Genomic DNA, 72089 nt, shown 5'->3' with positions numbered 1-72089 from the left:
ACAAAAAAAAACCTCAATGACATAGAGATGTAGGCATAAGAATGGGGTCTCCTATCTCAATGCTCCTCCCTTGGTCTCTGAGCATCCATCTCTTCATCAGTAGAAGTTATCAAGTACCTACTATGGACCAAGGGGTGGGTCTGATGCTGTTAAGTTAGGGGGAGAGAATATGAAAAGATCCTAAGACATGGTTTCTGGCCTCAAAGAGTATATAGCCTAGCTGAAAAGAGAACCAATGTGCATGCAGAATTCAGTTCAGTACCCCTAAAGAGTACTCTCATTTTTTTCTATAGTACTCTTAGCTGCATCCAAATATAGAGATAGACAGACCATAGACAGATAGATAGATAGATAAATAGATAGATAGATAGATAGATAGATAAAGATAGACATATAAAATAGTTGGGGTATTTTAGTTTCTATGTCACCCTGTGAATTGGAACAATGGAAAATATTCTTTTAATATCACAACTGGAAAGATGACCTAATTTAATGCTGCTGCATCTCAAGAGTCACAGCCAGGTACAAAGGATATCATTATTTCTCTTGGGGCTCTGAGTATGTTCCTCCTGCCATCACCACCCACTGGCCCCCAGCTGTGGGTTGTCCTGGACTACAGCATTTTTCTCCCCACCTGGGGGAGATATTATGCTGAGTGTCCAGCTCTGTTTAAGCAATCTCTGGTGTGAAACAGTAAACTCACCTACTTCTCAGAACTTTGAAAGGTGTGGGAAAAAAATCCAGAACCCTGTGTACCTGGGATTAATTTTACCTGTCTTCAAAAAAAAATAGTTCCTCCCTCTAGTCTCTGCTTTAGAATGACTTGGCGTAACATCTAGTGGGAGAGAGATTATTCTGTTCATTTGTCTTGCATTAGGGTGCACATCATTAAAGACCTAAATACAAGATTAAAAGTAAATTGCAAGCTATTTTGATTCTTCAGAGGGAATTAATAGTATCACATTCCTTAATCTTTTGTAGAGGATTTACAAAGTAGTTTCATAAATATGATCTCTAATTCCCACAACAACCCAGTTGGGTAGGCTGAGCAGGTTAAATACTACCCCCATCAAATCCATAGAGCTTAAGGTTAGAAGAGACTTGAAGACCCTATCCTGAAAACAGGTTCAGAGAAGCTGAGTTGACACAACTAATAGAGATGGGAATAGAAAACCTAGTTCTGACAACCAGATCCATTGCCTTTTTACTACACCATGATGCCTCATCTATCTCAAGTAGAGAAGGATGAAAGTGGTCGCTTGGTCTGTAGATGACTGCAATGGAAGGAAGGAGGGCAAGGTGATCAAGCGTTTCAGTAGTAGAATGTCTCTATGACCACATCACCTGAGATCCCCACATTCAAGATTATGGGAGTGTGAGGCATAGAACCCCTTAAACTTCCTGTGGTTTGTATTCCAATGTTACAACTGATGCAGAAGTGAAAAGCCCCACTTCAGCTTCTCCAACTCCAAGGGAACATTGCTTTCCAGTCAATGCATCCCACCCAGCTTTCTCAGGGGATGTCTAGGTCTGGAATTTCAGAATCTCTGAGAAGGAAGGTAATTTCTACGACTGACTATGATGCACAGGGCCCAAACTTAGTCCAAAATCTTGAAACCCCATTAGAACAAATTCCACCTTGAATGGAATCAAAGTTTACATTCCCCCCCACCCGCCCAGAACCAAAGCCATGGAAGAATAACAAAGCCAAGCAAGAATAACTTTCCAGCCCTGCCTCCTTGAACTAACTCTTGTGTGAGCCCATAGATGTACTGACAAAACTAGACATGCTGGGAAGGAGGTGAGAGACCATTTATTTTATATGGGGACCCCTGTGTCTACCTTCATAGCAATCAGCTGACATGGGAGATGCAAGTGAGACAGGTTGCCCAAGGACTGTACGGCAACCTCCTTCTCCTAGTGAGGTGGGGTAGTATGTGGCCTCATAGCTAAGCTCTTTACTTGGCAAGCCACCAGGCATTTGGGACAGACAACTGGATCACCATGCCCCCCGTGACATCAATACTGTTCAGACACTGGAGCGAGTAAGACAGGAATTTGATCCAAAGATTGGTTTTGGAGAACCATACTCAGACTAGAAGGCTGAGCCCCTGAAAAAGATCTGTCTCACCAGCTGGCCAAAATAAATACGTGCAAAAATAAAAGAAAAGGGGAGAAAAGCAAATTATGAATAGTTTTTCCAGACATGCAATTCTAAACCTAAGTCCAGATATGCACTTTAGAAAAAAAAAAGTGCCCTAGTCTTTTGAACTATTTCATCTCTGGGAACAAATTTATTTTACTTTAAATTTGCTTTGATTTAGAAAACAAACATAGAGTGAGACCAAGGAACTTATATGCATTTATGCAGAAGTCTATTATTATGAATATTAAAGCACATTAATACAAGACTGAAATGCACATCACTTGATCACTACTGATATGAAACATATTAATACATGACTACCTTCTATATCCTGGCAATAAACCCTGACTTTTTGCTGTGAACACTGAAATCCATGTTCACATTTTAAATTCTATTTTTTGTTTTGAGAGGTCAAATTCCCCCCCAATATTAAGTTTACTTATTTCTACAAGTATGCGTCAAATACCTTCTCCATGCTATGCAATTCATTACTGAATTCAGGACTTCTTGTCTTTTATATTGAGGAGAAGAAGGAGAGAAAGAAAGTGAAGTTTCCCATGGGAAAATATAACTTATTAGAGACTTGATTGTTTACATTGCTAATTTTCATGTAACTTAGAAAAGTACTATCAAATTTGGAGATGTTTTAATTCTCCCATTAAGAAGAGATGGGTATTATTTTGTTCTGCTCATAATGACCATGGTCATATTATATTTTGAAATGGTAGCACACATTTGTTGTTTTCAATCCCACAGTCTCAAGTAAAGACAACATCAGTGAAACAAAATTATTATGAATAATATATTAACTATTATGTGCTACAAGTTTAACGGCAATAACTAGTAAAGTAGACCGTTTAAAAGTAAAGTCTTCAATGGTAAAGAAATAATTCATTCAAATACTATAATATTATGTAAAATGGAAAAAGATATTTTTATAATTAACTGTTATATTCCCTTGTTCTAATATTCTCAGGCCTGGGAGAGCAGAATGTTTACAACTGGTATTACAATCCATATCCTAAATAGCTTTTTAATGACACTGCTCTTCTTTGGTTAAATTATGTCACATAAAACCTCCCAGAGAAATGAAAAAGAACACAATAATGAACAAGACATATAAAGTTCCCACACTTCTTCAACAGCCTTGCTGATCTGCTCATCCATTACTGAGCATGCTTTCAGAGCAGCCACTCTGACCCTACTAATGAACATCTTTTGAGAATCACAACTGTCATTAAAGGAAAGAGACCTTATTAACCAAGAAAGGTCATATCCCACGTAAGCCTCGCACATTAAATATTGCATAATCTGTTCACAAGGGAGCAGGAAAGATCAATATTTTAAGTACAATAATCTCAAATAAGCTTAAATGAATATTTTTGTATTTGGACAATAGTGACATACTTTGAACCCTAAATTATGAGTAAACGTTTTAATATAAAAAGCACCTAAACACTTTCCATTACTTTTGACAATTTATTTAAAATTGTTTTTATGCCTTTGATGCCTGACCCATTTATACCTGAGTTATACTGTAAGTGAAAGTCAAAGAGAAGACACCTTTATTATTATGACAGCTTACTGCTTAATACCAAATTTCTGCATCTAAATAGCTAAAAAACTCTTGTTCTGAAAACTCTCTAATCAAAGAAATGTGCATAATAGAAGATGAATAACAACAAAAACATTCAAAAGCAAATCCACTCATGTTGTATTGAGGTTGCATCTATATGCTTCATGTGTTTAATTACATCTTAATATGTACTTACCCACATCAATGATGTGTAGTTTTGTGGTAAATCTCAGATTCATTACTTTTCTTTAATAGTGCTTAGCACAATATGAAGCCCATTTAATAAGAACCTTTGATGATGGTTACAAACCCACAGCAGAACTCCCAGTTACCACAAGGGTATCTTGTTAAAAAAAAAAAAAAAAAACCCTTTTAAAACAAACTTATAATCACCAATAATGAAAATTCCAGCACTGACTTGTCACTATTTTTTAAGTACTCTTTTTTCAGTCAGAAGGAAATTCTGTAATCCCCTGTTTCTCAAACTTGAATGCACAGACAAAACACCTATCTATTCTGATTCTTATTCTGCTCCTGGGGTGAGGCCCAAGATTCTGTGTTTCTCACATACTCCCAGGTGAGACCGATGCTGTTGGTCCAGGAACCACAGTTTGTGTAGCCAGAGTAGAGGATTATTTCTAGGAAACCAGTAAAATGCCTCAGCACCCTACTAGAGTTTTCCTTGGATTTTATTAAGTTTTACTATAAAGATGCTCATCCCAAACACGACCTACCTTCTCAGCTAAACGAAAGAATGATTGTCACTGCTGTGAAGACAGATACTTCAAATGGAAAATATAAAGCATAAACAGGCTAGCTCTGACTTAAAGGAATTTATCCCTCTCCCACTGAAACATTCATTCATTAATCAAACATCTGTTGCACATCAAGAAAGTACCCCCCTGTGAAGCAAAACAAAATAAGAAAGGTCACAAACCTCATATTCAGGGAGTTTGCTGTATGGTAGGAAAGATGAAACATCTTCCCCCCAAACACAAATAAGTGTATCCCCAGGAGGAAAGGAGTCAGTCAGTGTAGTGTCCTCGAACAGGTGAAAAGCAGGGGCTGGGGAGGGTCTGAAGAGAGAGATGATTCATAGTTGTGTGAATCAAGCCTTCCTGAAGGGAGTGGGAGTCACCCTCTGAAGCATGAGTTGGGTTGAACCTGCAGAGATGGAAAGTGAGCAATGGTCCCCACAGAAGTACAGAGAGAAATTTCAGGGCTTTTGCTAACACTTTAATTTCTACAACAAAATGGTTAATATTTAACATTTGAGAGCAAGTCATTAAGTTGGAAACCCACTGGACTAGACCTTCTTTGCTTCAGTATGGATAGGAATCTCTCAGGAGCTTACTGAAATGCAGAGTCCTTGGCTCCTTCCTAGAGAATCTGTTTTACTACAATTGAGATAAGGCCTGAAATATGCATTTTTAATAAGCATTCTAGCCTATTCTGACCCAGGTGGACCACAGACCCCATTTTGAGAAACCGTGAGTTCGAGTATGGTCTCAGGAGAGGAGATGAAAGAAAGAAGAAGGGATGTGAAGAGAGTCAACAAAAAGTTAGGAAATGAAGAAAAAGAAAAGAAAACAGCTCTGTGTTTATCAGTATGAAAGCAGCAAGGAAAGGGTTTAATTCTGAATGCTCTGGAAAGAAAATGAGATCCAGAAAGCTGATACCTAAGTAACTCACACATTTCATAAAGTTTGATGGACAGTTCCACCAGGATTTTTCATTAGCCATAAACAATTCCTCTTTTATAACACAGGTCTCTGGGTATGACTCCTCCTGGCATTACAGGTGTAGAGAAATCACTTGAGTTCTCCCCTGCCTGATGCCCAAGAATTCGATAAGCCATTGCCATTTTTAAAAGACTGTCATTTATTGCTTGTGGGTCACTGGAGAGCTGAATGGCAGAAATTACTCTTAAAGCCTTGCCCTGTTTAGAGAGTTAGGTCACATTAGCCATTTCCTCTCAGAGGGTCCTTCCTTTATCTCATAAACTTCCAGGGATAAATCTCAGAGAGTCTTAGTATCCAGAAAATAAAGTTCTGGCTCAGTAGAAACTACAACCCTATAGCATAGTGAGGAAAATTACTAGGTTTTAAGGTTAAATTTTATCCTTTAATCTTCCTCATTTTAAAACAAAATTGAATTGCTTACTTTGGGTCTAGGTTATTCCAAACAGAAGATAAAACGTGGAGTTCCTGAAGTCCTCAAGGAATCGCATAATTTCTGGGGTGCCAAGAGATTGAGTTTCCAGGGCATAGATCTCCCTGAAACCTGCAGGCTGCTGACAGGCAACTCCTTTGAAGATGACGGGCCCTCAGTACCTGTCCTCCCTCACACAGCTTAAAATCAGAGGAAAGAGCAAAAGCCCTAGAGTCAGATTGTTCAACCCCTTAATTGATGTGTGACTTTAAGCAAATTACCTAATCTCCCTCTGCTTCAGTTTTCTCATCTATACAATGGGCATGTTAATCATAATAACTGTATGGGGTGGCTGCAATAATTAAAGAGCTAATACACGTACAGCATTTAGAAAAGATCTTGACACAGTAAGCACTTACGTGTTTTTATTATTCCACATATTTTACCTGGCACAGAATGGATCCAAGTAGATACGAAGATGGAACTTAAAATATTAAATAAAAACACATGTATCATTGAAAGTACTTTGAGAAATGGATTACTCTTCATCAGGTTAGTCAAACATGCATTAAACAAACAAAACTCAAAAAAGAGGAGCTTCAGCCATTTTTATCTGGCTTTCATAGGTATTTCCATTTCAAAGTATTCCAGAAACACCGTTTCTCAAATTTCTCAGGTTGCCTGGGTTTGTATTATGGCTCCTCCCTTAACTGTGGGACCTCTGTGAGCCACCTAATCTTTCTGGACCCAAGTTTCCCCATCTATAAAATGGGCTCATGGGCAGCCACTGTGGAGGGAGCCTCAGGAGTAACGTTGCTGTGTTGCTGTGCTCTGGAGGCTGCTTCTGTGTCTCAGGTCCCGGCAACGGAGGAGAGTGAATGCTGACCCCTGCTGGTCTGTGGCACATCCCGAAGCATCCACCCAAAAGGGAGAAATGTCTCCAAAGTCTTATGTTTTACTGTTAAGATTCGTGTGAATTTTTAAAGTTCTATTCCATGACATTGCTGTATCTTTTCGTGTCTAAATTGCTTTCCAGTTAAATTACTTAAATTTCTCCTTCCTCTCTCCCTCTGACACTCCTCCAGTAAAATTAATATGCATTGGCTACCCACTTATTTCCCTAGTGGTTAAGACATCCCAGGTTCAGAAACCCAAGAGGAAAATTCTATTCAAAAACCACATTTTGAACTTCCAGGAGAGTGAACATAGGCAGATGCTGCAAGAGTGATGCCCTCAGAGCGAGATGGAAGCTTCCAGCCCTTTCCCTGTGTGCCTTGCCTTGTGCGTCTCTCCCATGTGGTTGTACCCTGAGTTATATCCGTTGTAAGAAACAGCACACCGTGAATGGTGCTTTTGAGTGCCTTCTGTGATTACCTCTCACAACTTTTCCAGGGACACTTTCTTAAAAGATCCAGCAAGCATCCAGTTTACTGAGATATAATCCCAGATTCATGGAGTTGTTGCAGACCAGATACCTCTTATCTCACTAAGACTGGCCATGTGGCTGACAGGGTCTTGCTGCTCTGGCCGGGTGTCAGGCCTGAGCCTCTGAGGTGGGAGAGCCAAGTTCAGTACATTGGTCCACCAGAGACCTCCTGGTTCCACGTAATATCAAACTGCGAAAGCTCTCCCAGAGATCTCCATCTCAATGCTAAGACCCAGCTCCCCTCAACGACCAGCAAGCTACAGTGCTGGACACCATATGCCAAACAACTAGCAAGACAGGAACACAACTGCACCCATTAGCAGAGAGGCTGCCTAAAATCATAATAAGGTCACAGACACCCCAGAACACACCACTGGACGCGGTCCTGCCCACCAGAAAGACAAGATCCAGCCTCATCACCAGAACACAGGCACTAGTCCCCTCCATCAGGAAGCCTACACAACCCACTGAACCAAATGAAGCAACTGACAATCTCCAAACTTTACAAGCAGCTCAATATCAAAAGAAAAAAACAACCCAACAAAAATGGGCAGAAGACCTAAATAGACATTTCTCCAAAGAAGATATACAGACTGCCAACAAACACATGAAAGAATGCTCAACATCACTAATCATTAGAGAAATGCAAATCAAAACTACAATGAGGTATCACCTCACACCAGTCAGAATGGCCATCATCAAAAAATCTACAAACGATAAATGCTGGAGAGGGTGTGGAGAAAAGGGAACCCTCTTGCACTGTTGGTGGGAATGTGAACTGATACAGCCACTATGGAGAACAGTATGGAGCTTCCTTAAAAAACTAAAACCCGGCAATCCCACTGCTAGGCATATACCCTGAGAAACCATAATTCAAAAAGAGTCAAGTACCACAATGTTCATTGCAGCTCTATTTACAGTAGCCAGGACATGGAAGCAACCTAAGTGTCCATCGACAGATGAATTGATAAAGAAGATGTGGCACATATATACAATGGAATATTACTCAGCCATAAAAAGAAACGAAATTGAGTTATTTGTGGTGAGGTGGATGGACCTAGAGTCTGTCATACAGAGTGAAGTAAGTCAGAAAGAGAAAAATAAATAACATACACTAACACATATTATATGGAATCTAAAAAAAAAAAAAGTTCTATAGAACCTAGGGGCAGGACAGGAATAAAGACGCAGATGTAGAGAATGGACTTGAGGACATGGGGAGGGGGAAGGGTAAGCTGGGACGAAGTGAGAGAGTGGCATGGACATATATACACTACCAAATGTAAAATAAATAGCTAGTGGGAAGCAGCCACATAGCACAGGGAGATCCGCTCTGTGCTTTGTGACTACCTAGAGGGGTGGGATAGGGAAGGTGGGAGTGAGACGTAAGAGGGAGGAGATATGGGGATATATGTATATGTATAGCTGATTCACTTTGTTATAAAGCAGAGACTAACATACCATTGTAAAGCAATTATACTCCAATAAAGGTGTTAAAAAAAAAAAGCACATTTCCAAAACCAAACTATACTGAAAAGTTGAGTATATTAAGCTATTTTCTGGATTGCCAAGGACTTTCAAATATTTTTCCCCCATCTTGTCTACTCACCATCAAAGGTCCACTATAGTAAACACACAGCATGGAAATTGAAAGCAGGAGATGCAATACTAGAGAAGCCAGCTTTTGGTGGAGATGAGAATACACTGCAGAGCTATTACACAGCTCATACATTATTCAGGGTAAATTACACCCTGAAAAATTGTGTTGAGATGTCTCCCACATTTCAAAGGCATAGAGTGGTACTACAGAATTCATAAATTTCCTGAATAGGGCTCTAAGACTTTAATAAACTCATTGCTCTATCATTTTTAGGAAAGAAGATCTCATCACTCGTTTTTGTGTAATAAATCACCTTAACTTAGACACTAAAATTCTTATTCTGGTCTTCAAATTCAAAAGAGAGATTCGTTCCTAGCTTATAAAGCAAACACACCTAAATGGCGGTCTCCCAGCCTGATAAATTCAGATTATTGCGATTTATAACGATTTTTTAAAAAACACTTACTACTGTGTAACAGTCATAATGCCATAAAATATTAAGCTAAACTCCCAGTTACTTTTTCTTTTTTCAAATGTAAGTCAAGCTAAGTTGATTTATAGGTCTCCTATGGGAAGATTATAGAAAAAAAAGAAATGTTTCATGTAACATAACTAGGGATCTATTCCTTACGTCTTTGAACCACATAAGTAAAAATCATACTTTAAAGTGTCAAATAGGGGACTTCCCTGGTGGTGCAGTGGTTAAGAATCTGCCTGCCAATGCAGGGGACACGGGTTCGAGCCCTGGTCCGGGAAGATCCCACATGCCAAGGAGCAACTAAGTCCGTGAGCCACAACTACTGAGCCTGCGCTCTAGAGCCTGCAAGCCGCAGCTACTGAGCCCACGCACCACAACTACTGAAGCCTGTGCGCCTAGAGCCCGCGCCCCGCAACAAGTGAAGCCACTGCAATGAGAAGCCCGCACACCGCAACGAAGAGTAGCCCCGCCGCAACTAGAGAAAGCCCGTGCACAGCAATGAAGTCCCAAAGCAGCCAAAAATAAAGAAATAAAATTTATATTAAAAAAGTGTCAAATAATAAAAAAAAATATAACAATAAATGGAATTGTCTAACCTATTAATCAATTGAAGTAAGATTAAGGAGCATTTTTATATTTGAAATGTAAATGATGCCTTTTCCACTTAGAGATTTATTTCTTTTAAGTTATAAAATTTATGGTTATAAAATTACAAGTATCATCAGAATAAACCACTGGTCTCTTAAGATCCCTTTCTCTATTAAAATTTGTGTCATGAAGTTGATACACATGTTGAAGCAAAGTTTTCAGTGGGTTCTTTTTCTTCTCATCAGAGGCTTTGGAGATGTTTCTACTTTCAGAGAAGAGATCTAAAGTAAAGCAAAATCACCACACGAGTACCTGCAAACTAATGTCTTCTCCTTTTGCAAGTAAATTAAAGTTGCAGTGCTGAGAAGATAAACGACCTCAACTCACTCACACAGGTTTGGACAGCAAATTTTATATTTTCCTTGGAAATTTAAGTGACTATGACCTAACCATATATACTGTAGAAAAAGATTTTTTTTAAGACTAAGTTTTTCTAAAGAGATGGTGATGATGCAAACATGGACCTCAAATGCTTTGTGGGCAGGACCTGCCTGAACCAGCTGGACCTCTAAAGAGGGCCTGCAGGCCAGATCTAGTTTGAAGTTTACTGTAGGCACCCAGGGAAGAAGGCAATGTGCATCTTTTACGGTCATAAATATTGCCTCAAATAAGCTATTTAACTAAGGGGGTGAGCGAGATTATTTTATATTTTTCCTATTATAGAGCCAAGACACGTTCAATGATTTAAAAATGGATAAATCAGAAAATGCAGAAGCGTCTAAACTAAAAAATCAAACTGAGCTTCTCTTAAACCTCCCACACACCCTTTACCAACAAACCCTACACCAGCAATCACATTCTCCACAGGTACTAACTGTTAAAGGTTGGTGTATTAAAATCATTTAAGGCTTTCTAAAAAGATATAATGGGTATATTCTTTATATGTTTAATTTTACAATAAAGTGGAATTATACTATAAATATTGTTCTACATAATGAAAGTCAAATTATCACTAAAGGTTTCTGGGCTAGCATAGAATCAGAAAGAAGAGAAGTAGCTGGATTACCTTAATGGTTTAGTGGATTAAAACTATGACAATGGTATGACCCATTTACTTTATGGGGATGAACTAACAAGAAGTCAAAAGATCAGAATGTTCCTATCCACTCTTTGGAACACCAGTTCAGCAGATAGAGCCAGGAACGTGCATATCAATGTTTGCACTCTGACCATTCCCTGCCCCAATTTTAGGTACAGTATACACCATGGCCCCTTGATTACTGCAAGATATCATTTTTTAAAGGGGAATAATTAAAAATTTGTTATAGTCTCTTATTCACTATACTTGATTGGGTTACAGCTTGATTATGTCATAGCATCATCCAGTTATAAAAAATTACAATGATTAGCCTGAGATGTTAATACATCATGATTTCAGACATTTCACCCTCATCACCTTGACAGCTGCCTACTTGTTATTTTTATAGCAGACTGATCTCATTCATTACACCTTGGTTTTTCCTAATTTCATTTTCTAAGGTATTCATCTTATAGTTCTAAGGGTGCCGTGTGTGTGTGTGTGTGTGTGTGTGTGTGTGTGTGTGTGTGTGTGTGTGAAAGTTAGGCATTGTGAAAGCTATGTGGATGCTAAGAACCTCTCTACTCACAGGAGATATTAAATAAGAATAGCACTGAGGATGAGTGCTGTCATTGCTTTGACCTTTGAAGAGTCTGTGCCTAGAATCTCACAGGATGCTCACTTTATCAGAGAAATGAATAGTAGAACACATATCTGTAGTGTGTTGGGTCATAATGTCCTGCATTATGAGTGCCCAGACCTGCATTTTATTTAAGTAAATACATCAGATATTTATGAAGCACCAGCTATGTGCCACGAACTGTGACAAGCATTGGTGATACCATGGTGAACAGGACAGACCTAATCCTTGCCCTCGAAGTTTCTAGTCTAGTGCGGAAGACAGTCATTAAACAAGGATATACAGATTTGAAGGGTAATCCAAAAGAGTAGGTAGCAGTGCTGTGGAAGTGTAGAGGAAAAAGACCTAAGCCACCCTCCTAGGGAGAGGAAAATGTCTCTTCCTGAGAATAAATTAGCCAGGTAAAGATGGGTGAAGAGAAGACAAGTTGAACATTGGGATCTCATAGTAGATGGTCAAAGTGCCTGTTATTTTTGGAAATCAGTGATTCTCAGGCATTGACAAACAAAACATTTTTATGTCACTGGAGAACCTCTAGGAGTGAGATCTTGTTACAACACACTAAGAAGGTAGATCGAGACTCTCATGGCTCAAGGATATTGCTTCTAGCTCCGAGCTGCCTGTCCAGGCACAAATCAACTTCTCTTCTTTCTCACTGAGGAGGCATTATATGTTTTTCCCTCCCTCAATGTGATTTCTCTTCCAGCTACACCCATCTAGCAGTGACACTATAGAGCACAATGTTTCCTAAAATGTGATATGAGGAACACTGGTATAAAAAGATTACTTTAGGTAGAACAAGGACAAACTTATTAATAGTTATGCATTTATTTTTACAAATTCCTTCTCTCTAAATAAATTCAATTAATACTAGCAAGTCAACTTAAAGAAATACATTGAATAAATAAAAATGAAACTACATTTGGATAACATCATTATACTCGAGGTGCTTTAAACCAATTATTTAACCTTTCTGTACCTCATATTTTTCTTCTGTAAAATGAGAATTATAAGACTGTCTCAAGTATAATGGTGAAATGAAAATGTCCTTAAGCCATAGGTGAGTTTCTGGTACTTAGTAGATTTTTAGCAAGTGAAATTTTCTTTTTCTTCCCTTTCTTGCTGCCAACATACTGACCTTTCTACTGTCATTCCTATCTGGTCTGTATTATTAAAGATAAAATGTAAAATGCTGCCCATTGACTGTATTTCAAATTAAAAGCTCAAGATAATCTTACTACCATCACACATTTATCTAAGGCTAGGCTAGATACATAGATACTTAGACATAGACATAAATAAATACACATATATGCCAGTACAAAAGAAGTGTTAAAGACTGGAAATCCCTTTTTTGCACTAATAATCATTATGCAGACAGAGAGCTTTGATGTCATCACGATAAAGGTTATTTAATAGACTATGAGTTCATCTTGTTTTATTTCTCTTTAGGTGAAAAGGAGCAGAGGCTTTTAAACTAGAATAGAGGTTGGCTTTCAGTTCCACCATTTAAAAGCTGTGTGACACTGATCATATAACTGGACCCTTCTGAGCCTCAGTTTCCTCATCTAATGACACCTGCTACCTTACAAGACATGGGTAAAGAAGTAGAGACAATGAATGTGAGGCAGAGAACACTATACCTTGCCTGGTCTGGCTTAGCCTATGTGTGGACCAAGAAAAGGGCCTCAGGTGGAAAGTTGTAGGTTCTTGCAAGAGGTTGGGGGTCAGTACAGACAGAAACTGTGGGTACCCAGGGGATGTGGACCCGGGGTCACCACGTAGCATTTTGGCATGTTAGATATGATTTGCTCCATTACGCTATCATGGCCCTTGGTTTGTATCATTCCTGCCTCTTGTTATAAGTATTTGTATGTAATCAGGAAAAAAATATTAAATTACTAATTGTCTTAGCATGGGTTGTCCCAGAAAGCAGAGCCAGAGGAAAATGTTTCTGGGCAATGACTTTTTCAAGAAGTGCAAACCCAAAAAAGCAGGAGCAGTAACAAAAGGAAGCAAAGCAGGGAAGCCAAAAGCCAAAAGCACCAGCACAAGATACATCTCGAAGCTGGCCGCTAGTACGTGTGAACTGATTGCTTAATCTCCAAGGACCATCCTCCAGGAGGCTGTACAAACCAAGTGCCTCAGGACACTCCACCAAGAGATGGAAAAGAGCCTATCTACTAGTTCCTTTCTCTCATCATCAAAAGTTCATTTGACAGGGACTTGGGTCCCCTGCACATCTGCCAGGCACATGGCTGAGCACTACCGCAGCAGGTGACATCTCAGCTTTAAAAGAGATGCCCAGCGCTGTAGGTGAGAGATGTGTGGCTGGGGCACAAGATGAGGGTCTGTCTGTGGGTGCATGAGGTTGGCCTGAATCTCATCTGTGGCCGGGCTGGGACTAAAGGTTCTGGAGACGAGTGAGAATGAGAGGATCTGAAGAGGCGCATTAAAGGTGTCTGAATCACCAACTGAAATAACTTACTAGGCACTACACAGTCCTCACATGGACCCACATATCATGCTAAGAAAACTATCCTGAAAGACTGTGAAGAATCCCCACATTGGCTTACGAATAAAAATCAGCTTTGTATTGTGAAAATCTGGTACATCAAACTGAAAACAAAGGAAACTGAGTAGATAGGGGTATTTTTTTCCACAATGCCTCATCTCAGTGAACACATGTCTCTGAGGAGCTGGAGATGTACTGGAAGAATGAAACGAAGAAGGAAAATAAACTGAGTGAAGCAAATCTAAATGAGTTTACAAGTCAGGAAGCCTTGCTACTATCAGTGAGATAAAGGAAAGGGGTTCTCCGGTTCACCAAAGAGATACCCTATTAAGAATTTTTACCATACGACCCAGCAATCCCACTACTGGGCATATACCCTTAGAAAACCATAATTCAAAAAGAGTCAAGTACCACAATGTTCATTGCAGCTCTATTTACAATAGCCAGGACATGGAAGCAACCTAAGTGTCCATCGACAGATGAATGGATAAAGAAGATGTGGCACATATACAGAATGGAATATTACTCAGCCATAAAAAGAAAGGAAACTGAGTTATTTGTAGTGAGGTGGATGGACCTAGAGTCTGTCATACAGAGTGAAGTAAGTCAGAAAGAGAAAAACAAATACGCATGCTGACATATATATATAGAATCTAAAAAAAAAAAAAGTGGTTCTGAAGAACCTAGGGGCAGGACAGGAATAAAGACGCAGACGTAGAAAATGGACTTGAGGACACGGGGAGGGGGAAGGGTAAGCTGGGACGAAGTGAGAGAGTGGCATGGACATATATACCAAATGTAAAATAGATAGCTAGTGGGAAGCAGCGACATAGCACAGGGAGATCAGCTCCATGCTTTGTGACCACCTAGAGGGGTGGGATAGGGAGGGTGGGAGGGAGACGCAAGAGGGAGGAGATATGAGGATATATGTATATGTATAGCTGATTCACTTTGTTATAAAGCAGAAACTAACACACCATTGTAAAGCAATTATACTCCAATAAAGATGTTAAAAAAAAAGAAATTTTAGCTGTTTTAATGTATTTCTACTTGTCAAGTTCTATGATGCACTAATTGTAAGTGTATGCAGATTTTTTATATTCTTGTATGACATATGCATTAAAGAGGCAGAGGCATGTCAAGGAAAGTGGACGCTCCAAATCTTTATAGGTGCTGTTCTGGAAGGGAGGCAACATGAAAAAGAGGAACGTTGGAAAAACATGAGTAGCGGGAAGAATGAAAAAGAGGAACGTTGGAAAAACATGAGTAGTGGGAAGAATACAGACCTGTGTAGATATTGTTCAAAGGAGGAGAGAGGATATGTGCTTGACTTCAATTTCTTTATAGTCATCAGCTCTCTATTTTTTTTGATCTGGATACTGTTGATTACATTTAGGTATTGATGAAAATGTCAATGAGACATTTTCTAAAATCACACAGTATTATTTTAAAAGGAATTATTTTACTTTAAAGAAAATATTTTGTGTTAGTATGTCCCTTGAGAAACATTCTCATTTAAATTCTACACCTTGTGAAGAAACTGAATTATTGAGTTGTTCCAAATCTGCAGAAAATGATCTGAAAGTTTTATAATTAATATATAACAAAAAGGTGTTGCTAAAATGCATTAAAGAATTATATAAAAGACTAAACATAAAGCACAAAACAATGAAGATAGTGCAAACTTTTTTTAAAGCAACAAATACTTTTCAATTTATGGAAGAACAGCTGTGTAAACTACTACAGAATCCATGGTCTATGTAGTCATACCACTGAGGCATGTTCTTGAAGATAAAGTGCTTGGTTATAGTCAGCCACAGCTTCATCAATCAGACCTATTTTACCACGAACTTCTGCTCTAAGATTATATACTAGAGCATCATTAGGTTTCAAAGACAGAGCTGTAAAAGAAAAAAAATTCAAGATATGTTTTATGCTAGCACTCAAAAAGCTTCACTTTTTTAAATAAAAAATTTATAATATAAGAACTTTAGTATTATCTATTTGAAAAAATTTTTCCTCATATGTACCTAATTATTTAGTTAAATTTAAAACATTGAATCTTTCTAAGAAAATTAACCTGGGAAAACACAGTACAATGTCTTTTTTGAAAGGCTGGCAATGTTTATGTATGGTTTCCCTAATAATTTTCTATGTCTTAGCTTACCAATGCTGTAAGTTATTACATAAAGGAATCCATACTGATTACATTAAAGATATGATATATAAAACCGTTAATTCTAATGTTAGTTTATCTAGGCAAATAGACTTGATGATTTTCTTCTTTTGTCATCAAAAACAAACAAATCAACCATTATAATATTAATCAAAAAATTACAAAAAAATATACCTTTACTTAGGTCTTCTTCAGCTAGTTCATATTGCTTTAAACAACAGTAGAAGTATGCTCTGTTAAAATATACTGCAGCCCAAAATGGACAGCTTTCAACTACATGTGCAAAGTCTTCTTTTGCTTCTTCATATCTCTTTAATACTGTATTTGCAATAGCTCGATTCATGGTAGCACATTCATTTTCTGGATCAAACTTTAAAGCCTTTGAGAAGTAGTCAATAGCCTATAAAAATGTGAAGATAATGATAATCTGAATATATTTTAATTGGCAGCTATACAGCAACTTGAAACACTTTTAATATAAAACTAAGGCCAGTGGCACACTGAGGAGATAGTGGAAGCATTTCATCCCAGATACAGATGATAAGGAGGTGCCAGCATCTGTAGAGAATGTAAAAGACGATAATAAAACCAACCAATAGTTGGTCTGCTTTTTGTTATCACCATGTGTCAGCAGTTTTAGACAGTGTCAGAGATAAAATACTCTCTGCTGAGGTGAAATGTTCCACTACCACCTCCCCCTCCCCCACTACACACAAATCTCACATCCCTGTACAGCACTAGAAAAAAGTAAAATATAAGTTAGAAAAGAAGGTCACACAGGAGGATAAATGTAAGTTCGAAAATTAACATTTTTCATATAAAAGCAGAGTAAGGACTAAAGAGAGAAGTGAATTTTGAAAATAAAGTTCTAAACCTTACCAAAAGAGATTAAAAACTCCGTTATACTATGAAAAGCTATGAAGGAAGGAAGACAGAAGATTAAAATCAGCTTGTCAAGATGATCAAAAACTCTAGATGATTCACAACTCATCATCAAGCCGGAAGGGACCCTCCAAATTGTGGTCCATCGACTGGTGTTGGGGTCTTGATCACCAGTAAGTTAGAAAAATTTTAAAAACTGGTCCTTCATCACACATAGCTTGAGATGCCGATTAGACACCCTATTACTCAAGGTAGGAATCTCATCGCTAACTCTATGATGGATGGAAAATGTGCCTCCTACTTTAAAACTTCCCTAAAGGAAAAGTTGTTTTTAACAATATGGCTTGTTGTCTCCAATTCCTTACCACTCGACTTTTCCCCAGTACAGCACAGTCTGGGTTCTATCTACCTCCCCCTAGCCCATGAGGTCTGCTCTTGCTAAGGCTGAAGATGTCATCAAGCCCAGTAGGCATTTTCTAGTCCTTTCTTTCCATGGCATTTCTGTGGCACGGATGCTCTTGGTCTCTCCTTCCCTCTTAAAACTCTCTCTGTCCTTGAGACAGGGTGTCTCCCTAGTTTTTCCCCTACCTCTCTGATCATTTTCTATCAGTCTTCTTCATGGAACTATTTTTCTCTATATTTCTCAGGGATGTGTCCTCAGTTCACTTCCATTGTGGGTGAAGTGAAACATTGAGAGCATGGTGGCCAGGAGCCCAGACCATGGGGCCAGATTTCTAGGTTCAAATCCTGGCTCTACCACTTATTAGCTCTATGTCCTTTGGTGAGTAACTAAATCACTCTGACTTGATTTTTCTTGTCTATAAAATGGAGGCAACAAATTGAACCCTACTTTCAGTGCTGCTATGAGGATTAAGTGAGCTGACAGGTAAAGTACTGAGAACGATATGCAGATTATAGTAAGGACTCAGTCAATTATTATTGATACATCATTTTTTTTGCCAGCGTCTACAAATCGAGAGATGTCATAGCCCTCAGGTAATACTCCATGAATTTTACTGCCTGAGACTTTTGAGAAGCAATTAGATCAAGATTGTGTGACCCATCTCATCCCAGAATGGGAGCTATTCTATGCTGTAGTTACGTGCAATTTAAGGATCCCTTAAGATGGCAGCAGAATTGACATCCCTCTGTGAAGAGCTTAAATTAAAGAGAATTCACTCCTGAACAGGAGGCTGGACTCACAGTCATTATAAATGAGGCAAGGGAATGACTCAAAGCAGAGCCAAGATTTCCTTCAAAAATTAATTTGTTTCATTTTAATTCACCGGTAAATGATCAATAAAGGCTACACAATTCTACATCACAAAAGCATGACTTGCAATCAGGTAGGAGCAAATGCCTACCTCAGCTAAAATAAATAAACTTAGTAAAACACAATAGTATGGTTAACTCTGAACAATGTAACTTTCTATTATAGCTTTGAAAACATACTACTTAGATAATGAAAGCCTATAAATTTAATGAGGTTACTTGAAGAACAGGAGCATTAACTATGAAGTAGTTAGAGGCCAAAGATGCCTGCCACAATAGATGGCCTTGATTTAACAATTGGCCTAATGCCCTCATATCTGTAAGTAATTAGGAAGCAGATCCAGGTATTTTTTAAGTCACCTGTAATTCATGACACATGCATGTAGCTCACCCAATTGTGGTTTAAAACCATTAGGTCACTAACCAACCATAAAAGAAGCCAGAACACACACATGTTTTAACCCTTTAGAGACTATCTGGTCTGTTGAGGGACCCTTCCTCCTGGCGCTAAATCTTCTTTCCATACATCAGAAACAAAGCGGGAGGGGGAGGATGGACAGGAAATAGAAGAATTTGCTCCACAAAGAAGCATAGAGCATACCAAAATAGCTGAATAACTACTCTCAAAGTCTGCTTGTCTCTGAAGGGAGCACATACTGCAAAGCCCTAGTATCCAGTATATCAAGACAGAGAGCGGAATACATTTTAGATCAAATATTTGCCCAGCTGATGTGTCCCCAGCTTGGGGGAGCAAGAGCCATACTTAAAAAAATATATATATCAAAGATCAAACTACACTTTAGATCTAACCAAATAGTTTTATACATGATGTCCATAGAGTGATGAAGGACAAATAAGTTTAAATGTGGGGGTCTCCCTCTCATGTGGACCTTAAACACTGATAGAAACAGAAAATTGCCCTGGGCACTGTGTTTGTCTAATGCTCGTTAACTAACTCTACAATGCAGAGAAACATTGCCAAGACCCAGTCAGAGTGTGGTCTGAGCTTGAGGAAGTTTAAGGCAACTGACCCTGGCCTGTCAGCCTAGGAAAACATTAGCCTCCCAGCTGTCTGAGGTCTGAGCTATGACAATCTCATTCATGCCTTATATAATAATACCTTTGATAATTCTCTGTCCCAGCAGCTAGCTTCACCAGTGAGGTCAACCAGCCTCATCACAGGGGTCAGCAAGCTAACTGATCTACCTTGGGAAACAGCTAAACTAAGGCAATGGCAGTAGAAATAGAATGGAAAGGGCATATCTGAGAAAAAAACTAAGAAGGAAATTTGACAGGATTAGATGACTGATTAGATGAAGAAGTTGAGGAAGAGAAAGTTACAACTGATGCTAATATTTTTACTCAGGTGACTCCATGGAATGACATCTTGAAATGAGACAGGGTTATACGAAGAAGAGCTGGACGGGGCGTAGAGGATAGAGAGATTAATTCAGTTTTGGCTCTCATGCACTTGTAAAACATCCAGTTTCAGCAACTGGTGATAAATATGGGTTAGGAGCTCAGAAGAAAGGTGGAGGCTGACATGTAGTATAAGCCATGGGTATAGATGGACTTTCTGAGTAAGGAAATATGGAGAGAAGAGAAAGCAGTGTGATTCCTGGCATTAAAGAGCTTAACTGGAATGAGGAGATAAGAGACTAACACACAGAAACAAGTGTGGAGTGACAGAAAGCCATACTGAATCTGTATAGAAATAATTATATACAAAGCAGTATGGAGTCAAGATCTCACTTTAAATTTAATCACAACCTCAAATGAGAACTTGACGTTGTCTGGTGGTTCTACTATACTTCCCTAGAACATTCACCCTACCACTCTCTAAAATAATTATTTCACATTTTCTCTTCAAAACTCCTAGCCATACTCTCCCCCTTTATACATGTCCATCCTCACTCTTAACTGGTAACTGGTACTCATATTCCATGGAAAAAATGTAATCATTTAAGAGAAATACCTACTATCAAAATCTACCTAGCTACAGCCAGCTGTGCCCCAACTCTCTGCCTTCCCTCATAACATAATGGATAGTGTGTCCTGCTCCCTTCAAAGGCCACCCCTGGAACTTCCAAACTTTAGCCCCAACAAATCCTCAAAGATGTTGATCCTAATTATCCCTGCCACTTTCCCCTGCACCAACAATTTCTCCCTTTCTACTAGATCCTTTCATTAACACAGGAGCATGAATCAGCATCCCTCATATTTTAAAAAATTAAAAATACGAACACCTTACTCCACTCTAGCCACCACCCCCATTTCACTACTTCTCTTCACAGAAGAAGTTTTCAACTCGTTGAACTGTCTCTAATTCTTCACCTCACATTTTCTCCACAACCCTTTCCGCTCAAGGCTCTGATGCCATTGAGACTCCAACAATGTTCTTGCCAAAGTCATCAATGATTTTCTCCATCCTCCCCTTCCTTGACTTCTCAGCAGCATTTGACACAGGACACATTTCCCTTCTTTAAGTACTTTATTCTTGAGGTGATATCATGCTCTCCTGCTTTCCTTCCCAACATCCTGACTGGATACTCCCCACTCGGTCTACACTCTGGAGTCTCCTCTCTACTTCACTTCCAAACACTGGTATTGCCCCAGGGCTTGCTCCTTAAACCCCTTCTCTCCATCTATTCTATCCACCCAGGTAATCTCATATAGTCCCACACTGTATGTTAGTACTGATATAAAGATGCTTAAATAAGATGGTATTAGATATTTATCACTACTAATATTGTTTATTTTCTATTTCTTCCTCCAATAAAATGTAAGCTACATCATAAAAGAAGTCTTCCTTATCTTGTTTAGCTCTGTATCCTCAGGGTCTTAATTCCTAGCACATGGCAGGTACATTATAAATATAAGGAGATTGAAAGAATGAAGAACTAAGTGGAATCAGGAAATATCTTCTCAGCTTTTCCAGCAAAATACAGACAAGGACTTTAGCCTCTCGGTAGATAAAGGTGCCCCAAAGATCATTTTTAAGGGGTATGGTGACAGTATCGGGTGTTAGAGGAGAATACAGAGGTTACAGATCTCAGAAAATGCAAGCAATAAAAACAACTTTTTAAAATGAGAATGCTATCTTAGAAGCAACGACTGTGAAAAGTTCTGAGAAACACAGAGCTTGTGGTAGAAGCCTTCCCAAACCAGGCTAGGCTAGAAAGGACATACTGTAAAGTCCTGTGCAATAGCATCAGTGGTAGCTCAACTTGGAAAGTTACCATGGCCTATCACCGTATCTCTCACAAGAAAATCTGCTATTAGTCCAGGAAAAAAAAAAAATTATCCCATTCAAATATAAGGAACAGAAAAGTAATTTGCATGCCTTCATCGTAAAAAACAAAGATAAAAAAGTAAGAGCTTAATTTTTGGAAAGATCATAAAAACTGCCCAGAAAAAAACGTATTCCTACAATGTAGATAAAAATTATAATGTAACAGTATAAAATAAACTAGAAAAAAATTGTTAAGGAAGAAACTGCATTTAATAAATAAATAAATAAATAATAAAGGATCTTAGAAAAAGGATCTTCCTGGCCAGGAAGATATGTCACGGAAATGGGACAGAACTAAAAAAAAAGTTTTAAAGAAACCTGGATCATAAGGTCAACAAGGGAATAATAGAAAACACAGTAAAAATTCAGGGGATGCAAAAGAAAATGAAACAGACATTAAAAGATAAACATTTGAAAAAAATAATTGGCATATAGGAGTCAAAAGACGTCCTATTTATAATCATTGGTATTCATCCCCAATGAAGAAAATCAAAACAATGAAATAGAGAAAAATATTTACACTGAATTCAACAAAGATTTTTTGAAATCTACATATTGAAAATGCACACTCTGTACTTGATAACTTTGACCCCAAAAGCTCAACTCTAACACATACTTTTAAGTAAAAAAACTTTTCACTTATGGGCTTCCCTGGTGGTGCAGTGGTTGAGAGTCCGCCTGCCGATGCAGGGGACACGGGTTCGTGCCCCGGTCCGGGAAGATCCCACATGCCACGGAACAGCTGGGCCCGTGAGCCATGGCCGCTGAGCCTGCGCGTCTGGAGCCTGCGCTCCACAACGAGAGAGGCCACAACAATGAGAGGCCCACGTACTGCAAAAAAAACCAAACCAAAACAAAAAACTTTTCACTTAAAAAAAATAAAAACTTTGGTTATCCTGACAAAAAGAAGTCACCAATAACAAAAATCAGGTTTGCATCAGGCTTTTGACACCAACATATGCAACACCAAAAAAATAGTGAAACAGCACTTACAAAACACTCAAGGAAAGAAAAAATGAGTCAAGGACTCTAAACCCAGACATGCTGTCATAAGATATAAAGGCTGCAGGCTAACAGCTGTGAACGTGAAACAATTCAAGGAATATTGTTCTCATGAACCCTTTCTCAGGACTCTACTAGAAGACTAATTTCAGACCACAAAGAAATGATTGGTTAGGAGGGTAACTTTGGCAAAAAGCCTGGTGATGAGAATTAAATATATTTAACTGAAGAACTAAGACTAAACGTGAAATAAAGGTAACAAAATAGTATATGCAAATATTAAATCCTCTGGCAGTGTAGGAATGACGAAACACAATAAAACGGAAGAATACAGAGAGAGTGGAAAGCAAGCTGACATGACAAGCTGACAGAACAAGCTCAAGCATATTTAAGGATATAAATATAAACATTTTTCAAAAGAGCATAATACTAACTAAAATTGACTAATAGATGAGAGGGAGAAATAAGGGAGGAAGAGATTAAAGGGTCATTTTATTGTTCTTCATAGAAGAGAACTAAAGAAATAAGGAAGTAAGGGTACAAGGGTGTTTTTATAAAGGTCATCACTAAAGCAAACTGTAAACCTTCCTAAATATTAGAAAAACTCTGAAATTTTAAAATAAAACAGACCACAGAATAAAATATTTTAAATACATGTAAACAGAAAATATGATATAAAATAACAGAACTAAGACCAAACATATTGACCGTGCCAAAATGTCAATGGGATATAACCCACCTATTAAAAGATAAATATTTTCAAATTGTCATCTAAACCAAAATCCAGCTCTATGCTGTATAAAAGAGACACAGCTAAAACAAAAGATTCTAAACACTGAAAAGGAAGGACAAAGGACTATCAGGCAAAAGCAAACCAAATGAAATCAGAGGTCAGGGTCTTCACATCAGATAAAGGAGAATTTATTCCAAAGAGAAACAAAGAAGAGCATTTGTAATGCTGAAGACTACAATTCACAACACAATGCATATGTAATATGTATGAACATCTATACATGAAATAGCAGCAATTTTCATAAAGCAGACATTACAAGAGATGTAAAGAAAACTATCTAGGGCCACACTAATTATAGGATACTTGAATAAACCTTTCTCTGTCCAAGATAAACCAAATTAAAAAAAAAAAGTATGGATAGAGACTAATTATACTCCAATATTAGAAAATATAAAAGCCCTTCCTCTTGAACATTTTAAGTGCCCTATTAATTTATTCTTTAGTCAAAGGAGAAACAAAATTTCAAGTGCAATGTTTTGGGAAAACAAAAATAAAAACATTAAAGAGCAAAATACAGGGGATACTGCTGAAAACAGTACCTGGGGAAAAAGCATAACCTTAACAATTTATCACAATATAAATGAAAGGGTGACAATAAATGGATTAAGCTCCTGACTCAGAAAGATAGACAAAGAACAAAATAAAATTGAAGATGAACAAAAGAGTGAATATAGATTTAAAAAAAACCAAAAATAGCATTTGAGTCATGCAATGCATTACAGTTCAAATAAAATAAATTCAAAATATAAAAAATATCACCTAATAGCCCAACACTTTCATTTCAGCCATTCTGAATTAAGGTCCAAAAAGATTAAGTTGTCATGAAAACCAGAACTAACAGACATATCTCCTTACTCCAGTCAAGTGCTCATGTGACTGAAACTTAGCAAAGGTAGAAATTAAGACGAGTTAGATAATCACATCACGAAAGAGAGTCTGGAAGGAAGTCTGACATTTGGCTAAGTGGGGGCAAAGAGCAGAGGATTCCAGGCTGGAAGCTGGTGACAATGGATAGCAAGGCGACTGCCGGCACTCAGAGAAGTCCAAAACAATGTTTACTGGACAAGTGCTGAGTGGCTGATGATAAAGAGGAGAAAAAATCCATAGAGGTGTAAACATTTAATAAATAATTATAAACATTTTTATGAAAGAGAAAAAAATTTTCAAAGAGCTAATGAATAAATTAGCCTGACATATAAGGATTGCATTTTGAAACTATATGTAGCAGAGAAAGCATTTACGGTCAAAAAGAAAATGTTAATGAAAACTCACATTACCTGGGAAAACTGTCTGTGGTGAAAATAGATATTTCCTGCATTAAAGTAAGCCAGCGAGTACGTGGGGTTTAGAGAAATTGCTGCTTGATAGTCTCTCATTGCATTCTGTTGTTGACCCATAAACTCATGAATCACACCACGATTTGTTAAGAATTCTGCTCTAGTATTGATCTGCAATATAACAGTATGAGTATTTAGCATCTGGGAATAGTACTTATCTCCAATTTCATGTCTGCAAAAATGGACGTTATGAAATCTCTTTGTGGGAAACTAGTAATTTTACAGGGCAGGTGAAACCCCATTAGAGCAAATATTTTGAGAGACAACTCCGAATGAAGTTGGTTCAGTGTCAACACTTTATTTGGTTGCAATAAAACAAATAATCTTAGTGCTCTACTCAGTTCCTTTGCAAAGAATAGATGTAAGGGGGAAAACGCTCATCTGTTTAGCTCTGTTAAAGATTACAACATCTACCTAAATTTACAAAAAAAGAATCCAAAATCTAGAAGAAAAAAGGCAAATTTTCTGTCACTGCATTTTTTATTTGCCATTTCGCTACAGAAGAAGCTGGGGATTTACACTATTCTTTCTTTAGTTCCTTGAAACCCAGAACGTTATTTTATTTTTTGCATTCATTTTTTGTTACACAATAATACTGATGTATCATGAAACTATAAATTTGCATTTACTGAGAGGAATCAACATTTATTAGGGATTTGTTTTTAAATTTTTTAAATGCATTAGGTTATAAAACTGGTAAGCTATAATAACTCTTTAGGAATCTCCTGGGGAAAAAATACAAATATTATTTTCTTTATAAGTCACTTTTAGAAAGCAACAGAGAACTTATTTGATCTTACTCACTGATGATGTTAATTTAATGCTAATGATAATATAATCTGAGTGGATTTTTACCTTTATGGCAGCATTTATATCCTGAATTGCAGCAAAATTATCACCCATCTGAAGAGAGACCACAGCTCTTCCTTCATAGGCTAGGTAGCTCTTCGGATCAACTTCTATGGCAATGGTAAAGTGGTTCCAAGCTTTCTGGAATTTTCCTTGGGCCTAAAATAATTTTCCGTTTACACCAAGTAGGAAATTGTCCATATCATGACAAATGTTTATGATTCTAACTTAATCAAATAAAGACTTTAGTAAGGGTATATTTATATTGTGCTTAATCTAAGATATTTTAAACAAGGAAGTAGGCAATACTGTGAGTGCATTCAATTGACTGATTACCTCTGAGCATTTATGCTGAAATTTTAATTAACTGAAATAAATCTAATTGTCAGAGCCATCTCTTATACCAGTCTTGAACAACATAAAATCTTCACCACGACGGGAAACACCAATGCTTCTGACAATCACCACAAATTTTACACTGAGCTCTGCACACACAGGCAGGAATTGTCTATTTGCTTGGCATTGAATCTCCAGTTATACATACTATACATAATAAAATAAATATGTGTTGAATAAGTAAATGAATAAACTGATGGTATAAAGCCTATTTGATAAATTGTACCAGCATCACACATTCCATGAAAACTGCATGCAAATCTACCAAGCAGGTGTTTACACCAACCTTAGCGCCAACTGGAAAAAAAGAAAGAAGGTTAGGAGAGGACACTGTTAACAGAATGATATCAGAGTATTTCCTAGAGAAGGCCATTTGGCAACTAAATACCTCATCACAGGAAGGCAGTGAGTTGATAAATTCAGCACAGTCCGGGGACTGTCCTTTATTCCTGTGGGTTCAAAATCCCAACTTGCCAGAGCCTCAGAAGCGGACTCTCACATAAACCAAGCAAGCCCAGTGACTCTTGCATAAAATGAACACGAAATATAACTCATAAGTTAACTAGACATTGTTCTTTAACCAGTAAAGCTTCTCCCTCACAGTAAATTATGTGGAAACCAACATCGAATTGAACAAGGAATTGAACTTGTCTGTTCTGACAACAATTGTTTTGCTCACTTCCATAACTCTAGTGGTAGGCACACAGTAGGGGAATCTGTTTCATATTTGTCCAAGAAATGGTCACTCTTCCCCCGAACAGGATTTGATGGGCCTCTCTAACTCTCCTTTTTCAGTCCTTCCTTTCCTGATTCAAGTCTTCCTCACACTAATGTGTTTTTCAATCCTCCTTCAGGTTGATATATATCAGTGAAATCTTCATAAAACACAAATCCGATGTCACTGCTCTGGTGAGTGACATTCACATTTTTCACTGACCTGGACCAGTTAAAAAGACCTTCACCTCCAGTCATTACTCAATTCAGTCGCATCCCATACCACTCTCCCCTTGTCCATAACATTCCATCCCCTTGAGCCCTCTGTCTCTTTCTCACAAGACTTTATAATGGGCTGTTCCCTCTCTCTGGAACACAGTGTTCTAAGCCCTAACTCCTAGTCCTAATTCTAGTCTTTCACACCTCGGTTTAAATGTTAATTTCTCAAAAAGCCTTCCCTCACCCCTAAAATGAAGCTAGGTTCCCTGGTTATAAGTTGTCCTAAAACCCATCCTTTTTCTTTGTTGCACTTATCCTGAATAGAATTAAATAATTATTAATAAGACTGCTTGGTGCTTATCTCTCTAGTAGGTAGTAAACTCTACAAGAAGAACCAGCGTATTTTGGGCACTGCTGTATCACTAGGCCTAGATCAGTTCCCGTCCTATACTAGGTGCTCAGTAAATCCTTGTTGAAGGCAATGAATGATGCTGTTAACACATTTCTTTTGATTACAGTAAGTTCTAGCTGTTTTAGGAGTCACCCTGTCTCTAAATTGACTTTGCAAATTTCTACTGTGATCAAATAATGGCTAATTTTATGTTTAACACTCATAAGGCAATCTTACTTCCCTTATTAATCAGTTCTTGGGCATACCTCACTATAACCAAACCCACAACCACCTCCAATATTATTAATCTTAGGTCAGCCAAATTCACTTACTTCTAAATGAAAAAAATTCAACTTTAATGACAGATTATTAATAGGAATTTCTGCAAATTACCATAATTTAAACATACTTTGGACCACTGTTTAAATTTTTTAATATTAAAAGGGATAAAAAGATTATTCCTTTCCTTTTCATGGAAAATATAACACATCTAGCACTTTATTCCACGAATACCACTACATCTTTTGTTAGTGCACATAGCTCGGTGAGTGCATGGGTCAGGTCAGAGTGTCCCAGAAATCACTCAGAGACCTGTGTGACAACACAACAGAGCAACACCCTTCCAACTTGCTGGAAGGACAAATGCCTGGTCTCTTGCCTTCCGGTATGTTCTAATTCACTGCCATTTGGAAGATGACCTGAATTCAGAAATCTCTATGCAGTGGTTGTCTGATCCATCGCATAGATCATACATTGTTTATTCCCTTTAGCTTTTCACTAATTTAATAGGCCAAAACCTATGGAGCCCAGGTATAAGCTAGTGAAACAAATTTTAGCCAGGTTCTTATATGTGAAACTCATCAGGCAAGTTTAAAAGTTGTCTGTAAGTGTGGTAGGTATAAGGGGGTGAGGTAGAAAGGGGTGCAGGCGTTAAGGAAACTCAAGTTCAGAAGATCCTCATCTCACTATCACACCAGGTCCCTGGGTATGCTCTCCAGGCAGGCTGCCTATAACTCATCAAACCCCTGCTTCTCACTGCTGCTCTGAATACGAATAAGAAAAGAAAGGTAAAATGTTCATAGCCAAAGAAATATCATGTATCCCCATCACCACTAACAGGCCAGATATATTCTTTTTCTTGCCCAAAAGGTGCTTCCGTGGTAAAATGTTGTTATACAATATTACCTGCAAATTGTAGCCTAAACAAATTCTGGCTTTTGTATAGACTGGATTAAAATGCAGTGCTTTCAGAAAGTCCTTCTGTGCTTGTTTGATGGCCTCATCATGTCCATATTCCATGTAAGAATTTCCCCGTCCGATGTAAGCATCCAGAAAACAGGGATCAATTTTCACAGCCCAGGTAAAGAAATTGACAGCTTCTTCAAACTCTTTATTTCTGAAAACAAATTAAAATATTGATGCTTTCTGGTGAATAATCTAACTGCTTTCCTGTATATAACCTCTTCATAAAGAAATGCATTGACCCTTAAAAAACTTAATTTTTATTATTTTTATTATCATAAGAACTAATTGTGTAAGTCCATATGACCTAAGGAAGCCTGATGGATTCTTTAAAGATATTGGTAAAAGGAAAGAGGGGAGGTAAGAGACATTTTTATAGCAGAATATGTTGGGATGACATGCTAGAGTTCTTTTTCAGAATTATAAAAATCTGAATGGCCTTCTTGAACCTGTTTTTAACAGTTATCAGTGGCCAGTATAGAAAGACATATGCTATTATTTATAAAATACGCTATTTAAATCAGATTAAAATAAATCCATTGTTATTTATTTAATATGTCCTTTATAATGAAAGGAGCTAAATTTTTATCACATGGGAGTTCTTACTTCAGATCTTCTATAAAGGCAGCCCATTTCATCTTGGACACCAAGAGAGGAGGGGAGAAAAAGAAGTAAAATGCATTTTATTTATTAACTTGTGAATATATGTGACTAAATGATAACTCTGTCTCTCTATCTTCCTTAATTAGTCTCCTATGGTGAGGAGAGGGCTGTTGAAGGAATCGAATATTCCCATGTCCATGGGTATATAAAGTCACTTTTCCACTTCACGTGCATATCTAATAATTATTTTTAATATCAATTAATATGGAGAGTCTAGAATTTTTTTTAATAGAATGAAGGCACTAACACTGAATAACTGCTTACTTACCAGGTACTGTGCTAAGTGCTTTACATATGCGATTTTACTTAATCCTTCCAACATTTCTGTAAGCTTGTTATAATTTTTTATATTTTATAGATTAAAAGAATATCATGGCTCAGAAAAGTTTGCACATAGTAAATAGCATGCTAAGATTGCACTGAGCAAATATCTGGGACTCAAACTCAGGTGAGCCAGACTCCAAAATCCATGCTTTCCCACAGTCATCTCTAACCACATTCTTCACCTTTAACATACTTGTAAATTGGTGCACAAGAGCCAGTGAGCTGATATCTCAACAGTGTAGTCAGAATAAAGCCTTGGAGTTCAAATCTAAGCCCAAACATACAAATTAATAGTAATTTTTCAAAACTGTTAGAAGGATCAAAAGACAGCATGTGAAAAACCCTTAGCACAGAGACCCTCCCCCAATAAAGATTATTATCTTCCTTCCATTCTTTTCATTACTTCTCAAAAAGTTTTCAAATTTTTATGAGATGCATCATTACTTTGCTAACTTTTCCTTTGTAAAATACATGGAACACAGGGTAACCGTTCTAGAAACTACCATCTCTTAGATATTACTCAGCATTATCTTTTAAAATACTGTTTCCCAAACCTCAGCCCCTCCTCTGTGACAGCTGCCCTATGTTCCACCTACACTATCGTTTACTTAGTATTTTTCTTTAAGTCAAGTTACTCTTTTACTTAAGTGAATCTATTTTTTAAAATAACTTAATTTCAACACCACAAATACAAAATCAGTTTCTCATGCCATAAACAGAAGGCAACCATGAAAATAAATAAATATTGGTGTTGGATAGTGTAGTCTGCAGAAAACTAAACCTGAGAGCTGTACCATCTATTACAAAGTGTGGGAAAGATGTTAAAGACTAACTCTTAGCTGACACCTTCTCCTTGATGTATTCAGAAGGTTTGAGAAAGAATTCACTTTGAAACTGAAAAGCAATTCAGCTGCTCATAATGTGATTCAATATTTCTTTAATGCTTGTGCACACCATGAAAAATAATGGAGTTACTCATGATATTTGCTCCATGTTTTGGCAAACACTACCCAAAAGCATTCACCAAGTATTGTGTCAGAAGATCACCCAAGAATCAACAGTGAAGCACCAGGAAAGCCTGGCCTCTGACGTTACAAACAGGGGAAGGTTAACATTCACATACGTAAGCCAACTGGTATCTTCTGAGTTCACTCTGTGGATTCTCACTAAGAAAACATGGGCTCCCTTCCCTCAAGTAGTTTACAATGAGACTATCCTCCTCCTTCCTCATAACTAGCACTATTTGAGAAGTAAAAGTTCACTGAGTATTAGGTCACAATGCTTGTAGCCACTTTCTCACTGTAGTACAGAAAAAATTCTAGCATAAATAACAAATTTTTTATCAAGAATAATTACACAGTAGTATTGCTGTATAAAAATGCATTTAGTTGATAGGTTTTGCTATGCTCAGTATTTCTATCTATGGATAGTGAACTACTTACTTATGATGCATACCTATGGTGACCATGTAAACTGAAGTTTACAGGGCAACCCCAGCTCTCTCATATTTTTCCCACAAAACATTGAAATGCTTCTGCTATATTTACATCCAAATTGTATCATACACATTGCTCCCCTCTTACGCAGAGGGAGATTTAAAATCCTTGTGAGTACATATGCCGATACATGGTTTATAAAACATAATCTCACCCTTTGAATAGTCTAACCAATTTAAAAAGAAAAAGAACAAGCAATGAATTGAAGCTATTTTTCTATACATATCTAGTTATCAGCACTAATGTTTAACGAACATCTAGTCTGTTCTGACTAAGTAAATAATCATTAAACCTTAAACCTGGAAAGGGATCCCGAAAGCTACTTGGCAAGCTCTTCAAAGCTGATGATAACTAAAAATCAAGTCCAGAAGAGGTGAGAGAGCCAAAGCCAGAGACTCCCAAACCCCTCCACCACTAGAAAAAAAAGAAAAACTCCATACACACAACAACTTCACTTTTCTGAAGATGTGTGTATCACACAGTGCCCTGCAGGTTGGAGCTCCTGTTAAATAATCACATGGTAGTTAGACAACGAAAAAATGTGGCAGTGTCTCTTATATCAGGATACAGGTTCACTGGCACATAAATTGCTAAACATCAATTACACAAATATAAAAGTATATTAAATTAGTTTTTCTAAAACAAAAAGTGTTTGTATAAATCTAAAATAACGTGATCACTGACGGAAGGTGCATGCCTCTCATTATGGTGTCTATTAACTAAGAATCGTGTGCTCAGCTTGCAGGCTAGGCCACGGACACCAAGGCCCACCTCATTTTCCAAATTAATCACATAGGTGACCAGATGTTCCCTACTGAGTTGTACAAATGAATCATAAATACCTCCCAAAACTAAAGAATGTGGCTTGCAGAGTCGAAGATTCAGAAATATTTTATACAAATATAAGAATGGTAAAATAAATGTGCTGAAGTAAAAAATGGACAGAATATGTAACTCTGAGCCACCAGGCTCTCCCTCTGTGACATTTTTTTTTTTAATCTTAAGGTAGCTTTCTCAAAGAGATCTAAAAATTAACTCTACCTTAACACCCTTAGTGATCAAATTGGGCAACAAGTAGGATATTCAGCCTAAGGAATGTTGTCTCCTAGCAACCACAAGAGTGAGAACCAGAGATATACAAAGGCACACTTCAAAAGTCTGCAACCCCACGAGTTCAAAAGATCAAAGCCCTAAAATTTAAAGATTTATTACTTTTTAAAAATTTTCCAAATGGGAGAATTTTTACTTTCTCCACCATAAGACGCCAATAGTGAATCTCATTATTCACAATCCATGCTGCTGTAGTAATAGGTTATAGCTCACCTTGAAAAGCAAAAATATTTTTCCTGAAATAAATGTAACCAATCACTAAACACTCCGCATTGTTAAATTCAGTAAAACTGTTAAAACACATGGAATTGGGACTATGAGTTATCAGAGCTTTACTGTTGATTTAAATTCTACTTTTATTAAAGGACAATAGAGATTCTAGCGGGATGATGAAAGGTGGTTGTTTGGAATTGCAAAGCAGTATCAGCTTAAGGAGGCTCCACCATATATACCCAGTGATTACATTTCATAAAAGAGATCAGGAACTGACACACAGAGAAATTTACTGACTCTAATAGTTGCAAAACATCGGAATGAGGTTGAGAAAAATTTTGGTGTCTATTTTTAGTTTTAAGAGAATTCAATGACCTCAGACATTTTTGGCCTGCACTCGCCTACCAAAACAAACACATCAGTCATCGTTATTCCATTTCTTTTTAAGAATGACAATTACTTAAAAAGATAAATTGTACAAAGGTTGCTGGATTAAAATAGACAATGGTGTGACTGTGTTTTGCTGTCTGTATAAAATTAAAGGTCCGAGACCAGTTTAGGCCTTTTAACCAAAAACGCCTTCACAAGTTTCAGTTATTATACTACTATGTTCATAAAATTTTAAAAATCTAATTCTCATAGGGAAATGTACCTGTACTAGCTATGTAATAAAAGGGGAAAAAAAGAATTTCAATTTCCTAAATAATTCAAACTATGTTTTATTGTCTAAATTGTATATTTACACAGCCTAGTCTACTATCCTAATTTCCTCATCCAATTAACTGCTATTGTTTCTCTCATGAAAAATAATGCTGTAAACTATTACTTAACCAAATACACTTTATTTCACATTAAAATACTCATGTGCTGCATTTCTATGCTTTTAAAAGCAAAGTGTTAGAAATTAATTTTTAAATGTCAAATGTATGTGTAGAAATGTAAGTATTATAGTTAGCAAAATCAATCTACTATACTCTAATATTATCTCAGAGTAAATTTTAAACTGACCTTCTTCTGTATTATAGCCTCATATAACTGTTCTTGTCTCCCGTCTATAACTTACTTATTTTTACAATAATACCAGAAACAGGTAATAATGTTTTAAGTAATACATTTTTTGTAGATTTTATTATACCTTGTAGATACTTACTGGTATTATTTTAATCATTTTTAGATTTAGAAATGCTTTCTAAATGTAAAATTTTCTTGGAAATATAATATTTTTCTAAATCAACCTCTCTTCCAAGAAACAGGCTTTTTAAAAGTTAGTTCCATTTTATGAACAAAGTTAATAACTTTATTTTATTCTTAGACATTTCAAGTTACGCATGATTTCATTCTGTGTATTACCAAGGTCCTTTCCAATAAATGGGCTTGAATCAGATGGATACTCGCAATGCTCTGATGCAGGTATTTACTTGCTGACTTGGCTAAAATAGTTTATTAGTAGGTAGAAGAGTGCTGATACAGGGATTCTTTGTGCCTCTCTCCATTTTTGTACTCTGTCACTTCTACAATATTCTCCTGTTTCTTCTATTCTTCTATTATAATTATAAATCTGATGGTCTCACTTGCTCTCACCTCAACATAAATTGCACCCCATACCTGTGATAGCACATGGCAGTAGCTTGACAAAGGCTCACATCAGTCTTGCTTATCAGTGCAGCTTGTTTAAAATCCTGAAAGAGTTTAACAAATTTTTGTTAATTTTACAGCATTATATTTTGTGCTTTCTTAAACTTCCTTCTAACATTGATTCTACCGTGAATAAAATTTACACAAGCATTAAAATATACATCTTCTTAAAACCCTTATTTCTTCCTTTTAGTATCACATATAGAGCGAGAACAGATGGAGCAGAGGAAACCCATAACCAAAAACTCACTCAGAATCTTGCGCTACTGTCCACTTTTCCTGTGATTTTGCCTGGTATTATAAGGAGGTATCAGGTTTACTTTCTTTTTATTGTTTTTTCCCAGTGAACACCACCAGAGACTTCCCTATCCAGACAGAGATAGAAACTTACCTGCAGAGAACCTTATGACTATAGGACAAACAGGCACTCAGGCCCAGGGAAAGGGCATAACTGAGCCTCTATGTGTATTAACTAAAGCAGCTGCTACCTTTGCAACCCACACTTCTAGGGGAAAATGTGTCATTTTATCCTGAGATCCTAGAGGCCTCCCAAGAGGGAGCAATGGAAACGCTAACCACAAGATTTGAAGTCAGGGCAGTCAGCTGGGGTGGACATGAATGGCACTGGGGAAGAGGTTAAGAGAACCAAAAGTGCTAAGTCTGCCAGAGATCCTGCCGCTGTGGCACCAGAGACACAGTGTCTGAAGCTCTTTAGCTTTTCAAAGCCCTACATAAACAACTGAAACCTGAAGCAAAATAAAAACATCACTAAACTGAAATAAATAAAATATCTAAATATCTACATATCAAAAGATCATGTCAACTGCAATGAGATATATATGCATATTTGTGTGCGTACATATATACATAAATTATGTGAGACTGATTTCAATGTTTGCCATAAAATGGGAAGGAACCTTCCGAAAGTAAGAGTTCAAAGCCTATGAAAGAATAAAGACGGCTCTGGTTTTTCCCAGAGGACTGCTTCAGCGAGAATCCTCTTGGGCAGTTTTGGTTGTGAGCTCACTTGAACAAGCTAGACTGTAGAGAGCACTCTATCGTCCCCTGGAGTGACCAAAAGAAACCCTTCCAGACTCCCTTCTCATTTCCAGGAGGCTGGGACGTGGGCATTCTACAATCTTAAAGGGCAAGTGTCAGAGTTCTGGTTTCAACCCAACAAGGGAGGACCCAACCGTAACGACAGTCTCCCTCCTCCCTCCCCTCCTCCATCCCTTTCCCCTCCCCCTCATCCTTCCACAAACCTTCCTTGGCTGTACTAGAGAGAGGAAGATGGCTGTTTTATGGGGGTAGAATAAGTTTTCTGCTAATACTGGGGGTGGAAGATGGAGCAGTACAGTCAAACTGAGCACTCCTGGATCCTACTGGAGGAGAAGGGTATTAGTCACAGACCCATCTGAGAATATGGACTCCCCACTTAGATTCCCAGCATATTTTGATACTAAATGGAATTATTTGTTAGAAAATAAGAAATGTATTGTCTAATCAAATATGCTACCAGATAACTCCCGTAGGAGAATTTTTTTTTTTTCTGAAATGGGGGCAAACTTACAGTGTAACTGAGATTTATTACAAACATTCCCATTAATTTTGGGAGTTATAAGGAGTGACCACAAACTTAAAAGGCTGAGAATACCAAGTTTAGTATTATAATCAGATAAAACTTAAAAAGTCAGCTTGACTCTATATATAAAATCATTATGATGCTACGTGGTAATTAGACATTATCAGCAACAGACACAAATGATGACTTAGGATTACTCAGAATAAAGCTAACTGCAGTTTTTATGATTTTCCTCTTCTGCACTAGTTTTATTTCTAATATGGATCATAAATAACAAACCACACAAAGTCACTCACATACAAAGCAAATTCCCTCCACTCCCTTCCTTCTGCTGATGAGTTTATTTGTAAGACTCTTCACCTGCACCGTCTTCCTGTGTGTCAGAGGATGCGCTCTTGACCTCATCCTTCCCATCTCTGGAAACTTGCTCCATCATCTTCTACTGTCCTTTGTAACTTTAATCCTTTTCTCACCACCCCAACCTAGTATGCCTTCCCTCAAACCTGCCTGCCCACAAGCTACACATGGCTTTGTCTTTCTAGTTCCTGTCACTACCAATCTCTGAAAGCAGAGTCAACACTCACCATCTCCATGTCCCCAAACGCCATCAACTTCTTGTTGTTTAGTAAGTCCAATTTCATTTCGTAATTTGAAAACTGCCTCTAAAGGCATTTTAAAATTTATTTTTATTTTTCTCAAAGTAACTCATGTATCCAGGGTAGGGTAGAGGGTCCAATGAAACTAGAAAACTCACAATGCTTACAGGGATGCCCTGTGCCACCTCTCCTTATCTCTGAGCCCTGCTCCCCAGAGTCAACCATTTTTACATCTTGCTGTTATTTCTTCTGCTATTTACCTCTGAATTTCTAAATAACATGAGTATTTTATCATGTTTAACTTCCAACATAGGATAGAACTTAGCTACCTTACACCATCACTCCACACACCGCCCCTTCTTCCACCATCTCCATATCCCTATGACAATGTGTTTATTTTACTCTTTATTTTACTTCCCTCAAGTGTAGAATCTTTGGCTACCCACTCATATTTAAGTTTTAAAATCGGGAATGGTAGTTTGGGGTGTCTGGGCACCTCTTCTCCACTATCTTTAACCTTGTGGGATTATGTCCTTTTTATTCCTTTACTGTCTTCCTGGTTTTCAAGGGGACAAAGAAATAAACAAATGTTCTCAATCCAACAAGCTTAACCATTAACTTCCTAAACAATTCCAGTTTAAATGCCGCACTCTACTTCCCGTGTTCTTATGAAGATCACACAACTATCAATTAACTAACATGTGTTCAGTGCTCATCCTATTTGACCTTTCTGTTAATCAATGATTCCCACTAAAAATGTTTCCCTGGTTAGGTTTTAAGACTCTGCTCTCTCTTGGTTCTGCATTTAGCCCTCTTATTATTCAGTCATATATTACTTCATTGGTCTACCTCAGCCAGCCACTTTTTAAAAATTTTTCAAGTTAATTTTTTAAATTTACAGAGGGGAGAAACATTTTTTTTGCTTTTAATTACAGGCATATCTTGTTTTATTGCACTTCGCAGATACTGCACTTTGTACAAATTGGAGGTTTGTGGCAATCCTGCCTCAAGCAAGTCTATTGGCTCCATTTTCTCTAAAAGCATTTGCTCACTTCGTGTCTCTGTATCACATTCTGGTAATTCTCACAACATTTCAAACACTTTCATTATTATTGTATTTGTTATGGTAATCTGTGATCATCAGTAATCTTTGATGTCACTACTGCAAAAAAACTACAGCTCACTGAAGGCTCAGATGATGGTTAACATTTTTTATCAATAAAGTATTTTTTAATTAAGGCATGTACTATTTTTTAGATATAATGCTATTGCTCACTTAATAGGCTACAGTATAAACATAACTTTTATATGCACTTTTATATGAAACAAAAAAAGTCACTTATTGCTATAATTCCAAGGCAGGTCTGTAGTGTTTGCAGGGCATATTTTTTTTCCAGCTTTTTTACTTTTACCTATCTATATCTTATATTTAAAGTGTGTTTCTTGCAGTCAGAATATTGTTGGGACTTTTAAAACATTCTAATCTGGCATTTTCAATATTTCAGTTGGTGTGCTTTGACAATTTCCATTTAATGTAACTACTGATAAGGTTGAATTTGGGTCTACCATTTTAGTATTTGTTTTCTGCTGGTCTCCTCTGTTTCTGTTCCTTTGTTTTCTCTTTCCAGACTTATTTGGGATTATTTTAATTTTTTAATATTCGTTTTAATTAAAATACTCTTTTTGACTGAGGAGGTCACATTTGAGAAGAAACCTGAAATGAAAGGAAGGTGTGAACCAATAGGAGGAATATTCTACACATAGGGAACAGCTTGTGTGAGGACCCTGAGTCAGGAGGGGAGCCTGGCATTTCCAAGGAATAGCAAAAGGCCAGAGTGGAGTAACCTGAGTGGAGAAAAGAAGAACGCTGACAACAAAGTCAGATCAGTGAGCAGCAGTTAGGTCACTAGGGTCTTGGTTGGCCATAGTCAAGAGTTCAGATTTTATTCTAAGTGTGATGGGGAGTCACTGGAGGGTTCTTAGCAGATGAATAACTTGCTCTGCTTTATGTTTTGAAGAGATCTCTTTGGCTGCTGTGTGGAGAACAGCATGTAGAGGGAAAAGAGCAGAAGCAGAGAGGCCAGTTGGGAAGCTACTGCAGTAATCCAGGGGAGAGAAGGTGGAGGCTGGAAGGAGGAGGAGAGCAGTGGCAAAAAATGAGAAATGGCTGAATTTAAAATATGTTTTGATAGCAGAGCTGACCACACTTGCTCATGATTTAGATGTGGGATGTAAGGAAAGAGAGGGATCAAGAATGATTCCCACCAGACTATGAGCTCCTCAAGGACTGGAAGTCTGTCACTGATATTCGTCTCCATATCTTCAATGCCAATGTCAGTACCATGCCTTGTCTGAAGGAACACAGGATTTGGAATCAAGTGAGACCTGAGTTCAAATCTTGCCCCAGTACTTCCTGGCTGACTAAGACTTGATTTAACCTCTTTTGAATATCAGCTTCCTCTTCCATAAGTTACAGTCATAAATTGTGCAGCATTATTGAGAATCTGGCAGGTAGTAAGTGTGCGATAACTAGAGTTAATGTTGTTCTTAAATACTAAGTAAATACTTACTAGGTGGATAACACAGGCCCTGCATTTAATTCTCCAACAGCTGAGGTCTTTTGCTTCCAACCCCCATTTTCCTCACTTTCTCCACCCAACACTCTTGCCCAGAGTTCCACAGATTTTTGCCTACGCCAAACAAAGCTTCCCCTACCTGAGGGAATTCTGAACGGTATACCTCAAAACCAAAACCTAAGGGAGTTCAACTTGAAATTACATTTCATCATAGTGTAAATTGCCTAGAATACAGTTTCTCGGACACTTCCTTAATAATAAGTAATTTTTTGGGACAGAATCTCAAAAGATGACTCCAGAAGTTGAAAAATAATATCAATACAAGGAAAATTGTGAATGAGAAAGAGCACTAAGCAGCAAAGTAAATGATACATAAATCATTTTATTGTTTGTCTGTAGCTAAGACACTCCCTTAGGGGAGATGATAGTCTTGATATTTCATCAATTCGGAATTTTTTTTTTTACATATTGGCTATTTATCTGTATTAAAAACAAAGTAAAAAAACACTTTTTTTGCAAAGATTCTATTAGTCATTCAAAGTATTTCAACACAATTCTTGCTAAAGTTGAATTATTGCTCATTAATATTGCCATTTGTTATCAAGAAAAACTTTTTCACTGGTTTTCAGAAGTGAACATGCAAAATCAAGTGGGTTCATTTTTACAAGTAAACAGAAAGGTTTACCTCTAATGCAAAACTGAACTGCTCTAGTTCTGTGTAGATGAGTCCACGATTAATAAAGGCGTTTAACATCACAGTTTCTCCAGCATCAAGGAGAAGCACAATTCCATAATCTGTTAATGCCTAAAAATGAAATAATCACTTACAACTTAAAGTCAACTCTTTAGAGCATTACTGCATTGACCATGGACAAACTAGTACCTCATAATTAGTTCTTTAATGTGACAAAATTTATGGCCAAAAATAATCATTTGTTAGATTTAAAGGTTTCCCTTAATTAAATACTGTGGATGTTGCTCCCTCCTAATAAGCGGTGTGCACTGCGCTTGCACTTCACATGTTATCTGTGAATCATCTGTGAACTACTTTTATTGTGTATGGATTGAAGCGGGGATGCAACACCCTTCCCCAACTTAATAGTTTCACCAAATGACTGTTGACATTAAAGCAGAGCACTTGTTACCTTTTGAAATTTAATTTCTTTGTAGTGATTTATTGTTTTCTTCACTGAAACCTAAGTTTTATGGAGGCACAGATTATCCATTTTGTTCACCATTGTAAAGCCAGTAACTAGCACCATGCCTGCACATATTAGGCACCTGATAAATTTTTGTTGAATGAATAAATCATAAAGCAATGAAAACAGATCTTAATAAAACTAATAAATAAGCACTTGTTGGAATATTACTTCAATATTCTCGGTTTTTTTAAGATATTAGCCTAAGCTGAGAATCAACTCAGAGGACCTCTCTCCATTTTTTATCTTTTTTTTTTTTCATTCAATGAACAGCCAAGTTTTTACTGGTCATCTACTCTGTACCAGGTACTAGGAGCATCCCAAATTTGGGCTGGAGCTGAATCTCTTAATTCATTTTCCTTCTGAACATTTTGTCCAAAAGAGCCATATGGTTTCATCAGAAAAGGCCCAAATCATATCATATATGCCTGTAGCACATGCTAACTGAAAATGCAAATAAAATAGTATTTTACTATTTGCTTAGTGGTTCTCCTCTACTATTCCATGATTGGGCACTCAAGCATCTAAAAGAATTGTACAATTAAATATCCTATGTGTATATTGTGGCATAACTATAAATAAACATTGACACGGCTGTAAAAATCATTTGTAACACTTGTAAAACAAAACAGAACTAGAATGTTTGCCACTTTCCTTTCACAGAATCACAGAATTAAAACCTGTATATATATCAAGATGCCTTAGAAATCCACTAAGCAGCTGAATATGTGACACAAGAGGAAAAAAAATCTGAGAAATGAGATTTCGTGAAGGTCACAACGAGCAGGCTTTGTGTTTTGCCTCTGCTTTTATTACTAACCTTTCAGCCTTGGCAAAGTTACTTAACACTAAGCCTCAGTTTCCTCATCCACAAAAACGGGATATTAATAATTCATCATATTATTGTAGAAGTCCACTTTAAAATGTTTAGATTATATGTTGGTAAAGCATTTAGCCCAGTGCCTGTCACACAATAAGCCCTAAATGAGTGGTAACTGTTACTGTTTTTATTAATATAAGGTGATAGGAACCAGAATTCACCTTTTCTAGTTTTTATGAAATCATATCTTGGGAGTGCATTTTCTGCACAAAGTACTTGGGTTTCCTCAGTCTTGTTATGGCAGGAATGCTGAGAAACGGGTGGAGGTAGACAAAAGGGAGGAGGTGACACTGTAAAATGACATCTGGTCCACATGCTGGAGGTCAGATGGTTTCACAAAGCCACCTAAAGACTGTTAACCAGAAGCAAACAAACCTGCAAACACCGATACAGGTCCCTCTTCCCTGTGTGACTTGGATGTGTTTCTAACCTCATCTGTAAAAGGAGCCCATTGGATGAAAAGCGTTGGGTACCTGGCAGCTCTAAAATAACCAATATGTTCTTATTCTAGTTAGGTTTCTATTTACGTACATAGTTTTTCGTTTTCTTTATTCATGGAGCACTAGCTCTGTTACACATAAGAGATAACAAAGATAGTAGTTCCCTGCCCCCACCCAGACCACTGTTCGCAGTTCAGGGTTACCCAGAAGAGGCAGGAGTCGGGGTGGGGAGGGAGCTGTCAAAGATACCTGCTGTGCAGGTTACTCTGATAAATGATCCTTTAATTAGCTCCTAGAATGGTTTACGACAGCCTGTGTTAAAAATTAGTTATTCATTTGTCAACATTTCTGGAGGAAACCTGATAATCCGGTTACCAGGAATTCTACATCCTCTTAGAAACAATGTTTCTCAACTTCTTCCTTCCATAGCAAATAAATTACTAAATTTCTAAATGTTTTAAACAGATTTAACTTTCCAAGTTTCCAGGAGATTGTGGGAGTGTGCCCACACACAGCAGCAGGTACATGATGCAATCTTTTAAAGAATGCTTCATTGACTATGGAAGTGGATAGAAACAAGGAGAGGGAAACAAGTGGACAGCAAAAAGGGAAGCAAGAGATTGGACAAAACACTGAGAAACTACTGACCTGCTCCCCAGTGAGGGATCCTGACTGAAAAAGAACCAAACCAACAAGGAGAGAGTGGAGAAGGGGTAAGATTAAAAAATATAAAAGAGGGCTTACACTGGTAGCATCTGCCTCAGGACAAATAGAGAAAAAGGTTTGCTGCAGCCATCAGTTAGGCATTCAAAATGCACAGATAATCCTGGTCACTGGTCCCTGACCTGGAAACCATCACTCAAAATTCCCTGCTGCATCTGTGGTCTGACCACTGTAAAAAAAATACCTCCACAAACTATTGTAGTTAATGTTGAGATTTTTTTTTTTTTTTTTTTTTTTTGCGGTACGCAGGCCCCTCACTGCTGTGGCCTCTCCCGTTGCGGAGCACAGGCTCCGGACGCGCAGGCTCAGCGGCCATGGCTCACGGGCCCAGTCGCTCCGTGGCACGTGGGATACTCCCGGACCAGGGCACGAACCCGTGTCCCCTGCATCGGCAGGCGGACTCTCAACCACTGCGCCACCAGGGAACCCCCAATGTTGAGATTTTGAAGCAAACAATATTGCTAGTGATCACTGCTTAAAAATTCTGCACACATTTATCAGTAGAAACATTTTCTCAAATGAAAATTATGTAATACATTTAAATTTACATGGCCTTTAAGTGCTTATATAAAAGCATTGTAAAATTAATTTTTCATTTGACATTGCAGAGATTGTATAAGAAAATTTGGTAAGCACTAAAAAAGAAAATAAATATTCTTTGAAATGGTTCTTTGGTTTCTCAAGTTTTATGTGTATTTCCACAGAATTATTTTTCCAAAATTGTAACAAAAATAATAAGAAAATACTTTACACATGCCTTAAATAAGTTTACAAATGCTTTAAAGTGTTGTTTACTAAGATGGTCATCTTACCATTTGAAGTTCATTTATCTTGGTGTAACATAATGCTCTGTTATAAAATGCTATATAACTGTTTTTATCCATGTTGATAGCTGTAGTTAAATCTGTAATCGCTAGTTTGTAAGTCTGTAAAGAAAAAATAATTAAGTGAGAAGGGTTAATCATAATGGACTGAAATTTAGTTGTTACAATAAATTCTTGATTCTATCAGAGTTTTGAGAATACTCATTTAACCATTCTGTGTATCATCCATGAAATTAAGACAATCAAGCTAACCTTTCACAGAATTAATTAAGTCCCTTGGTAGGAACTGCTATAGTTTCTCTCACCTGCAAATAAAATTCAATATATAAACAACTTAAATGATTATCTTATTTCCATTGTTGCTATATAGCAAGGAAAAAATTAAATTTCTTATGGATAAAAGAGAAGCAAGGCTTATTCATCCAGCAAACATTCACCAGAGCTTGCTTGCTTCTGTCACTCTCACTGTCATATCACATAATCGTCATGTTTTCTATCCATGTTCTCTTTTGCTTCTCTTTGATGCTTCTCTGATACCTTAGATCATCCATTTATATAGATAGTAATTTTCATGGAATTAACAGGTAATGCAAGGTCTTACCTTTGCTTTAAGGTATTATTTGCAAAATATTTCATATGAAATGGCTACAGAGAAAGTTCAAAAAAGAAACACAGGGAGAAAAAAAGTATTCCTTGAAGCATCAGATATCGATAGTGTTGCTACACCCAGTAATTTCCATTTAGGAACCATAAACTCAAGTAACGATTTTGTTCTGTGTGTATAACTGTATTATTTAAAATAATACAAAATTTCAAACAATCCAAATGTCCAACAATAAAGTGGTTAAAAGTACACTATGGTGGAATATTATGCAGTCATTAAAAATGGTATCTTCAAAGATTAAATATAAGAAGCAGGGCACAAAACAGATTATGTAAGTAGCATAGTCACAATTTTGGAAAGTATATATTATATTTTATTAAGAAAAAAAGACAAAATTCAAATACATCAAAATGCTCTCAGGGGGCTTCCCTGGTGGCACAGTGGTCGAGCGTCTGCCTGCTGATGCAGGGGACACGGGTTCGTGCCCTGGTCTGGGGGGAACCCACATGCCGCAGAGCGGCTGGGCCCGTGAGCCATGGCCGCTGGGCCTGCGCGTCCGGAGCCTGTACTCCACAACGGGAGAGGCCACAGCAGTGAGAGGCCCGTGTACCACAAAAAAAAAAAAAAATGCTCTCAGGAATCACCATTTGATGGTGGGAAAACAGGTGAGTTTAATCTTCTCCTTTATTCCTCTATTTTCCAAATTCTCTACAATGAATATTACTTTCCTAATAAAAATACATAATCAGTGCTATTTAAAATGCAAATGTCAAAAATAAATATCACCATTTTATGAAAAATTATTAATTGAAATCCTTTTGATGTACTGTCAAAGTGTAACACCTTCTACGTAGTTCTGCCTTCATACCATGGCAATTCTCTCTCACAGAGGATAAAAAGGAAGTGAGTTCCTCCTTGGCACCCGAGCAGCCACCCACTCTAAAATACCAGAGAACAAGGTAGGAAATTGCCTTACCTTGTTGTAGTATTTCAGAACTCCTCTGTAGACATAGGCACGCACACTCTGGGGATAAATTTTGATGGCCTCATTACAACTCAAGATTGCTTTGGAGTATCTGCCTTTCAAACCATAGTAGGCTACTCGACTTAAATATGCCTTTTCAGAGAAAGAGAGGAGGAAAGCAGGAACAGATATTTTAGTAAAAGCATCAGTTCTACCAAAATACATGGTAGCTGGAACAAATTTATGCCACCCAAAGATGGTATAAAATATAGACTTTTTGTCACTCTCTTTTATTAAGAAAATTTCAAACATACAGAATAATTGAAAGAATACTACAGTAAACACCCATATGCCTACCACTTGGATTCAATAATTATTAAAATTTTTCAATTTTGTTGTATCTATTTTTTTCTGAACTATTTGAAAATAAGTTGTAGACATCATAAAACTTCACCCCAAGTCTTCCAGTATGCATCTCCCATGAAGAAGACATTCTCCTACATAACCACACTACCACTGTATATCTAAGAAAATTAATAGTATTTCCCTAAAATCATCTAATATTTCATCCATATTCAAATTTCATATGCTTTTAAAATCAAGATCCAATGGAGTTTCACCTATTGGATTTTGTGTTGTCTCTAGTCTCTTAAGAGGTAGGAATCAATGTGACAGCAAAACAAGAAGTAAAATTAATAACATAGTATATAAAATAATTATTAATAGGTACATTAAAATATTTATAATATTTGTATAACCACAATTCACGAAGCACTTTTACCTATATAATTTCCCTGTTGGAAATCATATTTTTAGTTCAAGGGGAAATACAGATATATGGATTATTAAAACTGCTGAAAAGTAAGTAAAACTAACTGTTGCTAACTAATAGCAATAACATTTAAAGATTTAATAGTTTTAGCAAATTTAACACACTTTCCAAACCACTGAAATTGTTCACTTAAATACCTGGTAATGTTTTGGATCAAGGGTAATTGCACGATTAAAATCCAGGATTGAACTATCCTTGTGGAGTTTTACTTTACAAAGCCCACGTTGATAAAAGCCTTCTGCAAAATCAGGATCTGCTTTCACAGCTTTTGTAAAAGAATCAAAAGCCTAGAAGAGCAAATCATGTAGTGAGTAGAATGTATTAGTTTAAAATGTTAATACATTACAGTATATAACTATTGCTGAAAAGTTTTCATTTTAGTTTTTGGTCATTTTAAATATGTTTCTCCCAGCGAAACTTGTGGAGCAAAAAAATTTATGAACAAGCCAGATTTATTATTATAATTTACAGGTTCCCTTACTCCCAGACTAATGTCTGCATAATCCATGTTGTTACACACTTTCAGAGGTGTAACTTTAATCATTATTCTTCCTGTTGTGTTTCTTCAAAGAAATCACAATTAGTACATTTATTTTCCATGTGGGCCAGCAGATATATGGTTACAAAATTTCAAAGCAATGGAACTCCAAAATTTTTCCTAATATTGTAAAGCAAAGCTAGGTTTCCTCTGCTTGTCCAAAAGGGCTAAAAACATGAAAAATATTTGTAATTAATCTTATATTTATTGTAATTTCTTACAATAAATGGAACAACTAATCAAGTGCAACTCTTTTTTAAAGTTATGAAGATGCAAGTTTCAGACACTGTCCACCCCTATGAATATAAGGACTGGAATGGTGTGTGTGTGTGTGTGTGTGTGTGTGTGTGTGTGTGTGTGTAGTTGTGGAACATTCAAAAATAGCCAATGGAAAATACGTATTTATCATATCATTGAAAATTTTGAAATGGAGAATTCTGTGAAATAGCCAAATACTGGATAAATACATAGTAATTGAATCAACTGGTTTTCAATGAATCTCGTTTTATTCTGATTTGAATTGCTCAGCTGTCAATAACAGAAATCAAACAGTGTCCTAATCATTTTCCATTTATTCTACATTACACTGAAGCACTCAATATAAAGTACTTACACTTTAATAAGTAAATTTATACTAATGTGAAGAAATTTTGATATAATAAGTTCTTACAATTAAATTTGTTTAGTGGGAAACATGCATTAGTCTTCCAAATAGTGTTGACAAACAGGCATCAATAAAATGTTTGAATAAATAAAACAATGTAGTAGGTTTTGCAGGGTGCAGACTGCCTATAGTAAGCCAAGCTTTATAAGAAGCTTTGGTCTAGTCACTCACTGTTTAGGTAGCCTTCAGAAATGGAACTGAATGCAAGGAAACAATTTCTAAAACCATAAAATACCTATGCTCTTAAATACACAAAATACCAGTTGTAAGTTGCCTTCCTCCATGTAACAAAGACCCAAGTGATACAGACAGTCTGATGAAGCTGCTACGGCATTTTGTCCTTTATCAGAATGAGAAAAGGTATCCAACGCCTTTTTAAACATTCTCATGGCTTCCTATAATGATTTTTAAAAAAAGAGAGGGAAGGGAATGTTTTTTTCTAATATTTATTTAACACAACAGCCTTAGATGTTAAAAGGAATCCTGAGCACACAGCCCTACTCTCACTTCACAAGAGGACACACAGACCTGGTAAAGACAGAGATCTTGTCAGTGCACCCAGAGGGAGGACTTCTGACAGGCAGGAAATCTGACCCACCCAGGTGCCTATCCTACAGGCAGGTACGTAAGCAGGGTTACACAAGTGGACTTTTGGAACTATAATTTTTAAATTCTAAAGGGTATTTTCTCGTAGTCTTAAATCAGACTAAAATTTATAGACCAATTTATGACCAACTTCCTAGTAATTCTCCTGAAGGGAATGCCAGGCAGCTATTAGGTAGTAAAAGTTCTCCACTGATAATATCTGAGGTTGTTGTAATCAACTTTTATTTTGTCCTGCTATGCTCTCAAGGGGGTTCCATTGACACCAGAAAATAAACTAACATCAAAAATTACCCATTTAAACTATTCTGTCAAAATAGTTGAAACTCTTAATGAAAAAAATTCAACTTTCCAAATAGAAACGCGTTTTCATAACTAGCTACTCAATGTATTTACCTAATATATAGAAATACAGCTACTTGTGACTCTTTAGCCCACTTTCTTAATTATATTAAATTGCTAAAGAAACAATGAGGTTGGGCTTCCCTGGTGGCGCAGTGGTTGAGAGTCCGCCTACCGATGAAGGGGACGCGGGCTCGTGCCCTGGTCTGGGAGGGTCCAACATGCCGCGGAGCGGCTGGGCCCGTGAGCCATGGCTGCTGAGCCTGCGCGTCCAGAGCCTGTGCTCCGCAACGGGAGAGGCCACAACAGTGAGAGGCTCGCGTATCGCAAAAAAAAAAAAAAAAAAGAAACAATGAGGTTTAACTTGGATATGCTGTGTCCTTTGTGCCCACCCTTAGTTTACATCACATGTCTAAAGCTTACCTCAACATTCTTCCTTCCAGCCTCACTCTCAGCACATGCCTTTGCAATAGAAAAAAATGCATCACCTTCTCAATTTCCCTCATTTTTACTATTCAAAGTCTCTACATCTTCTTCATTTCCATCTTTTTTTCTCCTGTCTTTGAATGGTTTCCTTTCTTCTTTTCAGAGCTAACTCCTCAAGCTGTGCCCTTGACCCCAACTCCTTCTGTCCCGCCTTCTGCTTTTGGATCTCTGCCCCTTCATTGCCTCCTGGAGTCCATAAAGTCTTCCATCACATTTAAATTAAAATGAACACATCTTCTCTTCCTCCTCTAGCTGATGTCCCACCTCTCTTTCCTTCACTACTCTAAAAAAGTAGTGGACGCTCTCATAGGGCAAATGTACATTCCAAACACAGTACCGTGGCAGCCGTGTGGAGAAAAGCTTGGAAGAGTTCAACACTATTATATAATTCAAACAAAATACAAATATGTTCTGGACTAGGATAATGACCAGAGAAATAGAGAAAGGAAGTGGATTTGAGAGACATTTAGAAAGTAGAACCAAGAGAGCATGACTATTGATTGGGTAGAAGAGGGATCCAATCAAAAGTAACTTCAGGTTTCAGGGAGGTTAAAGTAAATTTAAGATTATTCCAAAGAAGGAATTTGATATCATAAAGGTGTCAATTCTCCCTAAAATAATCTATAGATTCAATACAATTCAATCAAAATTCCAGCAGGGTTTTAAAATCTTGACCAGCTGGAAGGGTAAAGGCCCAAGAATAACCAGGAATTTCCTGGAGAAGAATATGGTGTGGCAACTTGCTCCACCAGATGTCAAGAATTACAATAAAGCAACAGTAGTTAAAACATTGTACTGTTAGGCCAGGGATAGAAAAATTGACCAAAGGAATAGAATAGAGAGCCCAAAATCAGATCCACACATACATGAAAGGTTATAATAGGACAGATGTACCACTTCAGATCTTTGGTTTAGGAGAACATTTCAATAAATGATACTGGAACATTTGAGTATCCATATGGGGAAAACTGAAGTTTTATCACTATATCACATTCAAAAATATCAATTTAAGGTAGAGTGAGGTCTTAAATGCAAAAAGCAGAATTTTTAAACTTTTAGAAGAAAATATGGGAAAATATCTTTATGACCTTGGTGTAGGGAGGGAATTTTTAAACAAGAATTTTTTTTAAAGCTGTGACAATAAAACAAAAAAAGATATATTCAACTACATTAAAATTAAGACTCTCTGCTCATCAAAAGACATCATGAAGAAAATTTTAAAACCAGCCACAAATTGCAAGAGGATACATGACACACATGTAACCAACCAAGGACTAATACACAGGACTTATTTTTTTCAATGCCAAAAATCAATATGAACAGGACAAACAAAAATGTGTACAGCAAATTGATAGAACAGGAAGTATAAACATATAAAAAGATACCTCAACCTTTGCTCAAACTGAGAAATGTTAATTAAGACCATAATGAGACATTAGTTTTTATCCACTGAACTGATAAAAATAAAGTAGACAGAACCAGTTATTGTAGAGGATGGAGATCAACAGGAATACTCATACACTACAAGCGGGAGAATAAATTGGTACAACCCTATGGAACAATGTGCCATTTTCTTGAAAGTTAAACATTTACATTCTCTATATACCAGCAATGTTAACAGAAGACATGAAAAAGAATATTACCCTTACTCTTAAGAGGAAAAAACACAAAAGAAAACAACCCAAATATTAATTAACAGAAGAATCAATAAATAAATGGTATGGTTTAGTTTTGTAAAAAAAAAAAAAAAAAAATATATATATATATATATGTAAGCAGTAATTCCAAGCACAATATAAAAATTCCATTAATAGGTTTAGTAAACGTTACTCAAGACTTTTCACCTTGTTCCTCTTGGCCTTCATTTGAGCTTTTGCTAATAGAGCATACATGGTGACCTTAGGCTTATTCAAAGTGATCCCATCTAAGACCTGAATGGCCTTGTCATGTTTCTCACAAAATGAATAAATGAGTGCTTGCTGTATAGGACTCAACGCAATTAGACCTAAAAGGAAGTGAAAATTTATCAATAACTTTGCCAAGTATCTAGGACTTAGAATATAATTATTTTAAGACAGTCAAGCAATTCAATAATCTATTTTTACAATATGAATTAATAAATCAATATGATACTAAAATCTACTTACTGTCAACAAACAATAAGACATTCCAACTACAAATGAACAAACAAAAAATAACAGCATAAGCCTGGTATTTCCTATAATAATCTCTCTCACAAAATTCACTAGGCTATGAAGTATTTTACAAATTGGTTACATACATGTGAAACTGAAGTTTTAGTTTTGAAATCTAACTTTGACTTTCAAGTGAAGCCTTCATGCTACCTATACAGAGCTACTGAAAATAGTATAAAAAATTTAAAGAAGTATTTCTTTTTAAATTAAGACAATATTATAATTTTACATTGATTATATTTACCTTTGGTCATTTCTGCTACTTGATAAATAGTGAACTTTGCAAGATCATAGCACTTCATCCTAAGAAGATATTGTCCTCTGGAAGAAATAACAGCTTTTTAATTCTAAGCAGTTAAAAATAATTTTTCTAAAATAAAGTTTTTTATACTCAGTTACTTAAAATTTTAAATTATAATACATTTATTCATACTTATTATAATACATTTGAAATTATAAATATTTTATGTAAGTCTAAATAGGCCAATTAGCGTGGAGATGTGAGAAGAAAACAATTTAGGAAATGTGAAGCTGAAAGAAAAATAGTCAGATCTTTTTGTAATTATCAGAATTTAAAAAGTTATACTCTGTTGCTGAGAAATTTTAAAAGCTAAACACAGTTTAAGGGGCATACAAATGGAGAAGTATTTACATAAATTGTTAAAATGTGGTTCAAGAGTTACAAGATGAAGCAAGACCTTATCAGAAAGCATGGTTCCAGTCCATTTTCCCATTTTCTGTAAATCCATTTCCGATGTTAGTAATTATATTTTTGGTAGTGATAACTCAAAATTTGCAATGGGTCCTTTTATAGCAAGCTCTACTGCATTTGAAATAGAATTCAATGTATCTTTTTTTTCACTGAATTATCTGAGGTTTATACTTGGTACCTCTGGGTACACAATCAAAATATATTACCTTACTTTTATGAGATCTGTGATAACTATCTAACCAGTAATCTAGAGAGGCCTCAAAGAACTTAAACACAGACAGTTGTGTTTTGATGCAAGGACAGAACAAAGGGAAAGATCTGTTATCTTATATTATGAATTATCTTAAAGTTTAACAAAAACAACTATATCTGACTTGCTGATTTGGAGATGGCCATTTCTGGGAGATTAAATGTAAAACAAGGAGGCTGGAAGGATCAAGAAAGAACTAAGGATTCCAACAGCTAGCTCAGATACTAAGTTATCCCAAGAAGAATTCTATTTCTATACACATACCTTATTATATATAATTGGATTCCATCTGGCTGAAGGTGGATAGCACGAGATAACTCTCTTACTGCCTTTTTCAATTTGTGCAACTGTTGAGTTGATAAACAGAAACTTAGCTCATAATAATACTGATTGCTTCCTTTCTGATAGGTATTCCCTCCCACCCTTCAATACAGAAATTTTGCAGGAATCTCTCCTAATACATGTGTTTCTTAAGAATCATCAAAGCAAGTGGGATACAGAGAAGTTAAAAAAAAAATTTATGAAGCAAAGTCTTGTTTTTTAATTATCTTTAAATTTGAAGAATGATTACACAGATCCACAAATATATAGTTTTAAATAAATATGATTATATCACATGTTCTAGTTTGTTTTTGTTTAGCTTTTCAGTTTTCTTCCTCAACCATAACACCTTTTACACCAAACTTTACTCATGTTAATAAACTAGCTTGCAAAGGAATGTAAAATAAAAAGTAAAAGTCAATTCCACTTAAAGATAAGAGGAAAAACAAGCTTGCACTTAATGAGTAAAATGAATGAATAAAACAAAATACAACAATGATGAAAAAGATATCTGTTTAAAATCAATATACAATGAAAAGTAAACAATGATTCTTTCCTTAATACTGGTTACAGAGCATAATCTGAATTTATACAAATTTTTACAAACATTGGGGAAATTACAAAAGGGGGAACTAAACACATCCCAGCAAAATGAACCTGGGACAACCAACGACTCCTCTTACTATGCTGACATGGTGATCAAAACATTTGTGCATAGAAGTAGACAATACCTGTTAAAATGGTACAAAGTGTTTGGAGGAAATAGTGGGTGGAGTCAAAAGAGGGAATTCAAAAGGAGGGAGTCTGAGATGTTTTTAAATAAATTTAAGAATTACTGTGGAACTTCAGGCCTGCTGCTTCTCAAGCTAACCCTGATCAGGTTGGTGTAATTAATAAACCACCTTGTCATATGCCTGCATTGCTCCACCTGGTTCCAATCATACATAGCTATGCATTGAGGAAACCCTGACTGGGAATGATGGAAGCTCACTCTCTGGTCTTTGCAAGTTTTCCTGGGGTTGGACTTCTCCAGGTAGCATTAGATTGGATTTACCCTGGAGCCTAAACCCACACTGTAGGCATATGTATTCTTCTATATACATACACAGGGTTTGGTTTGTCATTGTTTTATCTACATGGGATCATACTGTATACACTTTAAAGTCTTCTAAATCTTGTTCTAGAATATCTCTTGGAAATCCCTCCAAATCACCTGGCATAATTCTAACTATTCTTTTTATTGACTATATAATACTCTATAGTGTGAATACAAAATAATTTATTCAACCATTACTGTGAAGAGGTTTTTGTCTCCTCAGAACAATGAGTCTTTGAATATATGTCCTTACACCTTGATATTATGCTGGTGCTTTGGTTTCTAAATATGCTCGGAGGAAATTCCAACTTTCCCATAAGGCCTCAGCTCCATCAACAGGGAGTGAAGCAAAAGGGCCACACACATTCCCCACCCCTTCCCAACAGGGATCAAAAGCAAACCTGCCCTGGGGATAATACCAAAATGGCCCCAGGGTCTTCTGCTTCCATCATCAGGAAGGTAAGGACTTAGTCACACTGCATCCTGAGATGAAGACAATGAGAACAGAGCCCCTAGCAAACTCTCAATGGACATGCAGTGTGAGCAAGAAATGAACCTTTGTTACTTTAAGATGGTGATTTTGAAGTTTTATTTGTTGTTGTTGTTGTTTTCCACAGCGTAACAGGCTATCCTGACTGAAACCAATGTTAGGAGAGGACTTGTAGGAGATGAGGGCAGAAAGGTAACAAGGAGCCAGTTCACATGAGCTCTTGTAGGCCTTTGGCTTTTGCAAGATTTGGCTTTTATTCTGAGCACAAAGGGAAGCTATTGAAGGGTTCCAGGCAAAGAAGTGAAATAATCTGATTTATGTTTTAACAGGATCACTATGGTGCTGTTTTGAAAACCCATCAAAACGGAATAAAGAACAGAAGCAAAAAGACCAGGAGGCTACTGCAATAACCCTGGTGAGAAATCAGTGTCTTGGACAGGACAGTTAATAATGGAGCAGTAGAAGGGAATATCTGTTTTGAAAGGTAGACACAACAGCTAACAGTCTTTATCTCTGGGAAGTCCAAGTTGGTTGGAGTCAGAGAGAGCTCTTATTATTTACTATATTGTTTGAATTTTACACTAAGGATATATTATTTTTTTAATTTAAATAACTTGTAAATTAAAAAAGAAATTTAAAGGAAAGTGTAAATGATTTGGACCCCATTCTATGCACAGATCTCATTCTATGAACTCACCCATTCACTCACTCCTCATACACACAAACACACAAAACTGATGGACTCTAAAATGTTAACAGTAGTTATCTCTAAAGAATGAAATAATGGATGTTTTTTAATGTATTCTTATTTGCATACATATATTACATGTGGTAAATATACATTGCTTTTGTAATAAGAAAAAAAACAGGCATTATTTTTAAAAAAAAGACAAAAATTCACACCTAATCAGGAGAGGATTTTTAAGTGGGTAATTAACTATCAATATATCTACCTAATATGTATTGTTTATAAATGCGTTAGGCTCTGTAATTAGCTGAAAAAGAATACGTTGATATATCTGAAATTACATTGAACAAATATTCAAAAAATTGAAACATTTTTTAAAAATCAAAGTTCTCAAACCTTAAATACCTTATGATAGGCTTCTGCTCGACAAATATAGCTTTGAATATACATAGGGTCAAGTCTAATAGCCTCAGAAAAATACCGAGTGGCTTCAATGTAGTTATCCAGGTGTAGTAGATATATGAGGCCAATATTTATATAAGCCAAAATAATGGTTCTAAAAAAAATGAGAAAGCAAAATATTCTTAGACATTTTCATTACTCCAGATATTCTCCAATTATAAATGAACCTAATGAAATACATACATCAATTTATACCAGGGTTCTTTCTCTTGGACAGGACAGTTTTCCTAAAGCAAAATAAATTAGTTAAATACTTTCTATTAAAAATTATAAACACCTTTATGAAATCCTTAGTTAGGAATAAACATTTGTAGAGCCTGTCCTAGGAACTGATTTCCTGAAGTCTCCTAGACTCTTAGCAATACTTCACTCTTCCCTGACTTATTCTTGACTTATCTTGGATAACAAGCTTAGTTTTCCTCAACTCAAAAGTTTTTGCCTCAAGCTATGTTATATTCGCCAAGAGAAAAGGTGAGGAACAGTGAGAGAGAGCAATATTCTCGAGGCTTAGGGTTAAAAATCCTCTCCACAGAGGTATTAACCCAGTTGCTTTTCTATATCAAATAAAAGTTGTTTTTCTCTCTTAGAATCAAACAATTTTCAATGTAGAAATAACCTTAGAAATTATTTGTTCCATGCCTCTATTTCAAAATGAGGAAACTACACATTCTGTATCCCAACTGCACAGAAGCCCTGACCCTTTTGCCGACTGCCCACTTTCTGGCTTTCTGCAACTGAAACTCATTTCTTTCTCTTCCTGACTCAAAAATATCCCAAAGAAAACCACTGTGGCCATTGTGGAGCCATGTTCCATGACTTTTCCCAAGTCAAGTTCAAAGTTTACCTTAAATAAGCTAAGTAAGCAGTCTGCCGGTTGGCACAGAATGGGCATGATTTGTTACTCTTTCTGACACCTTCCATTTTAAAGAATACTTCTTTGGAAAGAAGAGGAATTATTTAATTAACTTCTACTTTTTACAGCCTGGCTTTCTGACTAGTGTATGTAACTTTCAGTCTGTTCCTTCCTGAACCTGTGTTCTAATGGTATTTGCTTTTTTTATTTTGCTTTACTAAACAAAATGTAGTCAGAAGTTCTAAATAGAGGATTTCTTCCCACTGAGTCGTATATTGTGCCTAGCAACAATATAGCAAGCAAGTATTTTGCCATTATTTTAAAACTTGATGACAATTTTCCATGAACTTAACTTCAAAAAGCTTTAACCTGGGCATCCCCAAACTGCTCTTAATTACTGGTTGGTTTTGCTATCCTTGGATTTAAACTCCTCTCAAACCCATTCAATCTCTAAAGTTTGCAAAAGCATCTGTGGCAAACAGATATTGAGAACAGTTCTTATTTTAGAAGTAAGCTTATTTTCAGAGGTAGTATTCTAATTCTAGGGTGACTTCATAATTGTCTCATTTTTACAAGGTTATTAATGATGAGGGGAGAACGCTTTTTCTTCCACCTTGGTGTTTTCCTGATTTTATATGAAAGTGAAATCAATATGAATCAAAGGGAAAACATACCTTTCTAGAGAAATAACAGCTTCAAAGTCACAAACTGCCAGCAACCAAAGTTTTAGATCCGCGTAGAGTACGCCACGATGCAGGAAGCAGCTAAGATTCTCACAGCCGTCATTTATGAGAGCTTAAGAATAAAGGGATATATCATATTCAGGTTCTGAACAAACATATCCGAGTTACATTTTAGTCTATGCCCCTTCCTACTGCTTATTCTTATTTTTTTTAACATTACATAAAATAAAACATATCTGTCATGAGTGTACTTATTTGGTAAGTAAAACACAATACTCACATAAAAAAGTGTATTTGTTTATAAGGAACAATGTGATTGTTATGGTTCACAAACTCATTAGAGCTGGAAGAAATCCTGGTATTAATCTATGATAGTCCACTCACTTTACAGATGAAGAGATTAAGGTCCAAAGGGGCCAGGTACAGTGACCATGCAAATCAATGGCAAAGGTGGGCCTAGAATCTAACCTCTGATCCCCTGCAGTGGATTGCAGTCAGAAAGGTGCCATTGCCCTTGATGGCTTGTTATTATTTGGAAGATAGGAAGGCATCATTACTGGCCCAAGAACAGGTTCTGGTACAAACCCAGACTGGGGCAGACAGAAGAGGTCAGGCTTATACACATAAACCAGGAGGGACAGCTCAAAGAGGCTACTCCAATTGCAAGCAGACCTTGGAGTTAAGGCAGGCAACTTGACTATGCGTATCCCAAAGAACAGAAGCATGGGGCAAAAATAACCTCCTCTCAGGACTCCAGGCATGTGGCTCTCATCAGTGACCAGTCTAGCAGTCTAGAGGTTATCTCATGTCTCCTCACTTGCTGATTCCCCCTCAACTTTCAAAAACATGCAGTGAAGTAGATGAAATTTTTACATTTGATCCACATCGCCCAAGCTTCTCAAGCTAAAAGGGAAAGTTCTGCAAAAAATGTACATAATGTTCACAGCCTGGGACACAAATATGCACAATACTAGATTTGGGGAAGTATTCCTAGTGTAAGCAGTGATCATACAGATTAAGTAATCACTTGAAGGCCATTTGACTGTTCAGTTCACAGTATGACTGTCTAGCAAGGAGAAAAATAGCTGCAGTTGGTTAGTTGGTTGCTCTAGAAAAATAGAAACATTCTTCTTTTTTTTAATTTTTTAATTTAATTTATTTTTTTATACAGCAGGTTCTTATTAGTCATCAGTTTTATACACATCAGTGTATACATGTCAATCCCAATCGCCCAATTCTTCACACCATCACCACCACCACCCTGCCGCTTTCCCCCCTTGGTGTCCGTATGAGAAACATTCTTCTTGAGGAAACAAAAATATTAGAATTACTTATCCTCTCTGTGCTTTGGTTTTCTCATCAGTAAAATGGGGATGATAATAGTACCTACCTCATAGCATTATTCTGAAGAGTAATTGAGACTCTCCATATATAGCATTTAGAATAGTGCTTGGCAAGTAGTGAAATGCCTAATGAATGTTAGATATTATTATTAGCTTAGAAAAATATATTGAGGGTCCTTTTTGATTGTGAAAGATAAAACTCCTTACGCTATCCTATAGGAAAAGATTGAGGCTAAAATAAAGCTGGTCTGCTCTGAATAATTAAATAACAAGGATCTGTATTATTGTGATAGCCTAGAAAAGAGCAGGTGAAAAGCCCAAAACTTGGAGAAGAGGGAAATACGAGAAAGCAGCTCTTAGGAAGACCAGGAAGAAAGGGGTTTAACCAGATGGCAGATGGACAGGGCTGACAGAGACCAATAAAAGATAAACTTACAGAAATAAGGGTGTTTAACCTTCAAATTTAAGTTATCTGTGCTAACTTTATCCTCTGAACCCTAAAACATTTAGCAACAGATGGTAGCCGTGAGCAGTGAACTGGTGAACAAAAATGGAGACTCAATCAGACAGCAGAAATTAGGTACAAAGATTCCAAGAGAATTGAACAGGAATCCTCAGTTCTCTCTTCTAGGAATCCTTGGAAATAGAAGTGAGGGCACTAGACTCCTCTCAGCACATAGGATGGGCTTTGAGTTATTTTATTTGAATATTCATGGGAAGGGTGACCTCAGAAGGCAAATGGATTTAGAGATATCAAGAAACAATCATCTTTTGGAGTTCCCTGGTGGTCTAGCGGTTAGGATTCGGCACTTTCACTGTTATGGCCCGGGGTTCAATCCCTGGTCAGGGAACTGAAATCCCGCAAGATGCAAAGCACTGCCAAAGGAAAAAAAAGGAGAAACAATCATCTTAGATTGCCTCCCCTGAGGAGCTATGTATTCTCTTCCTAAGAGTCTAGTGGTCTCCTTAATCTCTAGATTCTGCCTCATCTAGGATGTTGAGATTCTAGCACTTTGCACCAGGTGAACACAGCCATGTTTGGAGTGTTGGACTCTGGCTAAAATTTGCTAGTCAGGATGGGCTAATTTATTCAGCTGGACACTGTTTACTGAGCACTTATTCTATGTCCAGAATTGTGGACATATTCATATACCAAGAATGCACTGGTACAGGGTAAAGAGGAAATGGCCACTTTTAGCTGCTGCATCGTCTTACGGAGGATTCTCAAAGCCCATTTTTAGTCTAAGGGTTACAAAACTCTGAATTTGACTAATCCATGGGCTGGGTCTATGGAGTAGGACACAGCCCACTAGGAAAAATCACTACCATTTTATCAAGACGACTAAGAAATAGGCCTGGGGCTTCCCTGGTGGCGCAGTGGTTGGGGATCCGCCTGCCGATGCAGGGGGCGCGGGTTCGTGCCCCAGTCCGGGAGGATCCCACGTGCCGCGGAGCAGCTGGGCCCGTGAGCCGTGGCTGCTGGGCCTGCGAGTCCGGAGCCTGTGCTCCGCAACGGGAGAGGCCACAACAGTGAGAGGCCCGCGTACCGCAAAAAAAAAAAAAAAGAAATAGGCCTGGATTTCCATAAATAGCCTCAGAACTTCATATATAGAAAGAGATTTCTTTGATATGATATTCTCTCTGTCACAGTTGTACACACTTAAACACACACACACTCATACACACTAAAAGGGGATATTAGAAACACTTTTAGCTAAATTATTGTAGCTTTAAGTATAAATAAATATATATGCTATATAAATATATATATATAAATGTATAACAATATACATATTACATTAGTCATCCCACATTAGTATTCTACTCCATGAAAGTGAGCTGCTGAACCTCAGATTAAATTCCATGTATTTGCCATTAAAGGTGAAGTACCTGAAACACTATAATCCTGCAGTGCTCTAAGAGGGTTACTCTTCCTAAATAAGCAGGCTCTGTAATACAATGCTAACCAGTTATTAGGATCTAAATGAATTGCAGTAGAAAGATCTTGAGTTGCTTGCTTATAAAAGTGCCGTTTAAAATATACTCTCCCTCGGTATGTCCTAGAAAAAGTAAAAAATTCATTTCAACATGTACTGCAAAATATAAATTTTCGTTTTTTGGCAAGCTTATACAACTAATTTTATATTTGAATAACAACTTGTGATTATTTCTCTTTGCTTCCCAGGAAAGTTTAGTCATAATGTTAATAGCAAAAAGGATATGGACAATTTATAAATAAATATGTAAATATATAATAAAATACTTTCTTATTATATGTATAAATAAATATATAATAAAATACTTTATGCTTGTTGATAATATTATATATTAATTATATATATGCTTAATAATTATATTTCTTACATTTATCAGAGAGGTGTGTCAATAAAATAAATGAGGCACCCAAGATACACTGAAGATACACCCCCAAAAATGGGAGGCAGCTCTATCTGCAAGGGTAAAGGCTATGGCATCAGTTTTATGAGTTGAATTCTATCTCCATTAACTTCTGACTTCAATTTCAAAATTTTCATTGACCTATATCAACTCTGAAAATCTCATCTTCGATCACTTAATAATGTAAAACAAATCAGTTTTTACAGCTAAAATAAAAAAGACAATTAAGGAAAAACAGGAAGAAAGCTAGTAGGTTGCCTGCTCTGAAGAAGTTAAATCCAGGGGGAGAAAAATAGATGTTCAAGAAGGTTATAGTATGAAAACAACGGTAATTTGGAAAAAAGAGTACAGCAAGTAACAGAGGTCTTTCAAAAGCACTAAGCATCCTAAGACTTAGGATATTTTATCGTGGAACAAAATATTTTTTTACCCCACATATAAGAAATGTCTTATGTAGTTTCTAATGAATATAAGAATCTTACATTTATTTTTAATAATTTCTGATTGCTAAAGACTATTACTAATTATTTCTAAGTATATATATGATTCTGAACTTAAAAGCTTACAGAATAAAGCATTACTAATATTTTTTGTAGGATTCCATTAAGTCATGTCAATTCCTCAAACACACTGACTTCTGCGTCCATTCCTTCTTTCATTTCTACCGCCTCAATACTGAAGACCCTCATCAGATCACATCTGGGCTACTACTTTATTCCATTCTTATCTCTAGAGTGATGAGATTTGATCATCAGCTAATAAAGATCACTTTTCTCAAAAACTTTCAACAGCCCCCTATTGACAATGGGATAAGGCTGAATTCTTTAAAAAGGCATATAAGGCCTCCCATAAGATAACACCACATTATAACACCTTGAATTAACCTTCTGTTCTTCTCCAACTAATCTGATGCCTTCCTGCAAGTAATCCCCCTTTAAGTCAAGAAGTAGACAACCAGAATAGAACAATAACTAGGGATGAATTTTTAAAGAGCTTCAGAAAAGTTTGCCCTCTCTTCAAATGGCTGCAAGCTGAGATAATTCTAGAAGTAAGTTATTTCAAACTTTCAAAGAACAAAAATTATCCAATTCTAAAGACATGTTTCTAAGAAAAGAAAAAGATGAAAGACTTAATTCATTTTGAGAAAGTAGCCAAATCCTGAAATCAAAATCTGACTATGAAATTAGTGAACAATCTTACTATGAATATAGATGAAAAACTCTTGAAGAAAGTGAAGATAAAGCAAATTCAGTATTGTTTAATAATGTTCTATCTAAAAATATATGATGGTCAAGAGGCATTTATCCTTCAAAATTAGAAAGCCTATTACCATGAAATTCTTATACGTAGATCATAGGAAAAAAATTTAAACAGGAATCAAGAGATACTCCTTTGAAATAATAAAAGAATAAATGGCTCAAAAATTACAACTGTGATGTTTCTTGGTAAAAGTCAAAGGCATTTTCATTAAGTTCAAAAGATGAAGATTCTTATTATCACCAACATTATTGTTAAGTTAAAGTTGATGCAATGATAAAATGAGTTGGGAGATTAGAGTAGAGCAAAAGAGGTAGAACAGGGAACTCCGAAACTCCACCTTTCCACAAAAGCAATGAATAAGCGGGCAAATACTTTCAGAAGCAATTAAAGAATTAAGAATCTAATTAAAAACTTAGAATCACCAGGGTAATACTTAATAAAGGAGGAAAAGCTGCTGAATTTTGGTAAGAGAGCTCTGTGGTGTTCTAACTCACCCTATTTCCCTCCCCAACTTCCCAGACCCATGGTGGCCTTGAAGAAAACAACCTGCATTCCTGATGCAGGTTACTAGTACCAGAGGGAACAATACAAATCTTATTCTCAAAGAACTGTAGCTGTGTAGTTTTGACCTGTCTGGTGGATCACTGAAAGACTGGCTCAAATGTTTCCCTTTGTTTTGACTGCCTTAGAGCTTTCCCAGGGCTGATGTGACTTCCTGGATGGTGTTTATCAAAGTCATTTAAAGGCAAATGTATTAGCTGCTGCCACTTGGGGCAAGGGATAACAGTTGGGGCAGGCAATAGTCAAACCAAAAACCCTTGTAAGAAAGAAGGTGGAGAAGGAGATACCAGGGGGATGAGGGCTTTAGAAAGTTTCCGCATATTGTAGGGAATCTAAAAGGCCACATGCAAACCCAAGGCTGAAAGCATGCACAGAAAAGACCTACGAAGACCCTTAGCTTTCACCTCTGGTTAATTCAGGCTCTGTGCAAGTAGGACATGAAAGCTAAGGCACTGAAGTTGTCTGGATAAGCATTCAAGGAGTGCCCCAAAAGAGAGTCAATCTGCAAAGACTGAGAGAGTTTTTTTGTTTGTTTCGTTGGTTGGTTTCGTTGGAATCTCAGTCAAATCACTAGCTAACCTCCAAGATAACAGAACACAGACTTCAGTGGCCACACATGACAAAGAATACAGACTTATAAAATCTGTTCAGAAAAGTCACTAAACAAACTACACGAATGACAAGAAGCAGCAACAAAAAACACTGGAAGAAGAGGTGAATATGATATCCAAAGGTGCCACATAATAATATTCAAAGTGACTACTTTTCAACAAACAATTACAAGTAATGCAAAGGAAGAAGAAAATATGGCCCATTCACAGGATAAAAAGAAAAAAATAGAAACCATCCTTGAGGAAGCCCAGACATTGGACAAAGACTTAAAATCAACTGTCTTAAAATCAACTTAAAAACTTTAAATAAACTATCTTTGGGAAACCCATGGCAGTCCAGTGGTTAGGACTCGGCGCTTTCACTGCCAGGGCGCAGGTTCGATCCCTAGTCAGGGAACTAACATCCTGCAAGCCATTTGGCCCAGCCAAAAACAAAAAAACAAAACAAAACAAAACAACCCACAAAACTATTTTAAATATGTTCATATAGCTAAAAGAAACCATAAAGAACTAAAGAAAACTAGGAGAATGATGTCTCAACACATAGAGGGTATCAGTAAAGATACTGATAGATAGAACTAGATTGATAGATAGAGAAATTATTGAAAAAAAGGAACCAAATAGAAATTCTGGAGTTGAAAACTACAAAAACGAATGAAAATTCACTAGGTTTCAACAACAGATTTGAGAAGGCAAAAGAAAGATTCAGGAAACTTGAAGTAAGGTCAATTCAGATTATCTAGCCTGAGAAGCAGAAAGAAAAACAGAGTGAAAAAAAAAAGGCTAAGGGACCTCTGGAACACCATCAAGCATACCAACATATGCATACATTGCAAGTCACAAAAGGAAAGGAGATAGTAAAGGAGCAGAAATGACATTTGAAAAAGTAATGGTTGAAAGCTTCCCAAATTTGATGAAAGAAATGAGTCTATACAACCAAGAAGCTCAATGATTCCATAAATTCGAAGAAATGTAGAGGCACCTTATAATCAACCTGGTGAAAGCCACAAGGAAAGAATCTTGAAAGCAGTATGAGAGAAGCAACTCATCATGTACTTGGAATACTCAATAAGATGAATAGCTGATTTCTCATCCAAAATCACGGCCAGAAACATCATGACTCACTGAATAGTCTATGAATCATAAACACAGTAAGTAAAAAGAAAACCACTCTTAGGCACAATATACCAAAACTGCTGAAATCCAAGGATGAGAAGGGCTTCCCTGATGGCATAGTGGTTAAGAATCTGCCTGCCAATGCAGGGAACACAGGTTCGAGCCCTGGTCCGGGAAGATCCCACATGCCACAGCGCAACTAGGCCCGTGTGCCATGACTACTGAGCCTGCGCCCAGGAGCCTGTGAGCCACAACTACTGAGCCCGCATGCCACAACTACTGAAGCCCACACTCCTAGAGCCTGTGCTTCACAACAAGAGAAGCCACCACAATGAGAAGCCTATGCACATCAACAAAGAGTAGCCCCTGATTGCTACAACTAGAGAAAAGCCCTTGCACTGCAATGAAGACCCAACGCAGCCAAAAATAAATAAATAAATAAAAATGTTAAAAACAAAGACAATGAGAAAAGTTTAAAAGCAACCAAAGACACATTACTTTCAAAGGCATTGACTAACCACTGATTTTTTCACTTAAAAAAAAAAAAAGGAATCTATATGACACTGCATTGCAATATGTTCAAAGTGCTAAAAGAAAATAAATGCCAAGGGAGGACCTTCAAGATGGCAGAGGAGTAAGACATAGAGATCACCTTCCTCCCCACAAATACATCAAAAATACATCTACATGTGGAATAACTCCTACAGAACACCTACTGGCAGAAGACCTCAGACTTCCCAAAAGGCAAGAAAATCCCTACATACCTGCGTAGGGCAAAAGAAAAAAGAGAAAACAGAGACAAAAGAATAGGGATGGGACCCACACCTCTTGGAGGGAGCTGTGAAGGAGAAGTTTCCACACACTAGGAAGCCCCTTCGCGGGCGGAGACAGGGTGTGCGCAGTGGGGAGCTTCGGAGCTGCGGAGGAGAGCGCAGCAACAGGGGTGCAGAAGGCAAAGCAGAGAGATTCCTGCACAGAGGATCGGGGCTGACCAGCAGTCACCAGCCTGAGAGGCTTGTCTGCTCACCTGCTGGGATGGGTGAGGGCTGGGAGCTGAGGCTCGGGCATCAGAGGGCAGATCCCAGGGAGAGGACTGGGGTTGGCTGCGTGAACACAGCCTGAAGGGGACTAATGCACCACAGCTAGCTGGGAGAGAATCTGGGAGAAAGTCTGGAAATGCCTAAGAAGCAAGAGACAATTGTTTCAGGGTGCGCGAGGATTGGGGATTCAGAGCATCCCCTAAACAAGCTTCAGAGACAGGCGTGAGCCGCAGCTTTCAGCGTGGACACCAGAGACAGGCATGAAACGCTAAGGCTGCTGCTGCAGCCACCAAGAAGCCTGTGTGTAAACACAGGTCACTATCCACACTTCCCCTCCTGGGAGCCTGTGCAGCCCGTCACTGCCAGGGTCCCGGGACAATTTCCCTGGGAGAACACACACCACGCCACACGGTGTTGCAATGTCAGGCCAGCCTCTGTAGCTGCAGGCTCACCCTGCATTCTGTACCCCTCCCTCCCCACAGCCTGAGTGAGACAAAGCCTCCTAGTCAGCCGCTCCTTTAACTCCCTCCTGTCTGGGTGAAGAGAAGACGTCAGAGGGCAACCTACATGCAGGGGCAGGGCCAAATCCAAAGCTGAACCCCAGGAGCTGTGCAAACAAAGAAGAGAAAGGAAAATTTCTCCGTGCAGCCTCAGGAGCAGCAGATTAAATCTCCACAATCAACTTGATGTACCCTGCATCTGTGAAATAACTGAATAGACAACAAATCCTCCCAACATTGAGGTGGTGGACTTTGGGAGCAACTGTGGACTTGAGGTTTGCTATATGTGACTGACTAGTTTCTGATTTATAAGTTTACATTAGTTTAAATTTTAGATCTTTTTATCATTGTTGGATTTGTTTATTGGTTTGGTTGCTCTCTTCTTTTTTTATTACCTTTAAAATTTTTTATTCTAATATTTAAAAATTTTTTATTTTATTTATTTATTTATTTTCTTCTCCCTTTTCTTCTGAGCTGTGTGGCTGACAGGGTCTTGGTGCTCTGGCTGGGTGTCAGGCCTGAGCTTCTGAGGTGGGAGAGCTCAGTTCAGAACGTTGGACCACCAGAGACCTCCTGGCTCCATGTAATATTGATCCGCAAGAGCTCTCCCAGAGATCTCCATCACAACACTAAGACGCAGCTCCACTCAACAACCAGCAAGATACAGTGCTGGAGAACCCACAGCAAACAACTAGCAAGACAGGAAGACAAACCACCCATTTGCAGAGAGGCTGCGTAAAATCATACTGGGGCACAGACACCCCAAAAGAGACCACAGGAGGCAGTCCTGCACACCAGAAAGACTAGATCCAGCCTCATCCACCAGAACACAGGCAACAGTCCCCTCCACAAGGAAACACACACAACCCACTGAACCAACCTTACCCACTGGGGGCAGACACCAAAAACAATGGGAATTACGAACATGCAGCCTGTGAAAAGGAGACCCCAAACACAGTAAGTCAAGCAAAATGAGAAGACAGAGAAATACACAGCAGATGAAGGAGCAAGGTAAAAACCCAACAAACCAAACAAATGAAGAGGAAATAGGCAGTCTACCTGAAAAACAATTCAGAGTAGTGATAGTAAAGATTATCCAAAATCCTGGAAATAGAATGGAGAAAATAAAAGAAACGTTTAACAAGGACCTAGAAGAACTAAAGAGCAAAGAAACAATGATGAACAACACAATAAATGAAATTAAAAATTCTCTAGAAGGAATCAGTAGCAGAATAACTGAGGCAGAAGAACGCATAACTGACCTGGAAGATAAAATAGTGGAAATAACTACCACAGAGCAGAAAAAAGAATGAAAATAATTGAGGACAGTCTCACAGACTTCTGGGACAACATTAAATGCACCAACATTCAAATTATAGGGGTCCCAGAAGAAGAAGAGGAAAAGAAAGAGACTGAGGAAATATTTGAAGAAATTATACTTGAACACTTCCCTAATATGGGAAAGGAAATAGCCAATCAAGTCCAGAAAGGGCAGAGAGTCCCATACAGGATAAATCCAAGGAGAAACATGCCAAGACACGTATTAATCAAACTATCAAAAATTAAATACAAAGAAAAAATATTAAAATCAGCAAGGGAAAAACAACAAATACCATACAAGGGAATCTTCATAAGATTAACAGCTGATCTTTCAGCAGACACTCTGCAAGCCAGAAGGGAGTGGTGGGACATATTTAAAGTGGTGAAGGGGAAAAACCTACAACCAAGATTACTCTACCCAGCAAGGATCTCATTCAGATTTTATGGAGCAATTAAAACCTTTACAGACAAGCAAAAGCTAAGAGAATTCAGCACCACCAAACCAGCTTTACAACAAATGCTAAAGGAATTTCTCTAGGCAGGAAGCACAAGAGAAGGAAAAGACCTACAATAACAAACCCAAAACAATTAAGAAAATGGTAATAGGGACATACATATCGATAATTAACTTAAATGTAAATGGATTAAATGCTCCAACTAAAAGACATAGACTGGCTGAATGGATACAAAAACAAGACCTTTATGTATGCTGTCTACAAGAGCCCAACTTCAGACATAGGGACACATACAGACCGAAAGTGAGGGGATGGAAAAACATATTCCATGCAACTGGAAATCAAAAGAAAGCTGGAGAAGCAATTCTCAGAGCAGACAAAATAGACTTTGAAATGAAGACTATTACAAGAGACAAAGAAGGACACTACATAATGATCAAGGGATCAATCGAAGAAGAAGATATAAAAATTATAAATCTTTATGCACCCAACATAGGAGCACCTCAATACATAAGGCAAATGCTAACAGCCATAAAAGGGAAAATCGACAGTAACACAATCATAGTAGGGGACTTTAACACCACATATTCACCAATGGACAGATCAACCAAAATGAAAATGAATAAGGAAACACAAGTTTTAAATGACACATTAAACAAGATGGACTTAATTGATATTTATAGGACATTCCATCCAAAAAGAACAGAATACACTTTCTTCTCAAGTTCTCATAGAACATTCTCCAGGATAGATCATATCTTGAGTCACAAATCAAGCCTTGGTAAATTTAATAAAACTAAAAATGTATCAAGTATCTTTTCTGACCACAATGCTATGAGACTAGATATCAATTTCAGGGGAAAAAAAATCTGTAAAAAATACAAATACATGGAGGCTAAACAATACACTACTAAATAACCAAGAGATCACTGAAGAAATCAAAGAGGAAATCAAAAAATACCTAGAAACAAATGGCGATGAAAACACGATGGCCCAAAACCTATGGGATGCAGTAAAAGCAGTTCTAAGAGGGAAGTTTATAGCAATACAATCCTACCTCAAGAAACAAGAAAAATCTCAAATAAACAACTATTCTTATAACTAAAGCAATTAGAGAAAGAAGAACAACAACAACAAAAAAACCCATAGTTAGCTGAAGGAAAGAAATCATAAAGTTCAGATCAGAAATAAATGAAAAAGAAATGAAGGAAATGATAGCAAAGATCAATAAACCTAAAAGCTGGTACTTTGAGAAGGTAAACAAAATTGATAAGCCATTAGCTGGACTCATCAAGAAACAAAGGGAGGGGCTTCCCTGGTGGTGCATTGGTTAAGAATCCACCTGCCAATGCAGGGGACACAGGTTCGATCCTTGGTCCGGGAGGTTCCCACATGCCACAGAGCAGCTAAGCCTATGTGCCACAAATACTGAAGCCTGCATGCCTAGAGCCCGTGCTCTGCCACAAGAGAAGCCACCACAGTGAGAAGCCCACGTGCAGCAATGAAAACAAATGCAGCCAAAAATAAATAAATAAATATATATTTTTTAAAAAAAGAAACAAAGGGAGAAGACTCAGATCAACAGAATGATAAATGCAAAAGGAGAACATCACACTGCAGAAATACAAAGGATCATAAGAAATTACTATAAGCGACTATATGCCAATAAAACAGACAATGTGGAAGAAATGGACAAATTCTTAGAAAAGCACAACCTTCCAAGACTGAACCAGGAAGAAATAGAAAATATAAACAGACCCATCACAGCACTGAAATTGAAGTTGTGATTAAATATCTTCCAATAAACAAAAGCCCAGGACCAGATGGCTTCACAGGCGAATTCTATCAAACATTTAGAGAAGAGCTATCCTTCTCAAACCTTCCATAATATAGCAGAGGGAGAAACACTCCCAAACTCATTCTAAGAGGCCACCAAAACCCTGATACCAAAACTAGACAAAGATGTCACAAAGAAAGAAAACTACAGGCCAATATCACTGATGAACATAGATGCAAAAATCCTCAACAAAATACTAGCAGACAGAATTCAGCAGCAAATAAAAAGGATCATACATCAGGTTCAAGTGGGTTTATCCCAGGAATGCAAGGATTCTTCAGTATACACAAATCAATCAATGTGATGCACTATATTAACAACTTGAAGGAGAAAAACTATATGATCACCTCAATAGATGCAGAAAAAGATTTTGACAGAATTCAACACCAATTTATGATAAAAAAAAACTCCAGAAAATAGGCATAGAGGGAACTTTCCTCAACATAATAAAAGCCATATATGACAAACCCACAGCCAGCATCATTCTCAATGGTGAAAAACTAAAACCACTCCCACTAAGATCAGGAACAAGACAAGGTTGCCCACTCTCACCACTATTATTCCACATAGTTTTGGAAGTTTTAGCCACAGCAATCAGAGAAGAACCAGAAATAAAAGGAATTCAAATTGGAAAAAAAGAAGTAAAGCTGTCACTGTGTGCAGATGACATGACATTATACACAGAGAATCCTAAAGATGCTACCAGAAAACTACTAGAGCTAATCATGGAATTGGGTAAAGTACCAGGACACAAAATTAATGCACAGAAATCTCTTGCAGTCCTATACACTAATGATGAAAAATCTGAAAGAGAAATTATGGAAACACTCCCATTTACCACTGCAACAAAAAGAATAAAATACCTAGATATAAACCTACCTAAGGAGACAAAAGACCTGTATGCAGAAAATTATAACACTGATGAAAGAAATTAAAGATGATACAAACAGATGGAGAGATATACCATATTCTTGGATTGGAAGAATCAACATTGTGAAAATGACTATAGTACCCAAAGCAATCTACAGATTCAATGCAATCCCTATCAGACTACCAATGAAATTTTTCACAGAACTAGAACAAAAAAATTCACAGTTTGTATGGAAACACAAAAGACCCTGAATTGCCAAAGCAATCTTGAGAAAGAAAAACAGAGCTGGAGGAATCAGGCTCCTGGACTTCCGAGTACACTCCAAATCTACAATAATCAAGACAGTATGGTACTGGCACAAAAAGAGAAATATTGATTAAAGGAACAGGATAGAAAGCCCAGAGATAAACCCAGGCATCTATGGTGAACTTATCTTTGATAAAGGAGGGAAAAATATACAATGGAGAAAAGACAGCCTCTTCAATAAGTGGTGCTGGGAAAGCTGGACAGCTACATGTTAAAGCATGAAATTAGAACACTCCCTAACACCATACACAAAAGTAAACTCAAAATGGATTAAAGGCCTAAATGTAAGGCCAAACACTATAAAACTCTTAGAGGAAAACATAGGCAGAACACTCTATGACATAAATCACACCAAGATCCTTTTTGATCCACCTCCTAGAGAAATGGAAATTAAAACAAAAACAAACAAATGGGACTTAATTAAACTTAAAAGCTTTTGCACAGCAAAGGAAATCATAAACAAGATGAAAAGACAACCCTCAGAATGGGAGAAAATATTTGCAAATGAAGCAACTGACAAAGGATTAATCTCCAAAATATACAAGCAGCTCATGCAGCTCAATATCAAAAAACAAACAACCCAATCCAAACATGGGCAGCAGACCTAAATAGACATTTCTCCAAAGAAGATTTAGATTGCCAACAAACACATGAAAGGATGCTCAACATCACTAATCAGTAGAGAAATGCAACTCAAAACTACAATGAAGTATCACGTCACACCAGTCAGAATGGCCATCATCAAAAAATCTAGAAACAATAAATGCTGGAGAGAGTGTGGAGAAAAGGGAACCCTCTTGCGCTGTTGGTGGGAATGTAAATTGATACAGCCACGATGTTGAATAGTATGGAGGTTCCTTAAAAAACTAAAAATAGAACTATAATACGACACAGCAATCCCACTACTGGGCATATACCCTGAGAAAACCATAATGCAAAAAGAGTCATGTACCAAAATGCTCACTGCAGCTCTATTTACAATAGCCAGGACATGGAAGCAACCTAAGTGTCCATCAACAGATGAATGGATAAAGAAGATGTGGCACATATACAATGGAATATTACTTAGCCATAAAAAGAAACGAAATTGAGTTATTTGTAGTGAGGTGGATGGACATAGAGTCTGTCATACAGAGTGAAGTAAGTAGAAAGAGAAAAACAAACACCGTACGCTAACACGTACGGAATACGTGTTAATATATGGAATCTAAAAAAAAATGGTTATGAAGAACCTAGGGGCAGGATGGGAATAAAGACGCAGACCTACTAGAGAATGGACTTGAGGACACAGGGAAGGGGAAGGGGAAGCTGGGACAAAGTGAGAGAGTGGCATGGACATATATACACTACCAAATGTAAAACAGATAGCTAGTGGGAAGCAGCCACATAGCACAGGGAGATCAGCTCAGTGCTTTGTGACCACCTAGAGGGGTGGGATAGGGAGGGTAAGAGGGAGGGAGATGCAAGAGGGAGGAGATATGGGGATATATGTATAGCTGATTCACTTTGTTATAAAGCAGAAACTAACGCACCATTGTAAAGCAATTATACTCGAATAAAGATGTTTTTTAAAATAATTAATTAATTTTAAAAAAGAAAAAGATATGAAAAAGAGTTCTTTACCCAAACTATGAAACATTACTGACCAAAAGGAATGGAGACCTAAAGAAACAGAATGTACCGTATGCATACATGGAAGACTCAAAATTGTTAGGATGTCAATTTCTCCCTACTGCTCTATAAATTCATTGCAACCCCAATCAAAATACAAAGGAATTGCCACAGAAGTTGACCTGCTGATTCTGTTAGGTTAAACCGTATGAAAATTTGAAATTTTACTATTTTGATCTATAAAGAAGTCAATTTTCATATAGTTTAACCCAACTCAATGTGTTTGGAAATGCAAAAAGCCAAGGAACGCTCTGACAATTTTGACAGATCAAAAGAACTGTTCTACTGGATTTCAAGACTTATTATGAAACTATAGTATTTAAGGCAGCATAGTATTGGTGCAAAGACAGATTTTTTTAAAACCTGCAAAATAGAAAAAGAGACTGAGAAATAGATCCACCCATACATGGATCTTCATTTCCTACAAAGCTAACACTGCAAAGCGATGGTAAAGGCACAGGGTTTTTATTAAATGTTGCTTGGAAAATTGAACATGCATGTCGAAAAAGTGAAATTTGTTTCCCTACTTCACATCATATACAAAAATTGATTCTAGGTGTACTGTAAATCTAACTTTAAAAGCGAAACAATAAACCTTCTAGAAAATCAGACAGGAGAATATCTACATGACACAAAAGTAGAAAAAACTTACTTATAGTACACAAAAAGCACTAACCTTAAAGAAAAACGTTACTAAATCAGACTATGTTTCATTTTAAAACTTTGTTTACCAAAAGACAATTATTTAAGGAGTGCAGTGACAATCTGGAGGAGGAAAAAAATGTGCTGTAAATATAACCAACAAAGGGCCCATATCAAGAATATGTAATAGTTCATACAAATCAATAAGAAAAAAGACCAACAACCCAAAAGTCATCAATGACAAAAAAGAAAATCCAAATGGTTAAGAAAATTTTGAAAATGAATAATCATGTTGGTAATGAAGAAAATGAAAATTCAAACTAAATGAGATAATACTACACACCCACTAGGA

General features: G+C 37.1%; 1 protein-coding gene across 1 annotated transcript; it reads right to left on the bottom strand.

The window, feature by feature from the left end:
• Nucleotides 1-15568: 15568 nt before the first annotated feature.
• Nucleotides 15569-51558, bottom strand: TTC6 (tetratricopeptide repeat domain 6). The gene is made up of 12 exons (XM_032623503.1): nt 51479-51558; nt 50497-50573; nt 49902-50062; nt 46887-47021; nt 43013-43126; nt 39644-39763; nt 34175-34248; nt 28707-28917; nt 25808-25960; nt 24893-25063; nt 16549-16774; nt 15569-16099 (listed from the first exon to the last, which is right to left on the bottom strand). The coding sequence occupies exons 2-12, from the start codon at nt 50552-50554 to the stop codon at nt 15963-15965; spliced, it is 1560 nt and encodes a 519-aa protein (XP_032479394.1). The 5' UTR covers nt 50555-50573; nt 51479-51558; the 3' UTR covers nt 15569-15962.
• Nucleotides 51559-72089: the final 20531 nt, after the last annotated feature.

Source organism: Phocoena sinus, chromosome 2 (assembly GCF_008692025.1).
Source record: "Phocoena sinus isolate mPhoSin1 chromosome 2, mPhoSin1.pri, whole genome shotgun sequence".
In the NCBI taxonomy this organism is placed as follows: domain Eukaryota; kingdom Metazoa; phylum Chordata; class Mammalia; order Artiodactyla; family Phocoenidae; genus Phocoena; species Phocoena sinus.
The sequence above is the reverse complement of the archived record's forward strand: the minus strand, read 5'-3'. Positions and strand labels throughout refer to the sequence as shown.

What these genes read in the sequence shown, in the direction of transcription:
- TTC6 (XM_032623503.1), bottom strand. Translation starts at nt 50,554, where the DNA reads ATGAAGTGCTATGATCTTGCAAAGTTCACTATTTATCAAGTAGCAGAA. An exon ending in TGAAGGCCAAGAGGAACAAG is followed by an intron (nt 47,022 to 49,901) that starts GTGAAAAGTCTT and finishes AAATCATTATAG; the next exon opens with GAAGCCATGAGAATGTTTAA. An exon ending in GTTTAGGCTACAATTTGCAG is followed by an intron (nt 25,961 to 28,706) that starts GTAATATTGTAT and finishes AAATTATTTTAG; the next exon opens with GCCCAAGGAAAATTCCAGAA.